This window comes from Dryobates pubescens, chromosome 8 (genome assembly GCF_014839835.1).
Source record: "Dryobates pubescens isolate bDryPub1 chromosome 8, bDryPub1.pri, whole genome shotgun sequence".
Lineage (NCBI taxonomy): Eukaryota > Metazoa > Chordata > Aves > Piciformes > Picidae > Dryobates > Dryobates pubescens.
The window spans coordinates 24519977-24580924 of NC_071619.1; the positions used below are offsets into that span (position 1 = coordinate 24519977).

At 38.9% G+C, this 60948-nt stretch overlaps 2 protein-coding genes across 2 annotated transcripts; one reads left to right on the top strand and one right to left on the bottom strand.

The window, feature by feature from the left end:
• Positions 1-4130: 4130 nt before the first annotated feature.
• Positions 4131-6521, top strand: LOC104307870 (pulmonary surfactant-associated protein A). Its single transcript, XM_054163891.1, has 4 exons — positions 4131-4244; positions 4881-4976; positions 5211-5300; positions 6029-6521. The coding sequence occupies exons 1-4, from the start codon at positions 4178-4180 to the stop codon at positions 6403-6405; spliced, it is 630 nt and encodes a 209-aa protein (XP_054019866.1). The 5' UTR covers positions 4131-4177; the 3' UTR covers positions 6406-6521.
• A 24358-nt stretch (positions 6522-30879) lies between these two features.
• Positions 30880-49348, bottom strand: MAT1A (methionine adenosyltransferase 1A). Its single transcript, XM_009908914.2, has 9 exons — positions 49251-49348; positions 43257-43334; positions 42290-42412; positions 40496-40608; positions 38857-39000; positions 36723-36941; positions 32546-32728; positions 31682-31815; positions 30880-31051 (listed from the first exon to the last, which is right to left on the bottom strand). Exons 1-9 carry the CDS (start codon positions 49342-49344, stop codon positions 30949-30951), a joined length of 1191 nt encoding a protein of 396 aa, XP_009907216.1. The 5' UTR covers positions 49345-49348; the 3' UTR covers positions 30880-30948.
• Positions 49349-60948: the final 11600 nt, after the last annotated feature.

Genomic DNA, 60948 nt, shown 5'->3' on the forward strand with positions numbered 1-60948 from the left:
ACTAGAGTTTGGCAGAATTTGGCTCAAGCACACCAAGCAAGGAGTGATGGTAGGTGAAACTTTCACCCATCTTTGCCCTTGATGGCTGAAGTACAACAAGGGTACCTTGACACTTTAGGAGGCCACAGCAATGGTAATTATGGTAGTAAAGGCTGTAGTGACCAATTTAACCTCCTTCTGCAGATAATGGAGGACAACTGCAGAATATATGGAATGAGTTCCATCTTTTTCATAAAAATTAAGTTGTTTTCTCTCTCCCACTAGAATGCTATTTTGCTATCAACAATTGTCAAAGAGATGAGGTAGTCTTGATTTTTATTTGTTATAAACACAAAACTCAATTTTCTGTCTGTGTTTTTCAGCTAAGCTAACCCAAGTAACATACACCTAAGAGACATCTGGTGACCTCCAGTTCAATCCTTCACACAAGTTGTCAGTGGAGCAAGATGGCAGTAGCATTTGCGAGCACTAGTCACACTGTCTACAGGTAAAAAATACAACTTCTTGCTCTAAAATTCTCTCACAATTTTAAAAAACAGAGCCATGATGAAGTTTCCCATCCCAGGTGTTCATATCTGGCTGAATTCATTGCTCCCCATTTTTCAAGTTCAGCAAAAAAAAAGGTTCATTTCTCCTCTGAGAAAGGGAGAAACTAGGTCCCATGTTGTCTGTACTCTTCTTGATATTGCTAGGCACAATGGAGTTGCTGGGGACAGTCTGACAACGATTTGAAAGAAAAAAGAAAATGCAGAAAGCACAGGACAAGATGGTAGCAAGACAGGGAGGAAACAGCTGCAGAACACCACAAAATCAATATGAGGAGAAAATATAAGTGTGGTTTCGGCCACTTAAATACAAACTGAGAGAATTAGAAAAGAATTTTTAAGGTTATCCAAGGTGTAACTAGCACTATGAAGGAAAAATAAACAACTTTCAGGAGGGTAAGTATACAAAGAAAAGGACAACAGGCTCATGGAAGGAACATACACCTACTTTCATAAACTGAAAATCAATTCTGGTATATGTATTTTTTGAAGCAATTGAGAAAGTGTTTGTCTTTAGCATGTATTGCATTTGCCCAGCTCCATCCAACGGCATGAGATTTAACACATCCAAGTGCTGGGTTCTGCACATTGGCCACAACAACCCCATGCAGTGCTACAGGCTGGGGTCAGAGTGGCTGGAGAGTGGCCAGGCAGAAAGGGACCTGGGGGTGCTGGTTGGTGGTAGGCTGAACATGAGCCTGCAGTGTGCCCAGGCAGCCAGGAGGGCCAATGGCATCCTGGCCTGTATTGGGAGCGGTATGGCCAGCAGGAGCGGGGAGGTCATTCTGCCCCTGTACACTGTACTGGTTAGGCCACACCTGGAGTACTGTGTCCAGTTCTGGGCTCCTCAGTTTAGGAAGGATGTTGACTTGCTGGAGCATGTCCAGAGAAGGGCAACAAAGTTGATGAGGGGATTGGAACACAAGCCCTACAAGGAGAGACTGAGGGAGCTGGGGTTGCTTAGCCTGGAGAAGAGGAGGAGACTTGATGGGGTGCTTGGGTACATGGTTTGGTTGATTAGGTGGTGTTGGATGATAGGTTGGACACGATGATCTTGAAGGTCTCTTCCAACATGGTTTATTCTATTCTATTAATTGTGCAACACAATCTACTCTTAGAATATCCTTAACTTTCTTCACTAGCAGTGAAACTATTAAAAATCCTCCAAATGACAGGTGTGGAAACAGAAGAAACGTTGCTTCAATACTCAGAAATCGTTATTTGTCAGACCTATGTCTTTGAATCTTCCTAAGCTTCTGTCATACGCAGCTCAAAGCAAGATCAGAAAATAATTTACAAGTTATGATAGTTGCATAGAATATTTTGTTAGGCAGTTAAACAAGCATATTATAACGTAAGTAGTTTTAAATATATCTTTTTGCTTGCTTTATCTTATCAGTGTGATGATAAAAATCAAAAGAAACAAGGTTTAGAATTTATCAGATCTACATCAGCTCTTCTCAGGAGTCTATTACACCAGAAAACATCCATCTCCTGCCAGGTTTCCTGGGCCCTTGGTCAACCTGTGAAATCCACTTACTGGAGGCCTAAACCTTATCCTCTTGTCATGTTTGCCTAACCTGTGGTTTCTTCCAAATGCAGCTGAAGTGCTAAAGTTGTTCTCAACACAGATGCAAAGGCCCAGGATCTGCCAGTGACCTTTTCTGGGACTCATCTGGATTCCAGGTAATGGCTTGCCTTATGTTCTCTGTTTGTTTGGTTTGGTTTTTTTTCCTTCATCAAACAATTAGAAAACCTCTGTCAAAAGAACATTAAAACCATTAAGTCAAACACTTAAAAGCTAAAAAGCTTGAAATGTAACAAGACACTTTAAACAAAGGTTACTCATGCAAATTTAAAATTACTCTCTTTTGTCAAGGTAGGTACAGCTGGGTACTGCTTATTTATTTTTCACAGGACTGGTGCCTTTTCCAAGGCACTCAAACAATGCTGCAGGAATTACTCATGCTTCTGTGAGCAAACCACCAGTGACAAAGGGCTCTACATCAGTTGTTGAGGTAAGTATGAAAGTGCAGGGTACAGGTGCAGAGTGCCTGTAGAGATGAGACAGGCTTGCCCATGCCTAGTAGCATCTTAAACTGATATGGATATTGCTTGGGTTTCCCCTGTAATCTAAAAGCACATATCACTGAACTGACTTGGCTGTTAGCCTTGCTGCACAATCAGGATGCTGGCCTGACACCACAATGTATTTGTTTGAACTGGAGCAGAAAATCAAACTCCTTTCATAAAAGTCTTCACTATATAGAAACAGCCCTCAGCAGAAAATAATTCAAAAATGCACAGCAACACTTTTGATGCTCTACATGTTGAGGCCTCTGTACTTACTGGGCTGGTTTAAAGCAACTTTTTCCTTCATGAAAAGATCATTGTTCCATTGGGTAAAACTATTATTTATGATATAAATACTCCAGGGGGAAGTTTATATCAGTCTGTACTTCTGCAGATGTTACCTCTCTGTACATCACAAATATATTGTTGTCTTCTGGGGTTGATGCTACCATTATGAGATGATTTAGTTACAGGGCTTCAGCAATTGTCATCCTATAAATCACTGGTCTGTAGTGAAAATGATGGTGTTCCTGGGGCATATTATATTTCAAGTGAACTTGTTTTGGCTTATCTTCCGTGACATTTACAATTCAACATTTACACAGCTGTTCTGTGAAAACATTAGGTATTTCAAATATGTATTGAGAAATCACTTTGTTCTGGTCTAAGCCTTTCTTCTTTTTTTTCTTAAACATGTAAAAGGGAAGGAAGTACCTTCAAATATTTTCCTTATATTCTAAGTGTTTACCTCATAAAGAAAGCAACCCCTATCATTCAAGGTAAAGGTCATTATATTTCCATCCATATGCAAACTCCTATCATATTACATGCTTTATTTCCTGTAGGTAATGAGATGAATCTCAAGTTGCATGCCTTATAAATCAGACCATTTAATGAATCTTTCACACTGCTGCCTCTAGGTAAGTTCAACACCTTTAAAAAGGCTTGTTTAAATTATGTTGAATCCTATTGAACTGTATCACAAAACTTTCTATTTTAGATCTTTTTCTGTGTCTCAGCATTTTTATTAAATCTTTCAGCTACATTTACAGAGTATGTCACCTGAGATGAAGATACCTTAAAGATGGATGTAATAATCAAAGAATAAGCACTAACAATTGTTTTGCTCTTGAAGCAATTGATAAAGACATGTCCCAGTTTCTCTTAACCTAGCTTTCTCTTATTAAGCAGACATGTCTATTGCTGCCTTACAAAATTAAGACAAACTATAGTTTTTTCCCATGGCTAAAATAGCATATAATGTCATCTGCTGTAAAAAAGAACTTTGAAGGGGGTGGTTTTAGTTTCTTTGCTCCTTGGACTCTTGTATATTAGCAGACTGAGTGTTGTGGTAAAATTTCAAGTTAATTATTTGAAATAACCTAACTTTGCAAGTCCATCAGTGAAATTCATACGTCTGAATGCAAAAATCAAGGCACATGAGTTCAAACTCAGCAAAAATCTGAAAAAAAAAATTAAAATATTTTTTAAATTTTTTTTTTTATGCAGGTCTTCACACTGGACAGTAAAGCAGTCTGTTTTGCAGCTGGCTTTAAATAATGCTGTCTCCAATGTTCCACAAAATCTTAGGAGCAGTTTTTTTTCTGCTTCCATGCTGTTCTCAAGGTAAACCTGCAGCGCTGCCCAGTTTCTCTCGCTTTCTTGAAGAGACATATAACAAATTTCTACCAGGTACCTACCATTTCCATTTTTATCTAGATGTACCATTGTGTTCTATTGTTATGCTTTGTCAACTCAGTGCTGTCTTCTATAATCTGATGTAGATTTTACTCAATAGAAAGTATGCAGATCTTCAATTAGCTCCATGTACAAAGTAAGATGCTCAAATCTCTCCTACCTAATGATCCAATGGTTCAGTTCACCAAGAAATTTATTTTCTGTAATACAGGGTACAAGACACTTATTTTGAAGTGTTAGGCTGGAGCTGCAGGGAGTCAAGTAAACCTACTGCAGAAATGCTAGTACTTTGCCTGGACAGGCTCAGAGTGAAAACTAACTCAGTTTGCCAATTCAAGCTTTCCATAAACATCACTGTTCTGGAGATAGTTTCCAGGAATGTATTCCTTATCATTGCTAAGAACAATGTATAAAAACAGCCCCTATTTAGAACAGGAGCAAACTAAAACAAGTCAAACAAACATTTTAAGTTTCTATTAATTTTGCATTATTACCTCTGCTTTATCTTGAAAGCAAAGAGTCAAACTGTAACACGAAGTACATAATAATTGGTTTTGTTCATAGGTTTCCCAGCACTGGCTGGTAATGGAAAGGAAGCTGGTAATGGAAAGGAAGACACTGTTAGTCAATTAGAACATCGGATTTCCAGGCTTGAAGGAGGTAATGTAGCCACTTTTACTTTCTGCTATAGCTGGATTAGTGGGCATAAACAAGATGAGCAGCAAAATGTTATCATTGCTAAGAACAATGTGTAAAAACAGCCCCTATTTAGAACAGGAGCAAACCAAAACAGGTCAAACAAACATTTTAAGTTTCTATTAATTTTACATTATTACCTCTGCTTTATCTTGAAAGTGAAGAGTCAAACTGTAACACAAAGTACATAATAATTGGTTTTGTTCATAGGTTTCCCAGCACTGGCTGGTAATGGAAAGGAAGACATTGTTAGTCAATTAGAACATCGGATTTCCAGGCTTGAAGGAGGTAATGTAGCCGCTTTTACTTTCTGCTATAGCTGGATTAGTGGGCATAAACAAGATGAGCAGCAAAATGTCTCCTTGGGAAAAAGGCAGAATCTTCTGCAGTTTTATTGCATTCCATTTAAATTCTATTCACAGGTAGGTAGAAGTGTGACAACTCTCAAATGCAGTGCGCGGCAGGGAGGGAATTAGCTTTTCATAACTAGTGAGAGACATGTAGGTAACGTCTCTGAACTAGGACTGCAAGTCAGAAATTCATCACATTAAAATCTCTGTTCCATGGTCACCTCATGCTCCTAACAGACAAATTAACCTAGCACTAAAAGCACATCAAAACAATAACAGGCAGATCATATCTAAGATTCTATTCACTCAAGGACTGACATATACCCTTGTACGCCACAAACCACCTCAGGGAGCTTATGCAGAGTCTCAAAGAAAATATACTTTTTCCAAATGTAGACTTTCTCATTTCCTTCCCCAAACTCTTTTGTGCTTATTCCATTTCTATTTTGTGTGTTCTGTCCCTTTCCTCCCTCGTCTTTTCAGATATCTTCTGACTTTGGAGGATTGTCTTTTTCTCTTTTAATCTTTGATTTCAAGTTTTCCTCTCCTTCACCTTTTCCTAGGTCTAATCTAAAGTTATGAAGCAAAATAGCAGGATTAAAATTGTCAGTAAAATGACCACAAAACAGTGCACAGAAATTTAATAGCTTTCACCTCATCTTGCAGTCCTCCACTTGGAAAAGATGATAACAACAGCAGGAGGAAAAATATTTGCTACCAATGGGAAGAAAGGTGATTTCCATGCTACAGTGAAAGAATGCCAAGAAGCTGGAGGGTCTATTGCCACTCCAACGAACCCGAGTGAGAATGATGCCATTCTGTACTTTGTGAAAAGTTATAATACCTACGCCTACCTGGGGATAAAGGAATCTCTAATTCCAAGTAAATTTCAGTTCCTGGATGGTCCAAAACTGAGCTATACTAACTGGCATTCAAAGGAACCTTCTGGCAAAGGGGAAGAGGAATGTGTGGAGATGTACACTGATGGCACTTGGAATGACAAAAGATGCAACCAGAATCGCCTCATTGTCTGTCAGTTTTAGTGCTTCCCCATGCCATGCTCCAGCAGCCTCCCTGGAACGTGCTCACTTATCCCTTGTCTCTTCATTTGTAGCTAGTAAATTCAGATAATGCAACATGAAAAATACAAATCGCTTTCCCAGCCCGATTTGTCTTTTAAACTCTAGCCATAAAGAGGAAATTACTTACCAAAAATAGTGGCCTGTCTGTTCTTTTATTCATTCCCCACCATTTCTTGATACCTGCCCATGGGTTCCTCTTGCTCTGTTGGCCTGCTGACTACTTACAGGAGCAAAAGGTAGTTTTCTTGGGCACATAAAGTAACCTGCAGCTGCAAGATCTTCCAGCACTCCTTTACCCACAGACATCTAAGTTGGGTGCATTTTGATCCCACACTAAATTTCCCTCACAAAACCTACCTGTTTAGGCATTCCTTCTACCCCTGCTGTTCTCAGCCTTTATTCCTTTGTCCATCTTCACCCATAACAGACCTCCTGAAAGAATAAACAGTGCTACTAGGACAACACAGAGCTATGAGCACAAGGGGCTCTCAGCTACACTTCCCATGGGAAAGTTTAGAGTCAGCAGGTTTTTAATCTTCATATACCTGAAAAGTGGTAGACAGAATCCACCTGTCCTGAGCCCCTCAGCAACTCCTAATAGTTTCCTTAACTCAAAGTGGTAAGCAGTGCAAGAAGCCCACAGTCCTGTACCAGGTGAGTGCATGTGGAAGAAAACACACAGGAGCTGACAGGAGTTAGTGCCCATGTGGCTTAGGGAGGTAAGTCAAGTCATGACAAGCCAAATTTTTTCTAAGCTAGATAGTGGCAACACTGAGCTGCTTGGCAAGCCCTCATTGGAATTCCCATGGGGCTAAATTTGGTGGATGCCTGTGTTTCTGAAGCAGCCTATACGCTGCACTCATTGTAGAAGCTGTGCAGAGCCTGCAACTCTCCAGCTCAGCTTAAAGGATTAAGACAAAACTATCTGAACAGCTTTGTTACTGAAGTCCAGTCACTTACTGCAGCTGAGTATTCCCAAGGTTAGATTCAGAATTGTGCAGTCTAAAAGGCATATCCCAAGACAGCTATTTGATCCCCCTCCTTGACATCAACTCAGGCAATGAAGGCTATGCACAGAATTGGTGACATAGTACATAGTACAAAGGCTAGTGGAGCATCTGGGCATGCTTCCATAAACCTAAAGCCAAATTCCTGCCTATCGGTCACACATACGTGCTTTTTTAGTCCCAGCTTGGTCACGGAGAGCTGAGCAAGGAAACATTCAGTTCGAGAGCCAAACTCCTCTCACCCTCTGTGTGACAAGGAGACAGAAGAGTCAAAATATGAAGACAGCTGGGGAAAGCAGGCAAGCTTATAGTTGGTCTGATTGCAGGGGCCATTGAAGGGGCTACTTGGAGCATCATAGCCACACAAATTGCTGTAATTCCAGAACAGCAACTGGCCATGGACAACGTTCCTGCACTGCCTTAAATTTAATTACTCAAATATTTTGAATACATGTTCTCACCATCTGCTCTGTGACAAAGCCTGGATCCTCCCAGCCTCCTTTCAGCCCTCTGCTTGATGGCATGGCCTGTGAATCATTCTTTCTGCTATTCTCTGAACTAAGCAATTTGTCTTACATCTTTAGTTAGGATGATTAATGCAACAGGGCTGATGTCAAACTAAGACACCTGCAGGTAGTCTGTCTCCACAGGTTACTTAATTATTCACTCCAGCAGTATTCAAATCCCTCACAGTAACACATACTAAATAGGACCACATTTCCCTTTTTCTAGGAGATTTAAATTTATCCCAGCATATGAAAGAAAGCTTTTGTGAGCAAAGGCCTCAGTTTATCCAACACATCTGTTTGGCGCACAAGGAGATTTACAAGCTGTTAACTAGTGCCCTGTTTCTGGACAAGATAGCCTACTGAATCCTAAATCACGTGAGGTGGAGGTAGACTGCTATGTTAACTGATATTTAGAGGGTAAATGAGGACTCAGGAGTCCATAGGCACTGCTTCACTTTCAAATTCTATTCTTACTCACAAATGTTTTACAGCTCACCAGTATCTGCCTGCACCCATCAGCTCACCCGCCCACGGTTTCCAGCCTTGCGTGACTTCTGTTGTGAAACTAACACTGCTACGAGCATGAGGAAACAGGAACACAGTAGTTTTCCACTCATTGTATTCCAGTAAAGTTTAGGAAGTTTACAATGATTAACATCATTCTGAGAATGAAGCTGGACACTCCAAAAACATTTAAAGATATGGTAAGTTGTATTTTTTTTTATCCTGTTTATCTCCAGGGTGTTACAGTTATCTCAAAATAAAAGCTAATTGCAGGTATATGAAAGAAAGTGGCTGCCTTCAAGTGACAAACTAATGAATTTGTGCCACTGCAGAAATGTTCCATCACTATGCTGCTGGGGCATTTTAACCCATGGTCTACACCAGGGAAGAGGGTAAAGGATGTAAAGTGTTATTCCACAGCTACAGAAACTAGCCCTGTTCAGATGCTCTCTAGCTACTTGTGGTACTAGGTGAGAACCTAAAACCTCAAAGCAAATTTTTCTCGTCCTGTCTGAAGCTGCTCTTTCCAGCAACCCTGCTGACAGCAGGCAGATCTAGAACCAGTAGTCTTGGCCTGAAAAACAAATTGGTTCAGCACCTGGAGACATGATACATTTCCTAAATCTGAAACTTCAAAGTTATTTTCCAAAACATGTATAAATTTCTTTGGAAAGCCTAATCCACCTTTTCTTAACCTTGAATACTAACTGTGCCTTATAAGAATGCCACTATTTGCATATATTTACCAGTACTGGAAAAAAGCTTGCTGACAAGCCAAACTGTGTGATATTCAATTTTCAGCCAGTGGAGAGCACCACTTCCAAAAAAGCAGAACCTAGAGCTGAGTTAGCAAAGCCTCTGCAAAAGCTTCTATATGTGTTTAATACCTATGATAAATACTGCAGCAGCCTGACTGTACCTGTAATTTTTCAAATATTTAAACAAAGCTAAGCTTGTAAGTAGCAAATGGTGTGTTGAACATACATAGCTGGAAGAGAGTTGAATGCATGAACCTCTTGGATCTGCAGTAACATTAGGAGCCACCTTCATGCTCTGAGGGCTTAAAGTGCTACTCAAAACTTGGATTCTGCTGGTTATTATTATCAGATTATTCACTTCCAAGTAACTAAAGATGATTTACAAGGAAAGGCCACGTGGTGTCCTGGCAAAAGAAGGACCATCATTTTTCAGTACAACTGTCTCGTAAAGCAGCTTGTGCATGTATGAACACCTAGCTACTGCTATGCTGATCTTGAGCAAGCTGAGCTCAAGACAGCGTGGTTTCATCCTTTCTTCAGAAAGGATTGTGCCACTTTAAGAACACCAAGTGGGAGGCGATATAGACACCACTGTACAAACAAGTACCTGTGCAGGCTGCCTCACTCACCTGAGGGGACACAGCCCTCACCCTTCCCGATTTCTCTGGCAGGTTGAACGTCACTGACTCACACTTTTGCTGTCTGACAGCAGAGAATGGACACCTAAAGCATCTTAATTTTATCTGCAAGACTTGCCAAACCTTGAGGATGCTGAGAAGGTAAGAGCGAACAGAAAAGAGCTGAATGCCTACAAGACCACACAAGCTTTAGAGAAAGACAGAACTTATTTCAGGTAGCCAGGTTGAGGAAAGAAGCAAACATTAAAATGCTTACTGACCTTTATGTTAAAATAAGAGGATAGTGAAATTATTTCCAATTTGCTCAAGAGGTTGTCAGCATGAGGGGCATGAAGGGCAAAATATAGAGTTGCTACTCATAATAGCAATTTGCTAATATCTAAATAGCTTGCTAAATGGTTAGAGAGTTATGTGTTTAAGTGCAGTGCATAAGGCAATCCCCTTTCTTTTAAAGTTAGAAGACCTTCAGCTCATGAAAGTTTAATCAAAACTGTTTAACATCTAAACATTTCAGAACAGGAAATGTCTTTGAGTCAGATGTTTATAACCACTCTGTGCAGTATATTCAAGAGTCAGAAAATTAATAGCCATATGCCAGGAACTCTACGGTAGCACATAAAGCCACATTATGAAATTAAATATAAAAGTCAGACTTTCCATGTCCAGAAAAGTTATTTATCCATACTTTAAATAACAGATGAGAAAGCCTTCTGTTGTATTTTAACTTCTTGTAGTCACTTTGCTTACTTTGGAAGAGACTTGATACATACTGCAATTAAAAGCATGGTCAGCAAAATCATAACTTTCTTTAGCATGTCCCAAATTTTATACTTCCAATTGCTGCACCAAAACTTGGTATGATTTAAAAAAAAATACTTTAAGCTAGCTTTACATCCTGTGGTGACTTTACTCACAGGAAGATAAATACACACAGGTTTTACTCAAAAGTGATAAGACAAACCTACAGAATGTTTTACAAAGGCTGAATTTCTTTTTAAAAATGAATACTGAAATATGTCTAATTAGCACTTTCAATGGTTATGAGGAGATAGTTCTAATACAAGCACATTCAGTGATTATTTTTTAAAATACTTTACGCTTCTGAGCATTTTTGTAACACTTCTGGTTTTAAAAGTTTAGCCCTATAGAGATCAAAGCAGTGTTATTAGAGCTTTCTGAGGTCTTACATAGTTGAAATACAGCCTTTTCTCTGAGGTAATAAGCTCATGAATTTGATTACAATTATTTTAACAGGAGTTTTAAGTGACACTTTTAACTTGCAGCATAGTTCTCTTGATCAGCACACTCTCATTTCAAGTAAATTACTGTGCAAGAAATCCAGGTCTCAAACTTCTTACATTCCTAGCACTTACTACCACTGCTTATAACATACAGTCACAGAAGTGGTACAGGAGTTCATCTTTCTGCATCTGCAGATTGTTACAGGGCACAATATGGACATTGCAGTAGTGATGACCTCTTTAGAAAACTAGTCTAGACATATATCATTATCTTTAAATATTAATAGGAAGTTGGCAGTTATGTTAGAAATCAAGTACACAGTAATACTTGTTTTCCCCACTTGAAGACTGAAGATTGAAATCACTGAGTTGAACAGGAAGCAGAACAAGTTCATTGCTGTTGCTGGTGTAGCTCTTCTGACTTGTTCCGTCAAACGAAGTACGTGCCTGAGAGAAGAGGTGTTTATAGCTCTGCAAAATGAGAAATGGTCTCTAGCTCCAGTTGTGCCGAGGTAAATGGGAGAATGTCTAACTAGACAAGTTCTTCTATCTAGACAAAGTAACCTCTCCCCGTATGAAGAGGCCCTGTTTGTATAAGATACCAGAAATTCAGTATTACACATCTGATTATCTGATAGATTTAATTAGCATAATTCAGTGAAACTGCTGGCTACCAAAAATATAAAAAATTATCATGGATAATGACAACTAGTATTCAGTCTTTACCTTTTTGGATGTATGCTTTTGTTAGCAGTATTGATTGAGGCTTTTCATCCAATCTGAGTGTATTAATATCCATCACGAGACGGCAGGCAAACTAGTCAGCAAACAGATAAGTCTGTGACCAAGGTATTACCAAATGTGCTAATACAACTATGTTATAGTCTTTTGTATTGTCTGATCTAGCTTTGATCTGCTTCTGTAATAACAAAAATCAAGCTTATACTGGGTAGGACACTACCTTAGGGATGTAGGAAGAAAAGGAAAAGACTGATTCTCACTTAAATATCACTGAACAGTAGGATGAATGGCCTAGAGCTCTTGTAGGTATAATTTTTCTCTTCCCTCCTGTTTCCTCCATTGTAGAATGTGGAAGAAGCTAAACAAATTGTATTACTCGAGATACATGAGAAACACCTTGCTACCTGCTCCAGGGACAGCACCAACATCAAGCCTCCCAATACGTGTTTGCAGCCAGGTCATTGCAAATACTTACCACTGAGATCCATATGCCTACCCTTGTCAGTATTTTCTTGCCTACATGAACATCTGGGGTAGAACCTGATGCCATTGCCAAGAGTTTCAAGTGACAGTAGATACAATAAATCTTAGACCAAGTCATCCAGCACAGTTATATATCAAATTCACCTGTTTAGACAGCAGTCATGAGTCTAATTTTCTTGATGTTCTTCCATAAATACTCACATAAGCCTATAAGCAGGTGTCAGCCTAAGGCATGTTTACACTTGTTTCATGAATATGTAGTAGAGAAGGCTTTACACTGAGTAGTTCACCAGTGGGAAATTTGTTCTGTTGCAGGCACTGAAGTTCTCATCTGTCTGATGTCAACCAGCTCCAGAAATCCCTTAAGAGTCACAAGATTTAAACAGAATCAGTTCTTTACAAAAGCATGGAAATACTGGTGTAAACCTGAAACGCTGTTGGGGGAGATGAAGGAATTGCAGCGATTCAGTTGGAATTGAAGGTGAGGAAAAGCAAATGGGTTTTGCCCACATTTCTTGTTTGCTTCCAGCTGAGTACATCTTTTGCTCTCAGATGCTTTTTGATTAAGTGCTGTAGTTACTAATCAGAATATCCTGATAGAGACAAGAGAAAACAAGACTCAATTCACTGATATGAAAGAGCTCGCAGACTTTGATCCATTCTGCCTTTAGGTGGCTGTACTTAGAAATTTACTAGGCTATTTATTTTTTTCAAAACATTTTGTATACCCAGATGTTAGCAAGAAGTGCTAGATTTCTGACCTTTCCAAGTAGAGAAAAAAAGTTACTACATGGAAGCCAACTATTCTGAAGATTGAAGGGGGTATCTGCATACTTTAAAAGAAAAAACCCACTATATATATATAACAGATGCCAATTCAGGTACCAGATCATCTTTATGTCCCATGAAAAATATCTTCATAGGAACCACAAGTGACAGCAAGTAACAGATTGTGAGGCCACCACATCTCATTCAGGGATGTTCTCATAGTATAGCACCCCCTACAAGTTTTAGAAAGCTGCCTTAAAGTTTCACACGATTTCTTTACACTGCTACCTTCAGCATTTGGCCTCAACATATATCAAGGAAATACAGCTTTTCCCCCCACAGTTATGTTTTGGGATAAATACATCTGATGTTTTTGGCAGGTTTTCCCTGCTGTTAGATCTCTAAAATGAAAAGATACACCTGAGGAACTTGGAGGGGTTAAAAAAAAAAAAAAAAGTAAGATTAGCAGAGAAAAATAACTGACTTTTTAACATGGGTTCATTACAGCTAGAATCAAAGATTACATTCAACAGAGCAATGCCTGCAGCAGACAAGGCAAACATTCCTAAGTAGTTACAGCTAATGGGGAAAGATTGGTGGATTCCTTGCTGGGCAGAAGCCAGAAGCTGCACCATGCTCATCTACTTCATGGGGAAGAGCAACCCATGCCTTAAATCAACTTATCTGCCTATATGAGGTTTTGCTTTTTCCTAGTAATCAGAAGCTAAGGCTTCAAATCAAATGGTCTAACAGTATTTCTTAGCTTTTATATATTGTTGTAGACTGTAAGCTGACATACATCAGCTAAACATACTAACATGCAAGTCTTCTGTTTCCTGCTTATACAGTCTTCTGTGTGATCTTACAGATGCAATTCATAAATGGTCTGTGCTAAGATAGGAGGCAGTGAAACATACTAGCTTAATTTCCAGAATTGTGTAAAAAGGTTATAATTTAATTTTTTTTTGTTTTGGTGGAGGGCACAAGGATAGAATTGTGATTTTCTTATGAAAAAAAATTCACTGTGCTAAGATGACCCTTTAGTGTCGTCCACCAACTATAGTCCTGGATTCAAACCTTACCACTTTGTGCAGCTTCAGAGAAATCTTTAGCAAAACCCAAAAGTGGAAGGTACGACCAGAACTCACACAGAACAGGCCCCTTTCCCCCCTTCCCATTCATTATTGTATACCTCTCTAAAGAAATAATTTATTGCCTTCAGCTGCAGTCCTTTCAGAGGCTTAATTTAGGGGATAGATGCAGAGCATCCTTCATTGCAAGATATTTTCACAGTATAACTAAGGTTGGAAGAGACCTCGTGACCAGATTTGGTATGCTTAGTTATTCACTGATGAGGATTTTAGTTAAGACAAAGAGCCTGCAAAGCACCAGTGACACTGTATATTTATTCTGAAAGAAACACCACTGCTTTCATATTTCTAGAGCTATGTTTTGTTTGACTGCTATTTTGATTCATTCATCCTCTCCTGTAATCAAAATTAATGTTTTAAAATGGAAGGGATACTGGCCATTTGGAAAGATGATTTATCCACAGACAGCCTGTGTACACCACCATCAACGTGTGAAACAACTCAGCTAACTGAACAGTCCCAGAGCTTTTACAGGTGTGCTGAATGAGATACAGGCTGACTGACTCAGGCAAGTGGCATTTAGAAGGTCTTTCAGTCACACCCTTTGTCTTTGTATCTGCTGATCACACAGCACCACTGTTTAGCAGGGTAACTGGTCAGTGCATCTACTTCTATTTGGGATGGATTCCACTGTCATGAATGTACCAAATTTACAATATATCTTACTGAAAATTATGTATACAGTAATATCGATGTATGACAGGATTCCAGCATGACTGCAGCACTCACAACCTAAGACCCCAAAGGTTTCAAACCTGAGAACGCAGGAAAGAACACAATAGGTGGGTGAAGGACAAATTACTTGGGGGGAAATCTAAAATATTTCCTATCAGTTATTAGCTGTCAGCTGCTTTTCCAGCCAAAGCAAATGTAGTCAACAACTCTGAGAGTAAACAAGGGCCTTGGCCAATTAACTGCTGCTCTTTACAACCTTAAGCTACACAGCCTTGACTCAAAGCTGTCTCCACGGTATCACAGACCTTCCCATCACCTTCCAATTGCTTCTGCAACTCCACCCTCACCATTATTTCATGTCTGCAGAGCATTTCAGCTCCTTAAAAGGACCAAGGCAGACAGAAGCCCATCAATGCCTCCCAGTGAGTGCTTGTCCCTGTAGATGGATGTAAGACTGTTTTGTGTGACCTTTGTTACACTGCCAGTGGTGTTTACTTTCTCAGAGGAAAAAGAGCAGAGTCTTCCTTCATCCTTAGCATCCAGGGTGTCTTAGAGACGTGGTTTCTCATGCACACAGTATATAATCCAGCTGCAGATCACTGGAAGTTTGTTTTGTGGAAGGTTAACTGATGTGGCCTTTTCTCAGCCAGGATTCATGGAAAAGGGGGATGGCCTCTCATCCTCACCAGATCAGGCTATTGGGGCAGCAGTGGATGCTGTCACTGGATTTTTTAACTATTTTTTTTCCCCCTTAGCCAGGTGCTGTTCAGGGATCAATAGAGCAGAAAGCATGGATGGGGATTTCCCATGCAAGCTACAGCTGAAAAACTGCTTGTCCAAACAGAAGAATTGCAACAAACTGAAAGAGCATAACGAGGAAGAGAATGAAATGAACAACAAGAACTGAACTGAAAGCTAGAAAATAAAACAAAAGTAACAGCACCAAGTTAACAGAAAATGCCTGGTGAAAAGGCAGGAACAATAGTCCACAAAGCAAGTCAAGAATTAAGATATTTAAAGGAATTAATTGATGGGCAAAGAAAACTGAATTAGAGAACAAGAGGTCCACCAGTGATACTCCTAGGGCAGCATCTGTGTACAGCAATAAAGCAGCATAAGGCAGCTCCCTGAGCACAAACATCACTTTACCCACAGCTGCCTCTCCTGGTTTTGAACAGCCTCACACTCACCTTCATCTATCAACCAGGTGAAAAGAGAAGAATTAAAATCAAAACTGCCACAAGGAAGGTCACAATAATACACCACCTAAAGAGCTCCAGAGCACAGCACACATCAGTCAGTTACAGGTATGAACAGACAAAAACCAAGCAGCTATCTTATAGGTTAAATTAAAACAGACACACAGCACAGTCAGCTTCAGAGAATTAACCTGGTGGGTAACATTCCACCATCAATGACCATCCTGCCACAGGTGTGTGGTTTAGCTGGCAAACAAGCAGCAGCTCCAGGCTCTGAATTAGAGAATTATCACCTATGTCCTCCATACTTTTCCCCAGTTTGCAAGGCTTGACATTAATTATAAAACTTGACAGAACCCTGTGAGAGCTCAAATTTCTGGTACTGCTGCAAAGCAGACACCAACCCTGGCTGGGCAGGCATTAGCTCTGGAGAAGGAACATGTGTTCCATTTTCTAACTCTAGGTCTCCCTCTTTAAAATGCCTGAATTGGTATCTCAATGGCAAGAGGAAAAGGTAAACATACAAGAAAGGTTAGCACAAAAGATACAAGCTTTGACTGAGTAGCAGAGCCTGGTTTGTTTAGCAGCTAAAAAGAAACTGCAGTGAGAGTCTGCCTAAGAAATTACTATTCTTCATTACAGAATATCATTACCTAAATCCTCTTGCATCTGTTACTAGACATCTGCTGCTTCGCCTACAGACCACAGCAGAAAAAAACAGGTCCGAGGGCAATTTTAACAATTAATCTAGGTGCAAAATTGGTGCCAACTCACTAGATTTCCATATATATTCAGATTATTCTACTATCTCTAAATAAGCATATTCTATCAACTCTGTTTCAGCCTTCTCCTTCACATACGGGTCAGGATTTAGTGGCAGATACTCACACTGAAAACCAACAGATAAATCTGAAATCTTTCTGGTGTCATCCAGCCAAAATCTCCAGGCAGAAGGCAGCACTGCAGCCCCTCTAGAAAGCACCTTACCACCACAATGTACAGACAAGATATTGTGAGAAAAGAGCCTACTTCCCCCTCAGCCACCACCTTTTATTCACTCCCCTTCAGGCATTGGATTCATTATGGCTTTCAGGTGTGTGGGTCCTGTGCTGAAGGAATAGCATTGAGTCCTCCATTAACTAGGACACACCTGTTAAGAATCCTGGCTCCTTGTCTCAAAACCAACATGATTTAAGTCTTTCCTAAATCATCTATAATTTCTGTTTTGCAAAACTAAAGATCTGAGACTTACTAGTTCTGCTCCTCCTCTGCATGTACACCCCACTACCTGTCTGCTAAACATCTCCATATCTTAAGCTCATACTGGTTTAATTTACTCATTTTAAATAGAAATAAGTTTTCAACAGATGTAACCATTTCTTTAAAATGTATCTGTAGCCATTTTCAAAGCAAATAAAAAGTAACTGAATGTCCATTGAAGCTCTGCCAAGAGAGAAGTTTCTAAAGCCTGCTTTATAGAGGAGAAAAAAAAAAAAAAGAGATAAAACACATCCTGATGGCAGATTGTCTAGAATTCTTCCTTCTTTCCACCCTGTCCTGTTTATTCTCAACATCAGCTTTCATATGTCAGTGTAATAATAATTTTGTGTAATGATCTGAGAGGGTATGCCTTAAATCAAAATTTTAAAGAAAAGGTGGACATGGTGTCTTACACTAGCATCAACAACTGCAAATGAGCTGAAAGGTGAAGGCAGGCTGATGTTATACAGAGCTCTCACTGGTACAGAGAGGGAGAGAGCTCAAGAGAGAGAGAGCTCTAAAAAGAGGCCTTCAGCCTGGGAAAATAGGCTTGTTCCTCAGGATGAGAAAATGATAGGCCAAAGCAGCTGACAGCCAGCTGACTAAAATAAACACATCTATACAGTTGTAATGCCTATTTGAGAGAAAGTAATGCAGCATATATTTTGCTTTACAGCATCATACTCTTGACATGGAGGAAATCATGGTGGAAACCATTCTGGCCCCTTGGGAAATACTACTGGTCATTTTTGCTACAGTGCTAGTAATGAGTTTTCTGATGTTTCTGCCCCCTGCTGCGTTGGTGATCTGGAGAGTGAAGCGTGAGCCCCAAATCTCGCTGCATGGCTCAGTGTGAACCAGCCCTGGTACAAGCTGTAACACCACTGATCTCTTTCTTTAAAAGATGATTCAGAATGATGGTGTCTCTCAGGATCACTCTTAGTGCCTAGGAGCCATCCAAAAGCAATGGGTTTCCCAGCCTATTGCTGCTAAGTTCCTGTGGAAAGAGAATGTGTATAATTTTGTCTTCACATACTATGGTTCTCAGGACTTTTCCTTCCATATTTTTGTCTACGTTGTAATTACTGTTGTTGGCTTAGTTTATAGACTGACTTCTCTTGCATTAAAATGGACAGAAAGCAAGACTGAAAGAGAAGCAATTGTAACACAGCATTGCTTTCCCTCAACTAACATCAGAAAGTCTCCCTTTCTATAGTGACACTGTAAATATTAGCAAAGCCCTGAGCTGAGATGGCTGACAGTTATGCAGGTGGACATATCAAAAGCATGCCCAGTAAACACTGGGGAATTAGTGGTTTAGTGTGGTTGTAGTGTGAAAACCGCAAACAAACAAACCAAACCAACACAAAATTTAAAAAATCGTTTAAAAAACCCAGCAGAGACTGGTGCAATAACTAAGCATCTTGTGCTTCTTTGGTCTGATCTGAAAACTTACTGGCCTAAAATGGACTTTGTTTATTTCCTTCTATATGATTTTTCCTCTTTCTGCAAATCTCAAGTGCCAACCCTCCCAATCTCAGGGTTAGAGCAGGAGCATGAGGGATGACAGACATGGGCTCAGACATGCCCAGCCAGACACCAACTCAAAGCTCATGCAGACATATGGCAACTATTTGCCTGTTATATTATGCCACTTGGGGAAATTATATTTACTTGGGGAGATAATGTGATTAAGTTTGCCTTAGTTTTTAACTGTATCACAAAAACTTATTGCTTCCATTTCCCTTTCTCATATACAAATAACAACTTATAAAGTGGGAATAGCACACAATTGCTTCTCTGCAAGTTTATGAAACAAACAAACAAAAACCCCCTCCAGAAACCCACTCTCCAGGTTAATCTCAAATTCGTGGCACATCAAGTTAATGCTTTCCAGCCAAACTCTTCCCTACTGTGGGATGCTTCTTAGTAGAAATTCTGACAAACAGATTTAATAGTTTATCCTGGTTTATAAGAGGCTTTGATTTCTTCATGAAATGCAATACTGAACTTCTTTTCTTGGTAGATTTGGAAAGTGCTATAATACCTTAATATAACTTAGTGAAAAATGTTTTTAGTACCAGTAGGAAAATTATACCGTAAAGTGTGGTCTGCACTTCAGATACTTTATTTGTACATAGCTCATAATGGATTGGCTGGACATGAAAGACACAAAGACGTTATAATTTCATTTGATAGAGTTTGTGTGCCAGAAATAAACAAACTCACCACTGACTAAAAACTGTTGCTTTTCTTGAAGACTCCAGCACTTTTGTCTCTAACACAATGGCTTCAATTCCTCTTAGTTTATAAGCAGCCAAAGCAGCAAACACTTGATGCAATTGCTACACTCACAGTCATATGACTGTCTGGTTCTGGGGCCCAAGGAAAACAATTTTTGTTGTTGTTTGTTTGTTTGTTTAATGTTTTTATTTTTAACTTGTAATGGTCTGCAAGATAGATTTTACACATCTGAATCATTTAAATGATTAATGAGGTAAAGGTCAATTATACATCACATACCATGTGACTGTGCTGTCTGCATCTGAGAGATTTACAGGAGTAGGGAAAAAGGAAAAGGAGAAAAAAAGGAGACACAAACAAATGAGCTGGTCGTCTTCAGATTAATGGCTTCAGTGTTTGCTCAGCAGAAGAAAATTAAAACAAAACCCCAAGCATGAATTCCACTGTAAACCAAGCAAGCAGTAACTAAGCTTCTAGTTTAGATATCATAATTCACATGCACAGACAAATCTGTCCTGGTTTAGACAAGATTTAGAAGTAGAATGGAGGGGAAAACGCGAGAAGGACAACTAGCCAGAAGCTGTGGAAATATTGAACTTGGGCCAGCAGTTGCCCTGGCACTACTGTGCTGAGACCAGAGCATCTCAGGAGGTCAGCCCATGCTCAGACCAAAGACCTAGAGCTCTACCTGAAATACGGCTCACCCCAACTCTTACCAGCCAGGACTCGTTTGCTTTTGTACTTTCCCTCCAAAGCCAAGCCATAGCTTGTGGTAACCACAACCTCTGCCTAAGAGAGGCTGTTTGTGTGGAAGTGCATGGAAATGTGAGCACAGAAGAGCACTCTCAGCCCTTGATCACACAGGGTGGGCACAGCTGTTGTTAGAGCAAACCAAGGGTCAGTAGGACTTTCTTTCCACAACCACAGTGGCTTTGCCCAACAGGGAGGAAACAGAGGAGACTGAAGCTCATCACTGGCACAGAAACTAGAGCTTCTCATGCAGGTCCCTGAACAGCCACCTCTTTCATCTTTTTGACAGAGAAGACATGATGCAAATATCTAGTAGTTTTGGGCAATCACAACTCTCACATTTTACATTGGATCAAGATAATACATTACATTTTTCCTTCTATTTTGCCTGGTTACAGCAAGCATACAGGACACTTTATAACATTTTTTTTGAAGTGCATTGAATTATACCTAAAGGCTATGTCTTGTTGAGGGATGCCCTCAAAATTATAAATACAGGAGAAACTTTGGAGTTGTCCTATCAAAAAACTGCGGTGGTGCAAGTATGTAGTTCATGCAAAACACAGCACCTTGAACAGCCAGATTTAAACTAGAGTCAAGCAGGCACATGAATATAGAATTAAACCGCTACAGCAGTAAGTGTTGTGATTTGCATTCCTTTAATGGTCATCAGAGCAACAAAAGTGATTAACCAGTAACTGTAAAAGCAGCTAAAAGTACGGTCCATTCTCAGCAAAGCTGACCCATGACAGCCAATTATTTCTGGTAACAATTATTGTGCTTAACTAGTGACTGCATCTGTTAAGTAACTCTAATTCTTGTCCAGCTACACAAGTTTAAGCCATAGAACACTTCTGCCATGAGCTACGTGATTTGATTTAGCCTATAGATCTGTATCCAAGAGCTGAGGTCAAATTGTGACCATGGTCTCTAGTTCTTTAACTAAATAAAAGATGTATGTTTACATGTCTTAGCAATGGTTTCACTGCTCTGCCTTTCTTGTCAAAATTCCCACGGCAAACTGCATATTGCTCATTGTTCTATGGCTCAAGCTTTCTGGTGCTAGTAACCACAGAGGATACAATCAGCCTCCTTGTCACGGTTGGAGCCATCGATGCCCTGCTCATCAAGCTCTTTGAGGAAGATGTCTATCTGCTGTTTCTCAGTGAAAGCTAATGTATGCAGACAGGTGCTGTTGGTGGGGAAATAGGCAGATTTAGCTCCACTGATGGCTGTCGAAGAGGCTAGAAAGACCAAGGAAGGCAACAAGAGAGAAAAAGGGAAAAAAAAAAAAAGAGGGGAAAAAAAGGCATTTGAATCTTTTAGTTTAGATTTGTTCTGATCTTTAAACAAGTGGCATCATTCTCGTTTAGCCTTGGAAAACAACTCTAACAACAAGGCATTGGCAACAGTAAAATATTTTCCATTACCCATAGGAGAGAGAGATTAGCCCTTTTGTGCACCTGTAAGCATATTTATTTTTAGATTAAGGCAATAACAACAGAGTCAGCCTGCTTCAGGTCACAGATTGTTGACTAGACACAATAGGAACAGTCCTAAAACTTCTGGGCTGCCACATGAAAAAGGCAGCATTGATGGCTGGGGACAAGCTGATGGCTTTTATCACATGTACATACAGTGAATGGAGTAGATGTTAGCCAATTTTACTGAGTTTCTTCAAGCACTGTTGCAAGAAAACCAGCAGTTCTGCTGCTGTCTGCCCAGTGGCTCACACAGCCCTTGTGCAACATAGGGTTTGGATTAACGTGACACTGGTTTAAAAACAGCGTATCTTACCACAGGTATTGGATACATATCATATTTGTTACACCAAGATGAAATGGTGATGCTCAAGCCTTCATGATAGTCTTAAAGCTAACATGATTTCTCATTCAGCTGTTTGCCAGCCCAGCACTATCTTCCACAATGTCACATGCGTCAAGGCTGTCATAACATGCCAAGCAAAGGAAAACTTCTATTTCCTCCTTTTTTTAAACAAAACAGATGGAGCTTTCCATCCCTGTCACCAGATGTGCCTGAGAAATACTCACGGTTACAAACAGCCAGTGCCTTTCCCCCCGCAAGCTGCGTTGTCCAGGAAAACCCAGTAATGTTGCCACACACTTCATACAGTCTACTTCTTCTGAGGAATTGAAAGTCATAACCCTTGGGAGACACAGAGGGGGGAGGGGGGTGGAGGAAAAAAGTTCTCTTAGGGCTACATAGTGGGAACTGTAAGATGAAGAAATACTCATTTAGTGACCGTCAATACGAACACTACAACACCTTGCTGCCTTAAGGCAGGACAAAAAGGTATAGCAAGGACAATTATGCATTGCACAATAAACATTTGTACATTAATGACTAGATGTAGCAAAGTAGCAGCAGTAAACCAACCTCGTTGCACATGGGTTTGCAGTACTGAGCATTGTCAATGGTGACACACACCAGACCACCATTTCTAGGGACTAGTGGGAGTGGGCACTGAGATAGCTGCTTGCAACCTTTTGAGTGGATTGAAAAAGAAATAAAAATAAACAGAAACCGGAAAACAACATATTAGAGTGAAAAGTCATCTTCTTCCCAAACAAACCGCGGGCATATTCATTGACCTGAGTATGGGCGATAGCTGCCCCCACTGTCTGACTCTGTCAATGTATGCATTTTTATTTCCACAAAACCTTTAGGGGTTTTGGATTTAGATTTTTTTTGTTTGGTGGGGTTTTTTTGTTTGGTTGGTTGGTTGGTTTGGTTTGGTTTGAGGGTGGGGAGGTGGGGAAGGGGGAGGTAGGTGGGATTTTTTGAAAACATCCAATTTTTCTATCACTTGTCCCTGTGACAGTGAAGTCCCTATCAGATTCCAGTTACACTATAAAAGTAGTGGCTCAAAGTGGCATTTGCTTTCACAGTACTGATTTTCAGTACTATTATGGCCAAAACTACCCAAATATCTCTTTGAGTAGGTATGACTAATATGCCCACTCAAAGACACCAGAGGCCTGGGAGTGTGCATATCTGGAGGGCAGAGCAGGCCCTGCTGCATGTGCTGCTCAGCATCAAAAGCTGGTGCCTCCCAGATGCCTGCCAGCACAGTGGTTAAGCACCTCAGCTTGTTGCTGAGATGCCTTTTACCTTCTTGTTTTGGTTTGGTTTGGTTTTTTTTTCACCCTAAGAAATGCAGACATGTAGCTCACTATGGCTGAAGGTGATAAAGTTTTCTTAGTGCTTCTCCCCTGACACTTTGTTCAACACCAAGCAAAGTGGATCATTGGTTCAGGAGGGGCCTCACTTTTCTCTTGAACAGGGCGCAGCAGATCAAGTGCTTCTTGCAGTTTCCAGACAAGGAAATTGAGTGAAGCTTTTTCACCCTTGGCAATCATTTCAGGAAGGCATTCTGAATATTCCTGTGGAGTTAAGAGACAAAAAGGCTAAGCTAAAGAAGCCTTGGAATTAATTTATGAATGTGGTCAACACAAAACAAGAACTATCTTGAAAATCATGTAGCTTAAAGTAAAAATTCTTTAAAATTCTTTCCCCACAATGTTTTTGGAAGGAATCTGGTAACTTTCATTAAAGGAATACATAGTTCAAGAGGGAGAACTGTTATGACTTGGGGGTGCTTTTTTCCTACACATAAAAAGATAGCTTTATAAACATCTGTATGTGTCTTCTTTCTTTCCAAAGCATTGATTTCTTATCTTCTGAACACTGACATCTCACAGACTTTCTGTGAGAACGTGTGTGTACACATGTGTAAAAATACATATTTATGACTGTGTGTAAAGCACACCTTTCTGTATTTTTATCTACTTACTGCTCTATACCCATATAAATAGCTTTCAGTCCATACATTTGTGCCTGTGCACGTGTAGACAGAGTTGTAGTAAACTCCACAATGAAAACACAAGTATCTGCCATCGTTATAAGACACCAATTACTTCAAACCTACATAGGTGCTTAGTGCAAGGAAGAGAGGAAGCCCAAATGTCATTGGTGGCTTCTGAAGTACTAGCCTGTGATAGCTAACCCTGCTTTTCTCAGGCTAAAGCTTACAGAAACGTTGTTGGAAATGATGGGCATCAGTCATAAAAAGGAAATAATATAATTCAACTCTCTGTGACAAAACCCCAAACTCAAACATGTGGGAGAACACATCCTTGGCAAGTGTTGCCCTCAGGCTTTTTATCATCCCCTGTGTAGTGAGAAAGCTACTTCAGGCAGATGCTCACTGTATGTAGCAGTGTTGTGGCCCCTGCTCCAGCTATTAGTTCCATGTTACTGTTTTCCAGATGCGTCTCAACTGCAGGGGGGGAGGGGGAAGGGGGGGGGGGGGGGGGGGGGGGGGGGGGGGGGGGGGGGAGTGAGGCGGGGTAAGGCTCTGCCCTGCTGTTTATTACTGTTTCTGTCATGTTCAATGGTCATTGAACACTCCCTTATGATATGCCTAGGCCATGGAGGACAAATGCACTGACTCATAAAAGAGGTCTTCAGTTGACTGGCTTTGCTTGTTTTTAAACTATTTAGCAATTTGTATTTGAAAGTAGGACAAAAACCGCATTTTGTATGTAAGGCAAAAGACATAACTGATTATGTTCAAATCACTTTATACATCTGGAGTAAAGCAAAATGGAAAGTATACCTACAAGGATTTTGTTGGGGGGTTTTTTTGTGGTTTTGGTTGGTTGGTTTTGTTGGGTTTTTTTACTAACAGTAGCAGGGCCAAAGACATGGCAGGTCAAATAATACTAATCTTTTCTTGCTGTTGTATCTCACTCCCCTCCCCACCATGTACATTTGTTTTGAACTGTGTGAAGTGTGCTGGGTTACACCCAAGCTCAATGGGGGCTGAAAGAACCCAGCCCGAGGTGGACAAAAGAAACTTGTTATTGCTATATATATATTTTGTTTAAAATTTACCTCTTTTACTTCCCAAACCAATTCCAGACTATTTCTTTCATGAATGTACCTCTCCTTTCCCCTATCCTTTGTTTTGTTTTACCTTACCAGGAAAATGGGGACAGGGGTGCTGGGAGAGGAATCTCAGTCTGTTACCATGTGAGCTTTTAAACTCCAGTTAAAGCTCAAACCAGCACACCAAGTGTTGCCAAATCAATATGCAGCCAGCGTACTGGGCTGCACAGGCACCCACGGCACAAACCTACTCCTTCCACCACCACAGAAGGTGTGTGCACAGCAGGTTCTGCACTGGCTGATGCAACCAATGTCTTACCTTGAGGCTGTCACTCATATGGTCTATGGATTTACATTCACTTGGACTGGCAAAAACTCCAGTTTCAGTAAAATCTAAAAGACAAACAGAAGCAGGTACATGGCTGGTGAATAATGCCCCTTCCCCCTCCAACACGTGGACAAACCCCAAACACCCCATAACACCACTTGTTTATGAGAATTGTGCTACTATGCTGCAGTTCAAGTACTACCTTGTATATCTGAGGCAATCAGGGCTCAACTGTGAATAAACTGTATGAATACTGATTAAAAAGCAATCTGATCAACTGGCTGTGGCCACCCAGGGCTGGGTTCCCAAGCAGGATGCTTCATTTCTCTAAGACAGGCATTATTCAAATTATTGTTAGTCATATTATTGTGGCCTTGCAGTAGTTGAAGGGAAATACAAGGACAGTACTTGAAGGAAATACGGTGCCAATCCTTTTTATCAGGGCCTTTTGCAACAGGACAAGGGGTGTTGGTTTTAAAATAAAAGAAGGTAAATTTAAATTGGATATAAGGAAGAAATCTTTTACAATGACAGTGATGAAACACTGGAACACATTGCCCAGAGAGGCAGTAGATGCCAGCCCTGGAAACATTGCAAGTCAGACTTCACAGGGTTCTGAGAAACTTGATCTGGTTAACAACGGCTCTGCTAACTGCAGGGTGGGGGGTGGACCAGATGACTTTTAAATGCCCCTTCCAACCCAAAGCATTCTATGATTCTACAATATTGAAATGGCAGTATCTTACCTCTAAGAAGCACTTGAAAACTTATCAAAACCAGTGTTTTCCACAGTGGGCAGGAGCTGAACAGCATTTTTTCTGTGGGAGACAAGGGTCTCGTTGCTTGTGGAGCCTAAGAGCTGAAGCCAGTCTCAGAGCTGTATGTGTGTGAATCACTGGTAGTTCAGTGTGCCTTGCTCCAAGGCAGAGCTGTGATAAGGCGTTAGAGGGATACACATATTGCCCAACTTGGTGGGATGCCAGTGGAGACTTTGCCAGCGGAGTTTAAGCAGGGCAAGAGGACATCTCTTGTTACAGTACTGAGGTGATCTGACTTGCTGCTGCCAACACCACCAGGAAATTTTCAGATTAAGTGGTTTACAGTAAACATGTTTAGTGTATGCACATTCTTGCATGCTTTTGTGCTCTCCCTACCCCCACCCCCATCTGTGTTTCTCTGTCTTTCACACACACACGTATACATTCATATAGAAGACATAACTATACCTTACCTACATGGCTCGACCTGATTTGGACCAAGTGGATACGCTCTATATCCGGTACCATCCAGAGGAGGTACTTGCTATGTTGAGCAAATTATAGTTTCCAATTTCCAGCTTTTGGGTTTTCCAACACTAAACAAAGCAGCAACAGCAGTAGAGATGAAAAACAAGTAAAAAAACAGTCCAAGAACATGGCCCTGCATTCTGTGTGTATATCACCAACTGCATACCTGTTCTCTGTGTGTACATTTTATCAGCAACTGCATGGCATTTCTACTTGTAGTTTGGCATTTTTATAATGAAACACAAACCTCATATGCTAATATCTATTTATGCAAAAGCTGAGTAGCTAGCAAAAGTGCCACAAAAGTTTAATCATTTCTACCCTGTACATTTACTGGCAGATTAATCCAATTATCCAGATACTGCTCGAGTGCTAGGGGTATAACTGACTGGCCTTAATCTGTAAGCTGCAGGTTTCAGAGTCACAGTCTTTCACCCTGTGTCATGGATGACTGATTTAGATCACGTAAAGAACCACTGTCAAAGGTATTAGCAAAAGTGATTTTACTGTGAATTTGTGAAAGTGTGACTTAACAAAGTTCAATTGCAAGGTTCACTCTGATACTTGCTTCATGAAAGAAACATAGAAAGGAAATTCTAATTAGAATAAAGCTAAACCGATTTAGACCAAAGACACAAAAGAGTGAGAAAAACCTCCTCCTGTTGAGTCATAGGTTCAGAATAGACACTCCTCACCTCTTGCTTTCTGAACTCTCTGAGAGTAATCTAGTTGTGGCTGGACCCAGGCTTAGTCCCTGACTTGATCAATGGCTTATGTCTAATGGAAGTAGCTACACAGAGTTCATTATAATTAATTCAATGTGCTATCAGTGACTTACTGAGGCTCTGTTGCACATAAGAGGCCATTCTGTGTGGGGTAAGGAAAGATCTCTTAGTCTCAGGTAAGGAATCTCCTACCTTGAGAGATGTCCCTGCTCCTGGGGCGAGTTGCCAGGTGAGCAGTCCAATTGCAAATTATCACTCAAATTAGGCTTATCCAACAATCCATCCCTGGCAAAGGGTCTCATTGGCTCAAAGAGTAACCTTAAGAGGCATCCCAGCTCAAGGGGAGCTCACCACCATGCAGCCTCCCTGACAAGCAGGCAGAGCTCAAAGACTTATAGAATAGAATAGAATAGAATAGAATGAACCAGGTTGGAAGAGACCTTTGTGATCACCATGTCCAACCCACCGTCCAACACCATCCAATTATCTAAACCATGGCACCAAGCACCCCATCAAGTCTCTTCCTGAACACCTTCAGTGATGGTGACTCCACCACCCTCCCAGGCAGCCCATTCCAATGGGCAAGCACTCTCTCTATGACTTTATCGGATAAAGTCATTGGTTCATAGTCAAATTGCATAGGACTCTTTATAACCACAACTTTCTTCATTCCTTGATAAATGAGTATTGGAAAAAATCACCCTCTCTTCATGTGTTAATCATGTTCTCATGCATCAGTGTTCACTTTGTCACTCCACTCATTCTTGGGTTTCCTAGTTCTTGGCCCAGCTACAGCTCAGGCCTTTACCTGCTCTGGAGCCTATACCAAACTATTCAAGTTTGGTTAAGGGAGTTCAGTATATTCATCACAATCAGTCACTCACACCCTGCCAAGCCTCTGTGCTGACGTGACATGCCCACCAAACCTGCTAGACATACACACTTCCTCTCCAACAAACTCTGTGATGATTGTTATTGTCACTGCCACAGAAGAACTGTTCATCTTGTCTGCAGATGCTGAGACAGGGACATTCTCCTTTCATATTACATTATGCAATATATCACCTATTTATGCAATACTTTTTCAGGTGTCTTTTTAATTTATTTTTTGTTCACTTGCTTTTGCTACTTGTAGTATAACACACTATGAGCAGAAGTTCCTGAAGTGAAGTCAGTGGCAAAGTCTCCATTGCATTAAAAAAGACCTGCCTTTTATGCCATCTTGGGGATGTCTTGATAGTTACGTACGGGACTGTAGCACTTCCACAAAACAGTTTTGTGGCAGCATGAATGGCAACTTCCTTATTAGTAGTAAAATGCCTTTGTTTACATTACTAAATAGGTAAAACTTCGTTAGCAAAACACATCTTTAATACTGAAGGCCAAAATGTATGTTTCTAGATAGACCAGTTAAGACCTGGTTCTAAACAGTTTGCAGTTTCAGGCTGACACACACAACACTCTTCTCCCTTACAAGATGAACAATATGCAGCTGGGAAAATAGTCCCCGGGAAATTTTTGCAAATACATTCTTACAGTGCAGCTGCACAATTTAAGATATTTTCCTTACAAAATGTATCCAGTTTTCCAACAAGGGCCACTGATTAATGCTCTAAGACCATGGGAGATCAGGAGCTACACATAAACCACATAAACTTGTTCAGCTCAACTTACACAGCACATATAGCACTTTAGCATAATTTTTAAAGTGGAGCAAGCTCTGGCTTAAACAGATAAAAGTTGTGTTTGTGATGTACTTGAAGAGAATAAATGGCAGCTTTTTTTAATGATCATCACAGTCAGGCACTCTTTTTCATGTGTTTGGGAGACTGTGTACAGGAATTTAGTTAGGAGAGAACCATAGCATGGCAGCATTTCACCAGTGCAGAAACTCTAACAGGATGCTGCTTAAACCACAAAACTAAGATTCTTCTTAAGATTCTAAGACTCTTGGGGACCATACATAGGTAACTCTTGCATTGCCAGATTAAGTTTGTCATTGTTACCTATTGACAAACAAAACTGATTACAAAGGATAAATATGGTCACACACTGCCTCAATTTAAACAAACTTGGGATTAATCCACAGACCTTTACAAAAAGTAGTTTGTCACTTTACAGGACAATATAGAACATGAGCACAGAAATGTCCTTATCCTCTGTCTAGATCATATCCAGTTCACCATGCACATCAGCTACCCTGAGCTGTCAGAAGGAGAGGTTGTCACTACTTCCAGCAGGAATAACAGGATACTGGTCCCCAGATTTGGTATCTGAGTACTGGCACAAACCAGGGACATGGACAAACGTGCTCCCACAGCTGTGGAGGAGCACACAGCCATCTAGTGGCTAGTTCTTTTGTGAAACACTGCTAGAAAAGGCAGTGGTCCAAATTTTAACCTCATGCTCTTTGTTGATGCTTTGTTGTTATTTACATGCGCTTCATTTTATTCCAAAATTACACCAAACCTAGCAATTCATGCAACAAACCTAACATTTGGGAGCAAAAACCATGACAGAATACTGTATAACACAAATCTAAGAATAAACTGTGATCAAATATGTAGTGAAAGGTAAGTTCATATCAAATTTTTTTTACAAATATACTAAAATTACTTTATGCTGGTGAATTAAAATCTTTCAAGCATATAAGAGGCTGAGCTGAACCATTACACTGTAATATTTAAAAACATTTTAAAATTAAAGAGGCATCTTTACAGGCATCGTAGGAAAAAGCTTTTATTCTATGATTGTTGGTTTAGAGAACATGTATGTGTCAAAAATACAGGTAATTGAAACACAACAGTAACAGCAGCAAAGGTGATTTAAACATTACACAAAAGATAAAGTGTGATATTCAGCCTTCTCCCACCAAAGCAACCCCCAGCTGTATAGAATGCTAACTCCAGTAAGGAAATTGGACCCCAGAATTTCCCATTGTCTAATTAAAAAGCAAGAGATCTGCTGGTCCTTAGTCAGAGTTGGGAAAGTCATCTTCACCTTTGCCCATGAAAGGTTTGAGGTTCAACCATTAGTACCTGAGTCATACTTTGCCTTTATCAAAAGAACCAACAGAGCAGCAATAAAAAGTAAACTGTATTTTGTTGCCTTATGTTGATTTAAAAAAAACAGACTCTGTCTTTTGTTATCTTAGATAATGAAAGACACTGAGGGCTAAAAAATAAATCAATTTCTAAGAAAATATCCTTTTCTTTCTTTCCATTTAAAATCTAAAATTCCTTTCGTTGACTACAAATTTGATTTTTGGAAGTATCCTCATCATTAGTGGACTTCGAAGGGTCTGTTTCAAAGGGTCACAGCTAGTGTCAAAATACAAGCTTTTTAGGCACCTCCCATGAGAATTCATTTCTTCCAAAGTGACCATAACACGCAGTCTTCTGGTAAATGGGCTTTTTTAGGTCCAAATCCCTGTGTGTATAATAAAAAAGAAGACAAAATTCTTCATATTAAGATACTTTATGACAGCTACCATTAAAATCCTGATATTGATACCCATTTCACACCCTTAGTCAAGTAAGCCTAGTATCAATATGCAGGCATACCAGTGAATATGGCCAAAGGAGAACTATAAAATTAACCACAAAATTTAAATGTGAAGTACTTTAGGGCTACAGGACTTGATGATCTCTAGAGGTCCGTTCCAACCCTATTATCCTATGATTGTATGAAATAACCATCAATTCCTATTGTAGAAACAAAATATATTTTGTCACAGCAAAGCAATGTAAAATTCTTAAAATGCAAGTTATTTTATTCTATTTGAATCCCATGTGCTATGCAAGGGCCAGTGCTGAAAGTATATGCTACATATGAAACTTGAAAACATCTCTATCTTAGAAGACATGGCACACCAGTAGATCCATAATACGTATCAACTGTGAAGACTAACAGAATGGGAGAAAGTCTCTTTTGTATTGCATGGAACAATCCTATGCTAGTTCAAGAGGCTGACTCTTACACTCTAGCATCTAGCAATTTTGTAGAAAATTTTGTAGGAAATGATCAGCAGGATATTTTCCTTTTTGTGTCTTTCTGTACCTGACAATGACTCCAGGCCGAAGATCAAAGTTTTTGTGTACAATGTCCAGCAGCTCTTTCTCTGTTTTTTGGGAAGTTCCATAAGTGAACAGTGAAATGGACAGCGGATGAGCAACCCCAATAGCATAAGAAACCTATGTTAAGAAAGACACCATCATTAGCAAATACACAGTACCTTGGAGGGCAACAGCATGCAACAGAATAAAGCATTTATTCATGAACCATCTTAGAAAAACTAAGGCCTCTCCTTCACTTTCCATATTTCCACAATGTATATTGTATATTTGAAGGGGAAAAAATAAATAAAAGGGAGAAAACTTTGAAAAGGCTGAGGACTCTGGAAAACTTTCTTCCCCATTATCCAGTCACCTCATGTTCATTTCCACGACAGCAAGTGTCAGAGGGTTGAGGGCTCAAAAAGTGTTCAGAACAAAAGGAAAAAAAACACCAATAAATGAAAAGTTACAGCTTACGCAAGCTGATAGGCTATTGGTGACATTACAGTGGTCTTGAACCAAGAAATTCTTCATAGAGAGAGTGATTGCCCATTGGAATGGGCTGCCCAGGGATGTGGTGGAGTCGCCATCACTGGAGGTGTTTAGGAGGAGACTTGATGGGGTACCTGGTGCCATGGTTTAGTTGATTAGATTGTGTTGGATGATGGGTTGGACACAATGATCTCAAAGGTCTCTTCCAACCTGTTCTGTTCTGTTCTGTTCTATTCTATTCTATTCTATTCCTTTTTTCAATCCCAAGCCATTAGCAAGACTGCTTCTACTATAGTGTCGCATATGATGTATATTCAAGGCAAAGCTGAAAAGGAAGAATCTTTTTGAGAAAAGCAACATTTATAGCAAACCGTACCTGAACCAGAACACGGCGACAGAGTCCAGCTTTCACAAGAGACTTGGCCACCCAACGGGCTGCATACGCGGCTGATCGGTCCACTTTTGTGTAGTCTTTGCCAGAAAAAGCACCACCTCCATGGGCTCCCCAGCCACCGTAAGTATCCACAATGATCTTCCGACCAGTAACACCAGCATCACCCTGAATCAGTAAAAGAATGTATCCACCTTACAATACATTTTATTATGTCTCACGCATGACTATGCATCCATCAGAAGGTTGTAACATGTATGTATGTTTACCACATATGGATTGCTGTAGGATAGCTGAAGGAATACCTTTTTCACCAATCCACAACAGTAGCTATCGAGTGTTCTTTAAAAACAGATTCATAAGACAAGCCATTCATGAATTGTGTTTGATAATCAAGCAAATGGGTTTACACCCAGTCAGCTATTGCAAGCACTGTTTCAAAAGTAAATTCTTCAGAAAATATGGGAATTTCAGTTTAAAAGTGACTTATTTAACACATCCAAACTAAATACAGAATATTGCTAACAAAATACATGCCATATAGGAACAATGGAGAGCTTTTACACTATAAATAGTCAGAGAGAGAGAGAGAGAGATAAAAAGCAGCTTCCACATCATGTGGTCAAAATCTAAAGCTGTATGAATACTAAATAGTAGCTGTCTTTTTCATCTTCATCATCAAAATGTATGTCAAGACTACCTTATACATCATTACATGGGAGGCTGGCAACCAGCGTTACCAGTTCAGTATGATTACAGAGACTCTTATACAAATATGTACTAAAACCCCCCCATATTTCCACCCCCCAACTATTTATAGTTTAATGTGTAGAGTTGTAGGCAGTTATAGGTAATTGAGAAAGAAGCAGATACTTAGAGATGAATATTCAAAAATATTAAAAAGAAAGTGCAGATCTACCTTGCTCCTCACAAGTACTTTATATTTTAACTTGATCTTGGTTAGCTGATCAGTACCTGACTAATTGTCTGATTCCCTAATTTACTAAATTCTTCATGCGTTTTCCAGCATAAATGGAACCATGATCAAAATTGAAATTCAATCTCTACCTGCAGGCAGGCTTGAAATTCTTTGCCTACAGAATATCATGTCAGTAAAATCCAGGTGCTGGAATGTTTGCATGACAAGCATAAGTGGAGAGTCAAAGTTTTTCTTAGAAAGCCCATGCATATACAAGGAAAAACCTTTGGCACTGTTTGTTTCATTCTGCTAAGCTAGCAGCAAGATGTAGATCTGACTTGCAGCTAGCTGAGCTTTTCTAAAGGACCCTGTCCTGGGTTCTTCTGCTTGTCTCAACTTTTTCTGATGGCACAGACTGTTGCAGTGAGAACACTTTGTGTGCCGTCATGATTTGACTGTGGAAGTGAGGGAAAGGAAGAAAAATGGACAGGTCAAAGGAGAAGGAAAGCTTACCCCTCGTTTTAATGGTGCTGAAAGAGCATACAGGCATTTAAAAAGCGTGTGGAAGTCACTTTTGCGATGCGCTGTAATGTCCCTAGCACACCAGCAGGTGTTGCTGTTGGGAAAACGGTGACAGCAAATTTATGGTTCTGTCACAGCCAGAACTCAGGATTTCACCGTGCCCAACAACAGAAGGTAAAAGTTGAAGGTGAAATACCTGTATCTTCCTTAGATTAATTGAACTGGAGATTAAGGCAGCTTTCTATAACTAGCATTGTTAAAAACAAACCGAATAATACTCTTCCAAAAAGTAATCAGAAAGTTCAAGACGTGAAAGACGAGGAAAGAACTAGTTACTTTCTAGCTGCCACAATGCTATTGTAAATTGCACAAGTGATGACAGCAGCTCTAATGCTACAGACACACAGGCAGATTGACTCATACTAAGTAAACTTATCCCAGGTTAAAAGAGCTGCAAACATACGCTGCAGTGTGCCAGTGTTCGCATGAGCAAGCAAGCACTACAGTCCTACCACAAGAGTAGAAAATATATTCCTCGTTGGCATACCAAATATAATGATATTTCATTTTTTAATGAGTGCAATTCAGTGCACAACTGAAAGTTTTCATATGTGTAGCCTTATTTTATTGCATGTAGCTATGACTGATGCACTGATTCATTTGCTGCAAGTTACAGTTCAAGTTTGCTCTCCATTTGTCCGTAGCTTAGGATGTCAGTGACACACAAAAGTACAATGATACAACCTATCCAACTACACAAAAACACATTTCATTGTTTTAATGATTAATCTCAACACCTTCCTGCCTGTTCCATGGAACAATGGACACAACAAATAGACACAGCATCTTAATTCTGGCAAATTCCAGTAAATTAATGAATTTGAACAGCAAGGGGAAAAGAGTGTCTGCTTGAATTTGTTGTAAAACTGAATGCAATTTCAGGAAGGAGCTTTGACATTTTGCTGTGATAGTTCTAAAGGGAACTAAAGGATAAAACATTGGAAAGGGTGAATTTGTTTCAAAACTAAATTTCAAAAGTCCTTGTCCTACAGACGGTGGAAATTCTGCCTGACTTCTGTGAGCACAGGATCAAATTATAAATCGTATTTCCTCTATTAGATAGATAAGTCAAAAGCAAGATTTATTTTCTCATCAGGATTAGCATATCAGGGGCTGATTTTCAGAACAGATGAATACATACACAGAATACATAGAATACATAGAATAAACCAGGTTGGAAGAGACCTTCAAGATCATCGCATCCAACCCATCAACCAATCCAACACCACCTAAACAACTAACCCATGGCACCAAGCACCCCATCAAGTCTTCTCCCAAAAACTTCCAATGATGGCGACTCCACCACCTCCCCCAGCAGCCCATTCCAATGGGCAATCACTCTCTCTGTGTAGAACTTTTTCCTAACATACAACCTAAACCTCCCCTGGCGCAGCCTGAGACTGTGTCCTCTTGTTCTGGTACTGCTTGCCTGGGAGAAGAGACCAACATCCGTCTGTCTACAACCTCCCTTCAGGTAGTTGTAGAGAGTAATAAGGTCACCCCTGAGTCTCCTCTTCTCCAGGCTAAGCAACCCCAGCTCCCTCAGTCTCTCCTCATAGGGCTTGTGTTCCAAACCCCTCACCAACTTTGTTGCTCTTCTCTGGACTCGTTCCAGCAAGTCAGCATCCTTCCTAAACTGAGGGGCCCAGAACTGGACACAGTACTCGAGGTGTGGCCTAACCAGTGCAGGGTACAGGGGCACAATGACCTCCCCGCTCCTGCTGGCCATACCGCTCCCAATACAGGCCAGGATGCCATTGGCCCTCTTGGCTGCCTGGGCACACTGCAGGCTCATGTTCAGCCTACCATCGACCAGCACCCCCAGGTCCCTCTCCACCTGCTGCTCTCCAGCCACTCTGACCCCAGCCTGTAGCTCTGCATGGGGTTGTTGTGGCCAATGTGCAGAACCCGGCACTTGGATGTGTTCAATCTCATGCCGTTGGACTCTGCCCATCTGTCCAGCCTGTCGAGGTCCCTCTGCAGAGCCTCTCTACCCTCCAGCAGATCAACTCCTGCCCCCAGCTTGGTGTCGGCAGCAAAGTTACTGATGATGGAGTCAATACCCTCATCCAGATCATCAATAAAGATGTTAAAGAGCATGGGGCCCAGCACTGATCCCTGGGGCACACCACTAGTGACTGGCCGCCAGCTGGATGTGGCACCATTCACCACCACTCTCTGGGCTCAGCCCTCCAGCCAGTTCCTAACCCAATGCAGATCTTATCAGTATCAGGAAGAACAGTGTGAGATATACAGATCTGAAAAACAGGCTCACTCTGAGGTAAGTAACCTTCTCTTGACCACCTCTCTGTCAGGTGTGCTTTCCAGCAGAAAGGATTCCATGTCTTCATGCTATACTCAAGAGTGTTTGAGGAAACCCTGTGTTGGGCTGTACATTCCACACACAGTGTAAGATTCAGCTCAACTTGCCTGCCTAGTCATAACATATGTTTAATATAAGCCTGCCCTCAAAGGTTGCATTGGCATATAGCACATGAAACTGTAGGTGCTTCTCCCACATAAAACTGCAGCTGAAACTTCCAAGTAGGCAACTTGCCTCTTACACTCTAAGAAAGACACAGAAAAGAGCTGAGCATTTGTCTCAAGATACATCCAATGACAAAGGCAAGCTGAAAAGCCCAGCAAAATACCAACACAAACCTGAGGCCCTCCAATAACAAAACGCCCACTAGGTTGAAGGTGATAAATAGTTTTCTCATCCAAGTATTTTGGAGGGACAACAGCCTGGATCACACGATCCCTCAAGGTTCTACGCATATTCTCCAGTGAAATGGTTTCATCATGCTGCACAGATATCACGATGGTGTGAACACGCACTGGGATGACTGCTCCATTCTGCTGGATATACTGAACAGTGACCTGAACAGAACACAAAGAAGGAAAAGAAATTGCTATAAGATTTATTACTGGTCTACATCAAACACCATGCTATGCTATCCAAGAATAAAACTGGAGCAAAACATCAATGATGACTGTGGTGAAGGCACATTATGCCCAGATACTGAATCTTATCCCAGCATGTGGGCAAGTTCCCCCTCCTTCAGGAGGAAGACAAAAGCCAAGGCATTAGCCAGGCCAGCATGCACCCAGCACATGCAGTGCTCATGCAAATACGGGCAGAATTCTAGCTTCACACTTTCCATAGGCTGAAGTCAGTTGTTTATGAGCGTGCCCATTGGTTACACCCAGCCTCGAGGAATCTATAAGTATCACCCCAGTTGGTAAACAAGTTGCCCCCTCTTTCACTTTGTCTCTGTGCTTGCTCGACAGTAACTCTCGAGCTGCAGCCTCTGCCATTGAGCTTAGTGTTGTTAGCTTCTGTTATACATGCATGCATACTGAAAGCCTCTGCATCGTGAGAAGCAGTTGGAGGATCATCTCCACAGAGGGAGGACTTTTGCTGAGCCTGAGGAGCCCAGCGTCGCCGCAGCCAGTTGTATCGACCGGGAGAGCCCACCGTGCCACCGGAGGACTGAACCAACCCCCAAGGGTAAGACCTGCCCAGTTACCGGGGAGAAGGGACTTGATCGAAACCGAGTCCACATATGCCTTGCACCGCCGTATCTGGGCCAACCCCACAGTTTTGCCTGCTGCCGTGTCCTCCGAGCCCCCCTACCGGCAACCATCACCCCACCCTGTCGTGCAAGCTGACTCCCAAGGGCCGACCCTGACCAGGACCGATACCTGTCGTCTGGAGGGAATCGACTGAGTCCTGAAGGGAACCTGCTTCTGAGCTAAGCCCAGGTTCCATTATTCCCTCTCCACTACTAAGGAGAGAGGAGACAGTAACCCAACGCCCCTGTCCAACTTGACTAGGAACCAGTCCAGTGACAGTAGTCTGCCGGACCCCCACTTTGCTACAAACTACAGCTACAGAGTATCTTCTACGTGCTTTCCATCGGCTAGCACTCAGTTCAAAGTAACCGCGTCTAGCAGAGTAATCGCTGACGTATAGAAAGATCATAATATTGCTGTGTGTAGCCAGAAGCTGCCTGCGTCCCGCCGAGTCGCCATCTAGTGGCCAAGCGGCGGAACTGCACCCTTCATTATATAAATATATAGTCTGTAACTAGTTCAATTAAGTTCTAATCATAGCACTAAGCCACTTGTGGAATGTATTTCATGAACGTGCACTAGAACATGTATATAAGTTGGTGATTCATCGGTTATTAATAGTTTTATAATTAACAAAAATAATATTTTCATATTTCATATTCATAAATTTAATAACCCCTTCACCACAATGACATTATAATGTTCACTGCTCTAGTCGTTGCTGAAGTACGAGAAAAGAAGCCTACGTTCTGTAGGCTGTCCTGAGAAGAAATAACAAAAAGACTCAGTACTGACAGTCTGATTTACTATGAAATGGTCCAAAGTTCTTCAGTTGAGATTTCCGATGAAATTCCCAAGCCTCAAAAATTTACATTCTCAGTGCATCTTCAAAAATGTCATCCCAAATCTCTAAGTACACATAAATTATTTTGATCTCCTGTCACCTTTTTAACAAACACTTTGGTCTGAAAGGTTAAATGTCTTCTTCATTGGTAAGTAATTAGGAAGTACTCTGATGTAAGTTAACCATTTTCATTCAGTCAAGGAGACAGTATCATAAGCAGTGGAAATGCTTTGTCTGCTAATTATAGGTTATGCTTCTGCTATGTGCAGGTTATTCTCACATGATGAACACCATCAATTGCAGTCTTTAGGATTATTTAAGATTTATGTAAAGAAAAAGTATTAGTTTCCAACTATTTGAACTGTCCATATTTACCTGTGTCTTAGAGTCAGGTCTCAGCCAAGGAAGCTCTCCACTACGCCTCAGCTCTGCTAACCTGGCATTCAGTTTATGAGCAAGAATAATTGTTAGAGGCATACATTCTTCTGTCTCATCTGTTGCATAACCAAACATCAAACCCTACAGAAGGAGAAGATATACTTTAATCATTGTTAATAGCACCACAAACAAAAGCAACAAGATTTCATCTGCAGCAAAGAGTAAACAGTACCCTCAGGTTTACTTTCTACTATTTCGTATTACAGTGCAAGAAGCCTAAATTCAGATCAGGCTCCAACATGTTATGTTGTCATGAGAAACAAATAGTGTTCCTACAACTTTTTCACTGAAAGGCTGGAGGATTACATATTGAAATGGAAACCCAGGCAAAATTTGAGAAATTTCTGTGAAAAAAAATCAGGTTCTTTCACAGAAAAACAAACAAAAGGAAAAAAAACTGTTGGAGCAACACAATTTCAGGACCATTGTGTCATAGGAAATGTGCTATCATTAGCCTGGAAAGGCTTTTATGTCTAAGTGCAGACACATTTATACTGCCACTCACATCTGAAATTTCAGTGGAATAGGATGTACCCAACAGTTTAAGGCACCTGCCTCTGATTTCCAGTGCCACACACTTCCAGTCACAGCTTCTACTGCTTTTCAGTCATGTTCATATTATCATTTGTTAAATACAGTTAGCACCATTTTCTTGCTCCTCATGCAGTGTATGTAAAAGAAACAATTAAAAAAAAACCCCAAACACCAAAAAAACCCAAACAAGATACGAAGGTACTTTTTTGATACACTGGGAAGGGAGGCCATCAAGATGCCAAAGAAAGTAAGATATCTTTTCATCTTATGTAGGATTATGTTCCTCTGACAACATAAAAGCATTTAAATTTAGTTCTTAAGAGTTTATTTGAACAATATTAGCTTGGCTTCTGAACTCTGTTATCTCTAGTCATGGTTCTTGACAATATTGTTATAAGCTAGATATTACTACTAATGATAGCCACTGTAAATGTTGACCTCGCTCATGCTGGCATCAGTCAGATTATAGAGCTTTTATGTTAGCATCTTTCTCTTGAGAACATACTATAATTATCTACAGAAGCTTGGACAGCCTTAATTACAGGGAACACCTATTACAATAGCTGCCCCTGGGAAATAAAAGATCTAAAAGTACTCTGGCTTATTTGCCTTCATTGCATTAATGCTGAAGATAGTTGAAATAACTTGATTTTTGCTTTGTAAAATCTCAGAAGCTCTGTGAAAGTGAAGAGGTCCTTTGTTTATTCCATCTTACACAAGTCTGACTGTAAGATGAATGGTCTAATGAATCTAAAGCTACTCCACAGAAATATGAAATACATGAGCAAAAAACCTTTGCTATGTTCAAAAAGACATGTCCTCAGCTACTACAAACTGCCACAGCTCTCCTGACCTGCATGGAGTGCTGTAACAAGCATTGGGCAAAAAAATGCCCTCAAAGGAATTCCAACTATTCTAATGAAAATGTTTTTTATTCTGTAAACCTTCACATGGGTTTTGATTTAGCAAACAGAGCAATATGATGGGGTAAACTTTGTCCATTGAAATAGCTTTGATGTTTCAGATGTGGGGGCATGTCTACCTGATCTCCAGCACCAACATCCTCTTCATTCCTGTGTAGGTGAACACCTTGGGCAATATCTGGTGACTGCTGTTCCAGTGCCACTAAAACATTACAGGTTTTGTAGTCGAAGCCTATTTTGAGAAATGAATTGTCTGTCATAATTAAGGAAAAAAACCATGGAACTATATGACAAAATTTTCATTCTGAAGGATATTGCATTAACATTCAAATCCTAGCTGCTACTTTTAGTTGGTTTTGGTTTGGTTTGGTTTTTTTCACGATATAACATTTGAAACCTTTTTTGGGAAGGGGTGGGGTATATAGGGCTGCCATGACTGCCTGTTTGCTCTTTCATTGACACACTGTGTGAATTGTTAACTAAAGAAAAGTACCAAAAAAAATAAGTAATGAGCCTTGCCCAAATAACTAGTATTAAAAATCTCTACATAAATTCCTAGGAGCCAATGTTTCAGGAACTGAAGGCTCTGCTCTCTGATACATTATTTGTAATACATGTAAAGCAGTGTCTATACCTAGATCTCATGGGATTTTGCATGAGAGCCACAGAATAAAAAACAGATTCAAGTCTCAGAGCATATCTAGGAGTGGGAATTTACTTTCAAAGACCAAGAGGAAGGTTTTAAAAATAAATTGAAAGACTTACAGAAGATTATGGCAAAATTTTCCGCCTGATCCTAGGTATATTAATAGTAAATTGCTTCTCTCCAAATCCAACCTTTCCTAGTGCTGTAGCTGCTGACCAAACTCATGTTCAGCCAGTATAACATATATATAGATAGATACATATGCATATGATCCACTTGAAGAATCCACTCTTCACCTTTTAAGCAGGCTATTGGAGAGAAGAAAATTATTTTGCTGTGTGCAATCGTTTATGTTAGCTTTTTGTTTTATTTCTGTATAGAAAATGTGTTTTACTGGGTCTTTTCATCTCCCTTTATCATCTCTGGCAGTTAGGATAAAAAGGAGTTTTATTACCTACTAGATTTGCCAGCATTTTCTGAAGGCACTGTACTTATGTGATGGTGAAGATAACCTAAAATGTGCTGCTAGAATATTCTGCCACCACAATCTCCCTATAAATTCAATAGCAATTAAAGGACTGCAGGAAACAATTTTTTAAAGTAAAAACTCTTAAAATAAACCCTTCACTGAAACAGTGTACTTGGCATATTTGTAATGTATAGATAGGTGGCAAATCAGAATGTGAAATGTCTGTGGAATATAAAGTATTTTGTCCTTTTTAAAAAATTATTATTATTTGTACATTACACAAACTGGATTTGGACTGCAAACTCCTCAATGTAAAGGAAGTTGCTCAGAACTTACAGAGCATCTTACAGTGAGAATCTGCTTTACAGCTGGGAATTCCAAATGCTACCACTGTACAAATATGTAATGGTACAACAAAATGTACTGGGTTTCTTCTTCCCTCTCTTTCACACCAAGACGAATCAATCCGCTTACCAAATGAATAATCAGAATTCAAGTTCTTGCAAGTTTGGAGGAGTGGTAGATTCTGTGGTTCATGTCACAGTTAACTATTCTGACCTAATACCACAGTTCAAAGTAGATTCTGCCTCTTCCTTTTCAGTTTTAACTAGTATATGATGTCCTACTTACTGGGATAAAGCCAAAAAGCATATCACGTAGCACCATGTAAGGCAGCCTTGACAAAAGATGTTCACTTTTTATCAGGCTTGCTAAAGTCCATATACGAAAGTGGTGACAGACCTGTTTTGCAGTAGCCTATTGTTTGCTCTCAGGGATTTAATGAGTCATTCCACCAACCTTTAGCAGAATCGTCATAGCCAATATGTCTAATTGCATCTCGGACAACTCGTTGATAATCCACAATAGCACGAGATGTGATTTCCCCACAGAGCAACACCATTCCTGTCTTGCATACTGTCTCTGTAAAGAGAGAGAAAAACAGGATTACAACAGCAGAATAAACCATCCCAATAAGACAAAAAATTATGTTTTCAACTATGGTGATTTTGAGAGCTCTACTGGGTATAAGTCCTTTCTACACATATTTTTAGCAGTATTAATTCCTTATACAGCAATTAATTTTCATATCCACCACGTTTTTAAAAGTAAGGACAAGACTAATTTACAAATGGAAAAGTCAAAATACTGAGCATGATTCAGTGATATGCACAGCTTTTAGGGAAATACAGCATTAATCTCTGATTTTTAAATCCACTTTATCACTGTAAGATATGCTCTGAGGCTAAATAAAACTCATCAGTGATCAGCTACTTCAAAAATTTGCCTCCAGTCCCAGGAGGAAGAATCTGAGTATGGTGTTTAGTTACATAATACATTAATTCTGCTGATCACCTGAGAGTTGATGATACAACTCTTTCTGAAAATATTTCTGAAAGCAAGCAGTCATGAGGACTTGGGCTGATAAAACAGTACTTTATTAAATGTAGCAAATTAACTTCACAACAAAACATTCAAGTACTCTTTCAAAACTCCACTGTAATGAAGTCAGATCTGTTTCTCCTAGGAAATTCAGTCCACGCACAAAATTAACTATCCCAACCATCTACAAACTACTTAGGCTTCCGCCTTTTTTAAAACTTTTACTGTTTCTTCTCATGTCTCCTCCTCTTGAAGGCTGTTATTCTTATGCAATTATTTGAGAGTAAAAGGAGCGAGCAAATGATAGCATCAAGCTCTTTGCAAACATCATAATTAAAGAACAGTGACTGGGTGAAGACTTAAAGCAAAACAGCAAACAACTTACCACAAGCAACCTTGGCATTTGGGTCCTGTTTGAGATGGGCGTCTAATACAGCATCGCTGATCTGATCACAGATTTTATCTGCAAGACATCAAAGTTGTGATTCAAAACCACAGCACTCAATACAAAATACAGCCTGCATCACTTTGAATTATTAGGTGTTTCAAGCAAGGAATTCTTTCATTGCTTATCATCATCGCATATTACTGGTGTATTTAAGCCAGCTAAATAGAAAGATGTATGAAATATCCTGCAAGCAAAGTCAGTAGATACAATGGGGAATTTATTTACTAATACTGACTATAGCTTTACCTGTAGGTTTCTGCATTTCAACCAGTATGTTAGGCATAGATTTACCTGAGAGGCTAAGAGGCTTTCCCACCAGCCTTCTCTTTCTCTAACACCGCACAGCAATACAGCATGTGCTCCACACCAGTAGGATTCTAACAAGAAGGTATTCCACCATTAGCTTTCATCTTCTCAAAAAAAAGTTAGAATGTAGATGACCAACATTGCTCATAAAGCCTAAGAAAGTGTTTAGATTAATACAGATAATGAACATCTCAGAGTCAAGTGAGCATTTCAATTTTGCCTTAGCAAACTAGCAGTCTGAAATACCTTCTCCCAGTAACTGCCACAAACCACCCTACGGCAGGGGAGTGATTAACACACACAAGAAGGGTTTATGAACGGGAATTTGCCAGAGGTAAATCTTGATGATATCTTCAGTTACATCCTAAATACAAAGGCTTCATTGCAGATTTATCATAATAATATTTTCTCTTTTCTAACTTTTTTTAATAAATATTGACTCTTAATTAAATAATGTCGCTAATCTACATCAGCGGCACAAAAGGGCAGCACCCATAACAATGCCTTCCATTGAAAACAGTATTTTTCTCATATATTTTAATTTTATTTTTGTTTTTAAAAGCTTGGTATTGTATATTACATTTAGATGTTGCCATGACATGGCAAAATAATCTCCTGCCTTGCTATTTGCAAAGCAATATGTTGGAAAGCAATGTTTTGTAAGAGTATGGCATTACAGACTGTTAACATGTTTAACCTCAAGTTAAAATAAATTCTCATTCATTTCATGAGTGTGCATTCAGCTAAGAGGGACAAATCAAAGACTAAAGAACTAATGTGATTCTAGCACTCTTAGCTCTCATATTAACCACTTCAACACAAAAAGCAAGAATACTAGACAATTAGCAAATGTAGGCTGCATTAGAACTTTCAGCCTTGCAAGAAATGTACACCTGAACAAAAAGCATAGTCCACATTTACAGAGGAGAAGGATGAACAGTCATCCATAGAAATGAAATTATCTCCATACAATAGCATTAGTAAGTCTGCACAAAAATACTATATCTTGAGTGTAGTATTCCCAAGATCACATTAAGATGCTGTGGGAAGGTTTAGTAGAAAATGAGAAGAATGCCCCCAAATCAGAAACAGGATGAAATCAATCAAACTCAACCTAGTTTTGAAAGGCTGAAGGAAAGGCAACCTACTAATAAAAAATACTTATGGGCATTAGGACCACAGCCTCCAAGAACCTAACAAAACTGAAAAAAAGGTTTTGTCATATGGAAAAGAATGTAACTACAGTTGAGAGCTGAAAGTTAAAGACAGATTAAGATTCAGAAAGGAAAATCTTAAAAGGATGAGTGCCATTGAACCCATTCATCTAGAGATACGTAGGATTCCTTGCTCCTTTGAATCTCTAGATGAAAATTGGCTACTTTTTTAAAAGCATGAGTGAAATTCAACCATCATTTACTAGCATGTTTGAAGAATTCTTGCACAAAATATTACCTGTGTAAGAAATTCAGGCTAGATTATGTATCAGAAGTTCCTTCTGGTCTTTAAAATCTATGTGACAATTTAATCAATTAAAATAATAAATTAGACTAATCTAGTATGCTGATAGCACAGGCTATAGTCTGAGACAATTCAGTTTCACAATTCATGTCATATCTGATTGTTGGTGCAACAACCAGCAGTTCTAGCACAGCTAGATCCAAATACATATACATATATATTTGTCAAGACTGGAAAGAGAAATCTGCTAGATGATTGACTGATTAATGCATAGAACTAAAGGCATGTCTATTAGTAAAGGTCTTTGGTGTAAAATAAAACTGGGCAGTCTATTTTTAGCGATGCTTAGCAGGCTTTGTGCATTCCCTGTGCTGTTATTTAAAATTTCTCATCACAGCCATTGCACCTCTCTTATTAGATGCTAAACATGCCAGGATACATTTGTCCATTATTTACTACTTTTTTGTTTGTTTGTTTTGTTCCTTCTTTTTTTGGAAACAGGGAATGCATAAGGGACCACCTCTGATGATGTAATAGGTAAGTACTCAATTTATGCTTACCTTTATGTAGTGAATTGCTATCAAATACAATAAATACTGAAAGGAAAAAGGTGTCTTGACTAAGTAGGAAAGTATTAGAGCACCATGAATTCTTTTCATGAAATAAAATCATCCCATAGACAGATTTATGGCAGAGCTGTGAAACAGTTCTTGCTAACTAAGGAATGAATGAGTCAAGGGGACTCTTTCAGATGCCCAGTTGTCAAAATATGAAGTAAACATTCAGCAACAAAATGAGTTCTATTAATTAGGAGATTCAAAGTTTTCCAGATAGTGGGAAATAAATTTGTTACATGAATCTTGACTATGCAAGAGCCTAACACATCTGTGTGACATCTGCGAGTTCTAAGGAACTCAGAACTCAGTTGCAGGGATTCACCACACACACATACAAAAACCTATGAACTTCAGCAACCACTGAAAATTTAGCTCAGTAAAGCTCTGCCCTTTGAAGCACCACCTCAACCAGGTACAACCACACTTCTGGCTCTGACAGTATAGTAAATACAATATACATTGCACATTTCAAGAGGAAAAATAATTTCAAAATAAATGTTAAATTATATACTCAAAATACAATAAACTGAACAATTCTCAGCTTTCTGGTAAAAAGATAGTCAAGAAGCACAGATACTTAGGGTGAGCACTTCATCAAAAAGTAAGCTTTCCACCAAAAAATGTTTCACTAGAACAAATTCAAATAATTGAATTGTGGCATATTACAGCTTTCCTGTAAAAAACTCTTGAGGAGTGCTAATTGATAACTGCAGTGGTACTTCAATACTGTCATTGTACTGGCTGAATACCTTGGACATCTGTTCTTTTTGGTCAATACACAATTTAGTGAAGTATTATATATATTGCTAAGCATGGACAATGTTAGAAATTGTTAAGTATATAGAACATTAGATATAAGATACACAAGCACCAACTTGCTGGTAAGTTCTTCATTTTCTGTGGGATTTTTGTTTCTTTTGTGATTTTTTCCCCCCTGTGATTATCCAGAAGATAAACATAAGTTTTTAATATGGATGAAGATCTGAAGGTGCTTTTTGGCAGATGTTTTCTCTTGCCTTTTTAAAGAGATTCCTTGATATTTACTGGAAAACTGAATGACATTCTCTTTGCAGGCAATTCCACCTGAAGCCACACCAGACAGGTCAAGGAATTAAGTGGTTTGGCACCTACAAGACATTATGGGTCAGAGAGACACACCATGCCTTTCAAAGCACAGTGGACCCATTGTGCAGCACGGACAGATGCTACTGGAAACAGCAAAATGGAATAATGAGAAAAGCAGGTATTTTTAAAAATTATCTCCCTTCCCCATGCTATTTATATATCTTTATTATATTGAAACAAAGAAGTCACATGTAAGTATTCAGAGGGTTTGGATTTTACCTTACTAAATGCCAAGATTAAAGATGTGGAAGGAAGTCCCAGATTTTATAACCAAGTCCTCCAAAGTACAGTTCTCCGTATACCCAAATAAATGACCATGTAATTTCTCCTGCTTTATTTAGAAGGAGATCTCCATTAAAGCATTCAGTCCTCAACTAATATAATCAGAACAACTCAAATTTCCTCCAAAGATCTGGTTCAAAATCTTTACTTCACATAATGCCCTCTAGCAAAATTACACTATCATGTACAGAAGAGAAACAGTCAAGAACACGCAAATTATCCGTTTGATATCAAACAGAAACTTGAAAATCACAATAAATTTCTAGCCCTACTGATAATGTCAGAAGCCTAAGTACAGCCTCACACACTGGGCCCCATTTTATATAATAGCCAAGATTTTCCTAGGTGATTAAAACCTAATGGCACATCTACACCTATGGTGTAAAACCAGAGACAAGGAAAAGGGGGATTGGTCAGAACATGAGTGATCAGTTTGCTCAGGAACTAGAGGTATTGCTGTGTCAATTAAGAGGTATTGCTGGGCTGAGTTCAGGAATAAGAATTTGCAGGACGACTCAGAATTACTTACTGTCAGCCTGTCCTCTCTTATCTAGGGAAATCTGTATCTTTCCCTTGTCATAGGTATTTGGAGTTTCAGTACCCTAAATGAAGACCTGTAAGCATCACAGCCTTGAAATTGTCTAAGCATCAGTTTTCCACTCCCTCTACAATAAGCCTCTGGGCTTGTCACTTTGCATCTCACAGTACCCTCTGCCAGATGAGAGAGTGTACACAAATCTAACAAGTGGTAACACTGTTTCTTAAAGGTATGCTCTATTTTAGTGTAGCAGGAAAAGAACACTCGCGGAGCTTAAAGAAGGCCTACTCTGGGCCGAAAGAGTTTTGGCAATAAAGAGGGAAATGAAAACTGATAAAAATAGGCACAATTCTAAAACAGGAGACAAGACAAAAAAGAGAATTTGTAAAGGAAGTCCCAGGGGCATTAAAAAGAATTATTACAGAAACATAAATTGTGACCTGTCATCTTTGGAAATACCATCATCAATTTAAAATTAACATATCATATAATATTATGTTTCCTGCGAAACTACATTGCACTACAGCTGCTGGATGTAATTATATACATAAACTTGAGATGGGACCTATGTCCCAAGGACCAAATGTGGTTGTCATTTTCTGATTGTGTTACATCAGAAATAACCCCAACTGGCTTAACCTGATGTAACTACCTTGATATCGAGAGAGGTAAATAATTGCGTCAGCCAAGGATTTGATCTTCAGTAATAAATTAATATTGTAGAAGACTACCAGAATTATAAACATAAAATTCTAACTGCTGACATTTTTATTTTCTGCTATGTCATTCCACACATTTATTATTTACTCACAAAATGCGAGTACAGACCTGGAAAAGCCTTTTCCTAGCAAAAGGTACAGGACACCAAATCAGCTTCTAAAATACACATAATTTTCAGGACATCAAACAGTCTATTGTCCTCATCTGGGGAAACACTTGCTATTGACATAAGGTCCATGTTTATGGCTGATGAACGTTTGTTAACAATAAAATTGAACTAAGCTTTATTGACCATACAAGAAGTTTAGCAAGTAACTCTCCACTATTTGCTCAAGCAATTCCATATATTGCATCAGATTATGGAATGGGGCGGGGGGAAACCAACTTTGCCATGTACAGCTGCTAGGGCCGCTGATTTTTAAAGCTTTAAAATAGCCGGTTGATAGATATTCCTGGTTTGGGTGACACTTTTAGAGCATAGTAGATATGCAGGACAGTTTTACAGCACCCATAAAGATGGGGAACTTGAGAAGCAAGCTATTCATTTTTATCCATACGTGAAACTTGAGTCTATCAGAAGCATAGTAGCATCCCCAAGGCAATACTGAAAGATATACAGATGAAAAGGAGCAAACAGCATAAACCCCACTGCCCTCCTGTTTAATACACACCCTGCAAAAGCATTTAAACTCCTGTTGCCAGCACCCTAGCTACAGCAGTTCTATAGTCTATATGGAGAAGGTCCAACAGAAACAAAGTAAAATAGCACCCTGTTACAAATAACTTATACAATCACACTAATAGCATATTAATTCTTCTTCAGGCTTTTAAAACAATTTAAATGAAAATACTTATTTTATGCATTTGCTGGAGCTGGTTTCTTACCTGGATGTCCTTCTCCCACCGATTCTGATGTGAACATGAATGCCCCTTCATCATCCAGTGTGTAATCACATAAACCATCCACTGGTCCATTCATGACTGTGATGTTGAATTATTATAAACAGTGGTTGAAGAGTTCTACCTTCAGTGCCTTCTCTTTAAGAAGAAGGTTCTTTATCAGCAGGATTATTGCTGTCTTCACCTATTGCCTCTTACTCTAACTTGAATGCCAGTGTGTGAAATCTGTGTGCTTGCATCTGTGCACGCACACAAGGAGTATGTATGTGCCTGAAGTCTGTATCCCTATCCAGCCTGATCTGTCAGTCCCTGCGCTGCTCCTATATATGGAAAAGTGAAAGTGCCTAGATAATCATGTGAGGAAAATGGAAGAGCCCATTTCTTTGCAGGGGAGTTAGTTAGCTTTAAGATATTTCACCAATTAACTCAGTTCTTGGAAACATTCTGGATTCAACCTGTGAAAGACTGGTTGTCTTAGCAACTCGGCTGAGCATGAAGTAACATAGCAGTACTAGTAACAGCTTAAGTCAGCTGCTTCTTCAGTTTCTCTCTCCCCTAATTCTGGGATCTATGTTGTGCTTCCAACTGTGTGTTGTGCTTTTACAGGGACAGGTAAAAAAAAAAATCTGTCAATGCATGTCTTTCCTAGCAAGAGACTGGAAGAAGTTCAATCTGCAGTATATAACTATATTTTCTTTTTACTTTTGCATGTTTTCAAAAGTAGAATTTTCTTCTAGGCTTTTTTCATTTTCATTCATACTTTATGCTCATTTCAGAGATTAAACATCTGATAACATCTAGCATGATGAGTACTTCTCATTTATGCAAACTTCTCCCTTCAGTCTTTGTTTTGCTTTTCCTCTGTCTTCTATTAACACAGATCCACCTTAATGCTCTTTTGGCACAATATTTTCATATTATATTCTATAACTCTTAGAAATACAGTAACTATCATTGAGTTCTCAGTTCTGCTACTGAAAATTTTTTCAAGTTAGACGTCTCTGTCTGGAATATGCTGAAGGCATGACAGGTATGAAGACAGAGGGTATACGTGTCCTTAAGTTAGTACACAAAAAACAAGTAACCATACCCTTGGTGAAGATCCAGACAATTCCCAGCACTACAGTACCATTGTAAAAACCTGTAATTATTCTTAATTCCCTTACAGAAACCATTCTAGTCTCTATCTCAGATCAAAGAATTGGTTCACCAAAATAAAAATTTCCCTTTAATTTTCCCTTTAATTGTGAATCATATTCTTTTAATCATTCAAAGTGTGGCTGATACTTAGACTGAACAAGTAACATAATGCTTGTTCCAGACTCCTTGTAACTTTGACAGCAATTAAATCATTATCATGCTTCAGTTTAAAAACTGGCTTAGTTTACTTCTAACCTTTGGTCACTATTATTTTTTAAGATCACTTTGTACGGCCCTTTGGATTCAGGTTTCCACATAACTACGTACAGATGCAAGAATTCATTAGAAATTCCACTTTCTCCGTTCCTGAAAATGCTAACCAACGCCTGTGAATGTTCACTAGTAATCTGCTACAGCATTGGCCCCTCTCTAATTATAATCAACATAGAATCATTCATTAAAAAGATGTTTTCTTAGTTCTCTGTTGCATAGAATGCATTTCATAGAACCAAAAGCACTACCAAAAGCACTAGTTGCACTGAAAAATGCAGAATTCTTACATCAGATACCCATTATGAGGCATATCTTTCTCTGGAGTAAACTGTCATCGCACCACTGACACGAAGATTCTATCACAGACTAAATAAATTACTCATTAACACCACCTAGAAAAATAGAATTTGTAAAAAACCCAGAAGACCAAAGAGTAACTGATTATATTAACCCTAGTTAATGGGTAACATTTCAAAAATTATATTAACTTTTCAAGTGAAATAACACCAGTGATAAGCCTTCATTCTTAAATGCAAATGTTTTTCTTCTCTATGGAAGCACAAATAGACAAGAATAGATCAATCACTGCTGAAAAAAAAATTATTTTTTTACACATAGTTTTTATTCTAATTGTACAAATAATCCTAATAGCAAAAGCAAACAAGATTCAGCATTTTCAGACTGTGAGTTCCACTTTCTCTTGCTTCTGGTTTTGCTTTTTCTTGGTTTTTAATGCCACATAAAGTGAAGCTGTAGTTTGGGAATCAGGGTTCTTGTTTTAAGGTGACAAGCAAAGTGCAGAAACAGGTGTCTCACATGTTTATAAAAATAAAAACCCACAAGCTGATGAGTGCAAGTAATTTGACATACATAACTAATGAGTGAGCAGGAGTATCATTTATTTGCCTTTTACAGTTCGTCTTTTTTGATTTACTTCTGGCTAGTTAAATGTATTGGCCCTTGAAATCTTTGGAGGGTTACCCTTCATTCCAATATCCTCTCCTGTGATAATATTCTGGAAATTCTGCACAGCTGCATTTCACAAGCCTCCAGTTTGAACTGCTTCCAATTGTGGCTTTAGTATCAAGTGCAACACATTTGCTTTATGGCCATGAAGCATCTCAGGATGTTCTCTTCTAGGACATGTGTGACCAACTTGAAACCACTCTATGGTTACGTAATGTTTAATTTGGCTTCTCTTCCCAGACAATTTGACTTGTTAAATATTTGTAAAAAGGCAAGATAGTGCTCTCCCATCATGTCTTTTTGGCACAGACCTTCTGCCTTTGGGAAAAAAAATACATATAAAAAAAGATGATGATTGATATCAGTGTTTTTACCTATTGCAATTTATTGACTCAGTCAACGCAACAGGCTTCCATTTTTTCTGTTAACTTCATCATACTCAAAAGCTTTCTAAGACTGAGCCCTAAGAAAGTCTGTTTCTCTCCAAATCTCTTTAGAATACACATATTGCACATAGTTGTATTAAGTATCTTTTGACCATATTCTATGACCTTTACTCAGAAGATAGCTAACAGCAAAGTCCTCTCAATCAATATGACTCTTGTGCTATAAAATGAGGCTAAAGACAAGAAAATAATGATGTAAAAATAACACTATCCTTCTGCTCTAAGCATTTATTTATACTGACTATAATGTCAGTCTCAACCACTGGAATAGTAACGTGAATATTTCTATTAATTGTAAGAGTCTACATATTTGGCACCATCCGATGGTTTTTCTACTTTTACTCAGCAGTTCTGCAACACTTCCCCCTTTTAGTTCAAATAAGACAGCTGTCAGAAGGCACAGTTTTACTGAAGCCTCAAGAAAGCCCTGAAAATAAAGACGAGAACATGACTTAACTGACTTAACTGAGAGAAAAAGTTCAACATATTAATTATTGCAATTAATGCTGCTGACTCTCTAGACAGATATGACTGACAAATTGCCTTGATCCTAGACCTCTCATTGATAGTCTCATCAAATTGATTCACTTGCTTACCTTCTCTTTTCCGACCTTTGTCTGCTATTCCGTACCCCCTCATTTGGTCTTACATCCTTTTGGTTAAAACACATTTCCTGTTTCTTTTTGCCTTCTCCCCCCCCCCCCCCCCCCCCCCCCATGTATTTGCTCTTTTCCATCTCCCTACTTGTCTCTACTGATGCCCCATTTATGTTATAAACCACTGAGAATGAAGCCTATATGGATAAACACTGTACATGTAGAAATGAGAAAATGAGTTTGACACTTCCATCACAGCAGAAGGGGAAGGAATAAAGTAGCTATCCTTAAAACCTAGTCATTCTCACTTCATCTGCAGAAGAATCACATTTTTACTGGGAGCAGTGCAGGTTTAGGCTCATTCACCGATACTGTTTCACCACCATGTTAACTTTTAGCCGACTTCTTTTGAGTGAAGAGGAAATCATATTGAGAACTCTGAAGAAGTTATATATGAATAGAATTGGTCACGGGATAACCATTGTTTAAGGTATGTAATTTATCTCTCTCACCACAATTTTCAAATGAAAAGGACAATGATTTGATTTGTAAGAGCAGATGCTTCACAGTAAACCTATAGTTTCGTTACCATTGAAGGATGCAAACGTGCTTAATTTTGATATACAGAAATAATTCGTGCATAAAAATAACACACAGGATAGCCTTTTTTCTAAATAATTCTGGTTTGTTCTCTCATATTTATCATCAAATAAGCCTTTATTTTACTAAAGGTAACTATTTAACAAGCTGAACAGTTTCTTATCTTGCTATTTTACCCTTACTTTACAAAATAATGCAAACAATTTACTCTTAATTTATGCCTGTGGAAATAAAAGCTTTCTAGGTGTTTACAAAAACAACTTTAATACTAGCTTCATTTGTGCTATTTAATAGTTGTAATTCATATAATACAAATAGTGACCTTTCAAGAAGTTACTGCAGTCGACGATTTTCCCTGTTGGAAATAAACACTAAATTATGCAAGCCTAACAGGTATATCTCTGAAGGCATTTTATTCTATTAGTGAGAAGGCTTGATTTATCCTGTGTATTTTGATTTGGAGGAAGTGGATGTTTTCTTCTGTGTTTAAAGTTAACATATTTCTTCTGCATTAAGAATGCCAAGCCTGGTCAGTGCAGTAGTTGCTTGAACAGCAGGAATTCAACACAGAACTCCCACCTGCTTTAGAACTCTCACCTCTATCTAATATTACCTGAAAACAAGAGTGGCTCAAGGCCTCTCAGATGTGCAGGTGTAGAATTTCACTGGCCCATAAACATTCAGGGTAAAATAAATACTGTAGAGCAGAAAACACAGTTGTGATTGTAGAAGAAAAAGAGGTAGCATGTATTCTGATATGGGTGTTTATCACCCAGCATTTGTTCTTTTCTATCACCTTTCTCCTTCTCTGGAGTAGGGGACTTCCTGCAACCTATGCACACTACTATACACATTTTAGCTCTTTAATTCTTGAGTTTTCTTATAATTTTTTGAGTGGACACCACTTCCACTCACAGCAGTTTCTTGGTGTTCATTCTATGTAACTTATTGCATTGTTACTTCAGCCTCAGAGAGATGATCTGCATCTCCCTTCCACCCTCTAAGGAATCTTTCCTGGCATTTACATTAGTAATATATATATATATAAAATAATAATAATTTTGCTCCTTTCCCATGCTCATCCTCTTTGCATCTGTTTGACCCCAAATTCTCTATTCTGACACATCATTGAATCATACAATGTTTGAGGCTGGATGGTCTCTAGTCCAGCCTTCTATTCAAAGTAGGACCAACTTGAACAGGTGGCTCATGGTCATAGTATGAATTAATGTGTACCAGGGCCTTATATATGAAGTAGAAACTTTTTTTTTTTGTTTAGGAAATAATTAAATCTGCTTTGGGGGATAAATTCTCCTTTCATTAAAGTCAGCTGTAGTCTTAGTACTGATTTCACTAGTAGCATTATTTCTTCTGAATTGATACACTAGGCAGAATTGAACATAACTTCCTGTTTCTTTACTTAATAGAAGTTCTAGCTGTTTATATCTCAACTCAGAGATCATTCCTCGAGGCTCTGTGAACACTGATTCACAAACTTAGATATTTTTAGCACCTCACAGACAGACACCTCAGTTTCCTGCATAATAACAATAAATAAAATACTCTCCATTTTCTAATCAGCCTTCATAAATTAGCATTGCGGTACCAGAAATGGTGGGGAAATAGCAAGATTACTTAAAGTTTAAGGTTTCCCTTAAACTGGTGTGTTTTTATTGCTTCTTTTAAACAACATTAAACCATACTGGTATATAATTAGTTCTGCCTTTAGTCTTTGGCAGTTTTTTCCCAAGTTATAAGCTCTATAGAGCAATGTACAAGAATTTGTTTGTCCTTGCATTGAACTCTATTACAGCAGAATCACAAATTATCTGAGACCCCCTATAAATTATGAAGTAATGAGAAACAATGGAGCTCTATTCCATCTTTCCCTTACACAGTTAAAAAAAAAAATCAAATTGGAAACATAAAAGTGTATAACTTACAGATTTTGCATTTTGCTGGTAAGTTACTATGCTAAATTTAATAAATCAACCCACTTGTTGTTAAAGTTATGCCTTGGACAGGAATGGAAACTCTTCAATGGAAATGGTCTCCCTTTAATCTGAGAAAAAGTCTTCTAAGTATTTTCCTTGGATGTTTTTTCCAGTTGATACAATCAGTCACATGGCTAGGGAAGAACTGCCATCTGACATGTAACAAAACAACAACCCACACATCAGATACACACACAGCCACAGTTCCTTTCTCAAGGGTTAGGACTCCTTGTGTTATGCGTAAGTCTGATCACCTGTCCAGACTAAACCCTATTACAGCCATAGATCTGTATCTCAAAACCAATTTGGTTAGGGAACTTCAACTGTCTTCCAGCAACCTGGGATATGCTTTCACGTGTCTTGTGACATTATTAGTATATATATGTAAACCATTAGGATTTCCCCAGCACCTTAGGAAACAGACTGGTGCATTTAAACAGTCATTACCTAAGAGTTTTTTTTCTGCAGTGTTTCATAGATGTTTACAGTGCAGGTGGTCTTTGGACTTTGAAACAAATATTGACTCCAGTACATAAAGTCAGGTTTCAGGAACCTATCTGCAAGAACAGTTGTGGAATTTGTAATTTTTGGCTTTCTGACAAGGAACATTAGGTTAAATTCAGACACTTTTGACTCTTTCTAGGTATGTAATGTAATTTCTTTCATGTAGTACAGGGCTGTAATTCTCTGAAAAGTGGTCAAAATCATTCATAAATTACCTTATATGCCTAGTGCACATGAAACAATAACCAATATTTGCAGATATTCTTTTATGCTTTCAGTGAAAATATTTACATGCTTGAACTGCTTGATGCAGGCAAACACATCTACTTAGAGACTCAGTACCAATCTAGTAAATAATACACATAAGAACTTTATAGTCATTTTGCATGACTGAAAATGGGTGCACAATGCTGTTAGCTTCAGAATTAGACTCCTGTGGCTGTCTGAAGAAAAAGATACACACATCCAGCAACTTTTTTAGTCATGATCTCTGTCCATTGGTTATTCACAGCCTTTTCAGAAATGCTCCCACCATCATTACTAAAGAGCTCAAATTCACTGCTGGTGCTCTGAGGTCGGGAGGAAATGCCTAACTTAAACAGACTGATAGCTCACATCCCTTAAAAATCCCTCAACCTGACCTTGTCACCACAGTTGGTTCAGCCAGGGAAGGTTGCCATTCAATTAGCAATTTCACATACTTCACCTGGGCAAATATATTAGCAAACAGCAAACATCGCTATCTTCCAGCTATGTCTGACAGATTTCAGTGCAACTAGTCATTTAGCAGTTTCAGATAAACACGTCTGGAATAAAACAGTCAAAAATACCCTTAGATATCTGCCTAAACAGAGCACATTTGATGTAACATAAACCAACACAAGTATATAAATGGAACTAGACAAAAATGCACATACTAACCAGAACACACAAGAATTTCTGCAAGTTCCCATTTATAGAAGGAATATAGAATCAAAAATTTCAATCTCACCAAAAGATCTTCAGGCTTATAAACACAGTCGTAATCCCCCAGTTTCATTATGATGTTCATTTTTTCTTCCAAGCCTTTTCCCTATTGCTTTCTCCATCCCTGAAAAAGTATTTTGACATCACAGGATGCTTGAAAGAACCTAATCATGATGATATCTTCAAATGAGACAGATGAAGGTGCTTAGAATAATTAGACTCTAAGCTTTCAAGACAGTATCCTCAAACTTGTTACAATTATTGTGACAAACTTTCATAGATACTGGGACAATTGCACAACTGAATCATGTTACCCATGCCATTGTTTTTCCAACACAATGTTTATTATGAGAACCGCAAGAAACATCCTTTTAAAAAGCAGTTTTAAAAACAATTCATATGATTATCAAAGTTTAAAAACAGGAAAAAAGAGAATCTTTGAATGATCCCTCCAAAATGTTTAGTTCTAAAGACACCTAGTGGTTTCTTATTCCATATATTCTCTGTGACCAACAGCCTACTCACTCTCTATTGGAAAATAGAAAAACTTGGTCTTGTAAATTTTCAGTCTTCTGCCAAACAGCACCACGTTAGCTAAGAACTAAATTGGGACTTCTGAAGTGTAAAGATCTCATTTTGACTATTTGCAACAAGAATACTTTTAGCAAAGCAAAATGTCAGGACTAAGAATGTCACACCTTACCTGTTGCACTGAAAAATGCAAAAAAGACTAAAACTAATAAAACGCCTTCCTGAATATGATCTAGTGTCTGCATCTGCAATATGAATTAAGACTATAAAATTCAACATTTGGTTCTTAAGGATTAAGATAAATAATTTTTTTCATTTTTGCAATGCAGAGTATTCAAATTGTATTTCATCAAGAAAATCACAATATTCCAGGGAATGGCAAAGCAATACTGGATCTCCTCAAGGAAACAAATCCAATTTACAGCCCAAGTACATAGAAATATATAGGTCTGGCTATATTGTCCTGATCTGTGTGCCAAGCAAAGTTAGGGTAAATTCTAAGACAGATTCATGCACTATGTAACTATGCTGAGTTTCCAAGTGATAATTTTCAAAAAAATAAAAGGTAGAAAAGTCACGCAAGAATGATATGGGAATATGTATTTGAATTAACAGAGGCCTGAAAACACTTATTTTACAGATATTAGTATCTACAAAAACATGACCTATTAAGAGAATAGATAGTATTTCAGACTGATCATGCCAAGAAACCTAACTAAATATTTTTAAAATACAAGCAAATACAACAATACTTAAGGCCAAGTGAGAAAGAAAATAGTGGTGTATTTTTCTATTAGTTCCACATAGAGACATATACCCAATGAAAAAATGCTGAAGAACAGCTGTCTCAGAACCTCACAGCCCTAGAAATTTTCAGCTGTCAGTGCCTAAGGGTAACTTTTCAGTGCAGCTAGGTTTACAATAAAACAAATAGCAGATCCTGTATCCAGGGTTACAATTATCAGCTAAACAAATAGCATTTAAAAAAAACTTATCTACTAAACACATCAGTGGCAAAACCACAATTGCTTAAGATAATAATGAACCAAATACAGGTGTGTCTGCAAACGGCCAGTCATTTCTAGAAGAAAGGACATTCAGGAGGTGGAGTAGAAATAAAGCAGAACGATTGGAGAAGCCAAGACACTCCCAGGAATGCCATTTGATGCTGAGCAAAAGGGAGCTGCACTGCCCCTTTGCTGCAACGGGAATGATTTATTGTCCTCTTTCCCATCCTCCCCAGAGCTGAAAATATGATTAAGAAAAACAGACTAATGAAGATACTGATCAAGTTCAGATACACTTCCTCTATTTTCATCTTCTCCCCCGGAAAAATCTAATTTCTTTATCTGGAATCTGTTAGACTACGTCTAAATTGTAGAGGAGCCACTCAGTAAACTAATGTCCAGAAAACAATTTGCTGAACTCAAACACCAATGGATTTTGCAAACTAAATCCATGTATTTTTCATGCTTACTTTCCCCAGATTAGGGGAAAAAAAAAAAAAAAATCCTTTACCAAAGCAACCTCTGTTCAGATCCATGAAGAAAGTGGAAAAATCTCCTTGGAGAGTTTGTTAAAAGATTCCTAAACCTTCTATAAATACTCCTTTAAGAGTATTTATAGAATACTATATATATATATATGTGTGTGTGTGTGTGTGTATACATATATATGTATACATATGCGTGTGTATATATATATAAACACTCCTTTGAGAGGGTAAGATTATCAAGGTAACTTTTGTATGATATTTCTAAATACCAATTTTTCTTGGCAATCAACCGCAAACCTCGCATCATCATTTAAAGTATACTGAAACTCTAAGTTACGCAAAGTGCATACGCAAGATGCAAAATGTCAGGAAGAATTTTGATTTTTTTTTTTTGTCTGAAAAGAGACACCAACAAGGCCTTTGCAGTTGTTAAGATTACTGAACAAGAAGAAAACTGCAAACTCCTCTACTAGTCGTATCGCTTGACCATTTGCCACTGGATTTACCTTCAGAAGACAATACAAACATGTTTGGTATTAATAAAATTATTTAACATAACCACTTTAACTCTTCCTCAATTAACTCATATCCATATAATCAAAAGACTGATTCAAGGAATTGGACAACTAAATTTTTTTTTCAAAGTGGCCAATGATTATGAGTGCTCTACAACTAAGGAAAAATGGAAGCGCTCAACATCTCCATACAGGCTCTAGTGGAAGTAATTTCTCATGATGTAGTATCTTTCAGAGTAATAATAAAAAATAGTAGCATAAATTACAACAATTCAGATCTAAGTTAAGCACTGATTTTGACTTACAAAAATTAATCAATGAGGTGCAGATTAACAGGGAAGACCAACAGAATTTAAGTAGAATATACAGCAGAGAGCTCTCAAATTTTGTGAAATCTTCTGCTTCTTAAAAAGTTTGCTACACTGTGACAGCCTGAGTAAATGGCATCTTCCTCTACCTTGCCTTTTTAACACTATCAGCCCAATAGTACCTATATACATATTTATAATAGTATAGCTACCTCCTGGTCTCTTCTCCCAGGCAACCAGTACCAGAACAAGAGGACACAGTCTCAGGCTGCATCAGGGGAGGTTTAGGCTGGAGGTTAGGAGGAAGTTTTAGACAGAGAGAGTGATTGCCCATTGGAATGGGCTGCCCGAGCTGGTGGTGAGGTCGCCGTCGCTGGGGGTGTTCAGGGCGAGGCTTGACAGGACACTTGGTTGCATGGTTTAGTTGATTAGGTGGTGCTGGATGATAGGTTGGACACGATGATCTTGAAGGTCTCTTCCAACCTGGTTTAATCTATTCTATTCTATTCTATCATATGAATTGAAGAAAATACACAAGTACAAAGCACAAAGACAGCATGAAGGTTTGCAATGGTAATGCCAGAATGCAAATAAAAGAAATATGTGTGTATATATATGCATGTATATATATATAATTTCAAATAAGTCTACTGGTAAGCTGTTTAAAACATAGATTGGTCCGTATCAGCAAATAACAGGTTTAGGTACTCTTTTCTAGCTGTAGTCAATAGACAACACTGTTCTTTATCTAACCTAAGTACAAGAAAAACTTCACAGAAGTGAAGTTATTAATAGCTGACTTTGAATATGAACAAATTGTATTAGCAAAGTTCAGAGGAATTTGAATTTACTAACTCATCCAATTCTCATTACCATTAGCAAATTACTGTATAAAGCCTTTGCTTACATGAGATACGTTAGTTCCTTTAGACTATGAAGCAAAATCATCCAAGATAAGGAAGAGGACTGCAGACTTAATAAAGTCTATTCTGTCAAAAGATAATGAACTGTGCTTGCTGCAAAATATATTTCTTCTTTTAGGAGAAAAGCTTTTCACACTGCTAAATTTCCATCTTTGTGAGCAGAATGACAGTTAATCTGATTCATTTTGTCCTGTTCTGGGCTTCATACCTGTTTTCATCCTTATGCTTCAGTATTGCTGGAATGAGAACAGCTGTGAATGGGCATGTTACTATTAGCATGTACCTTGGAGGATTTGCATATGGGGTCTGATAGCAGCCTAAATAAGTCTGGTCCTATTCTGAAGAAAGAAAAATGACAACTTCATAAATCTTGTGTCAATATTTAGCATCTTATTTTCACAGAATCACCAAGGTTGGAAGAGACCT

Coding starts and splice junctions, on each gene's coding strand:
- LOC104307870 (XM_054163891.1), top strand. CDS start 4,178: ATGCTGTCTCCAATGTTCCACAAAATCTTAGGAGCAGTTTTTTTTCTG. Junction 4,245..4,880: donor GCTTCCATGCTGTTCTCAAG/GTAAACCTGCAG, acceptor TTTTGTTCATAG/GTTTCCCAGCACTGGCTGGT. Junction 4,977..5,210: donor GATTTCCAGGCTTGAAGGAG/GTAATGTAGCCA, acceptor CATAATAATTGG/TTTTGTTCATAGGTTTCCCA.
- MAT1A (XM_009908914.2), bottom strand. CDS start 49,344: ATGAATGGACCAGTGGATGGTTTATGTGATTACACACTGGATGATGAA. Junction 39,001..40,495: donor ATGTTGGTGCTGGAGATCAG/GTAGACATGCCC, acceptor CTCCTTCTGTAG/GGTTTGATGTTTGGTTATGC. Junction 31,816..32,545: donor GTCGCCGTGTTCTGGTTCAG/GTACGGTTTGCT, acceptor TTCTTAACATAG/GTTTCTTATGCTATTGGGGT.